This window comes from Thermobia domestica, chromosome 2 (assembly GCF_964235325.1).
Source record: "Thermobia domestica chromosome 2, izTheDome1.hap1.1, whole genome shotgun sequence".
Classification (NCBI taxonomy): domain Eukaryota; kingdom Metazoa; phylum Arthropoda; class Insecta; order Zygentoma; family Lepismatidae; genus Thermobia; species Thermobia domestica.
Window position 1 is genome coordinate 265,297,102 of NC_137455.1, and position 72,089 is coordinate 265,369,190.

General features: G+C 37.3%; 1 protein-coding gene across 9 annotated transcripts; it reads right to left on the bottom strand.

Annotated features, from left to right (window-relative positions):
- Positions 1-11,903: 11,903 nt before the first annotated feature.
- LOC145678470 (uncharacterized) lies at positions 11,904-32,322 on the bottom strand. Of its 9 annotated transcripts, none has more exons than XM_081748641.1 (4): positions 32,176-32,319; positions 21,903-22,094; positions 17,911-18,766; positions 11,904-13,096 (listed from the first exon to the last, which is right to left on the bottom strand). In XM_081748641.1, exons 3-4 carry the CDS (start codon positions 18,501-18,503, stop codon positions 12,187-12,189), a joined length of 1,503 nt encoding a protein of 500 aa, XP_081604767.1. In that variant the 5' UTR covers positions 18,504-18,766; positions 21,903-22,094; positions 32,176-32,319; the 3' UTR covers positions 11,904-12,186. The 9 variants fall into 9 exon arrangements, with proteins under 9 accessions (XP_081604767.1, XP_081604766.1, XP_081604765.1 ...); XM_081748640.1 differs by lacking the exon at positions 32,176-32,319 and adding an exon at positions 26,347-26,915; XM_081748639.1 differs by lacking the exon at positions 32,176-32,319 and adding an exon at positions 25,754-25,979.
- Between the last annotated feature and the right edge of the window lie 39,767 nt (positions 32,323-72,089).

A 72,089-nucleotide genomic window follows, 5' to 3' on the forward strand; every position in this document is an offset into this window, starting at 1 on the left:
AACCGTGGAGGAAAAACACCCCCAAGAGTAAACTACCCCTCGCATATTTTTTCAGGACAAACGAGTTTTGCCATATTGTTCGGTTATTAACGAAATATTTATTTTTGAAATATGAATAAACTCTTTTAAGTCGTTTTTGAGAAAATCGCCCAGACAACACTCCACCAAGAATAAACTACCCCTCGCATTTTTTTTAGGACAAACGAGTTATGCCATATTGATAAGTTATTAATGAAATCTTTATTTATGAAATATGAACGAAAACATTTGAGTCCATTTTGAGAAAATCACTGAGAAAAAACTCACCCCCTTAGTATAAACTACCCCTTGTAGATTTTTCTCAGATAAATGCCTTATACCACAAAATAGGGTTGCTAATTAAATATTGATTTATAAAAAAAGAAAGAAAACAAGATCGTTAGAGCCAGTTATGAGAAAATATCTTTTTTCTATTTTCATCGTACAGGAAACTACCCTTGTTTTGGGAGTAGGAGGGAAATAAAAAAACTATAGGAAATACTATGAAAATCTTAAACTAAAATTTGGTGCAGATAAGTTGAACGGTATGGCCTCTAGGCGAGTGCACAGAAAAGTGTAGCGAACGGACGGACGAACAGATAGACATGTATCGAAAAATAACTTTTTCGGTGTTAGGGGCTATAATACGTATAAATTCGTTGAAATCTCAAATTTGATTTTTTTTCGAACACCATACTTTCTTCTCTCATTTGTCACTTCAAAGTAAAAGGAACTCAGAACTACAGATAAAAGACACCTACTTTTACACATAGACATTATTTATTGATTTAAAACTGTTTTAGTTTGTGTCATTTCACTTCCAATTGAAAGGTTTTACAATGATTAACGGCATACCAATGACGAGACGGAAGTTTTCAGGAAGTAAATGCATTCAGAAGTCTAGATTGCATTACAGCTATCAGCCTGTTTTTATTTCTGCAATTGTTAACAGCTGTAATTTCGTCCAAACGCTACATGAAATAATTTTTGGTTGACGTCATTGTGTTACTATTTTAGTATTGTTCTCTTCAGACTTGGTTGAAGTTTTGTCTTAACGGTTATACATTTTTTTCTTATTTCATCGTTACACATAAGAATAAAATGTTGTGGTGACTGGATAGATTCGAACCTACGAACATTGAGTTTTTATTCTTCAAACAATTTACCAATGGACCAAGATTTGTCCTCACGTTAACGTACGGTTACAGGGTTTATTACAATTTAAATAAAATGGCTGGCTGTTAGAGTTTCCTGCCCAAATATTTCGATAAAAAATTTTCATTGCTTCGTACAATGTTGAGATACACATTTTAGGAGAGTGAATTTTGGTGTATATAATAATTTCATGCCAGATAAAAGCTGGATAAGTTTTAATAACATGTTTCATATGTAGTTCTCAATAATAGACTTGTTGTTCGGGATGACGTTCCAAGGTTTAGCATTGACTAGCAGTTTTTGCTATTAATATCCCTTCTAGCAATATTGGCAGTAGACAAAAGTTAGCCCGTGTTAAAGCTTTTTGCTCCTAATTTAGTTATTTTACTTTATTATTTAACGAATATATTGAAAATTGTCAGAGACACGTATGCAGTAATTTATTTCGGGAGGGGTCCGACTTCAATATTAGGATAAATTATAATAAAATTTTAAAAGATAATCCCCAAAATTAGGCTAAATTTACAGAAAAGTTGGGGTTTCAGAGGGGGTCCGGACCCCCTAGACCCACCCATAAATGCGTTCTTGTTTGTCAGTAACATTTCCTCATTTTGAAACCCTCAAAAACTTCGGATAGACTATATAAAGGAAAACGAGTTATTTTCGATGAAATATCACTTCAAGGAGACGCGTCAGTTTTATTGCACAGTGTGGTATCCCACGTTCACAATGGCAAGAGTTTCTTTCCTCTGATTCTCTGTCATTGTGCTCTATCGAAAGGTTAGGTTTGTAACATATTACTCCTACGAACAAGCATGACTGGCAGATAGGAATACTGAACACAACTCCAGAGAAATGCATGCTGGAACTTACGTTTATAGCTACGCTTTGGTGATTTGCCCTCAAGGTCAATCGAGTGGTAATTCAGTTCCGTCTCTGTTCTTAAGCCATGTTCGTATTACTTCGAACAGTTTTGATAATGAAAAGCATGCCTCTTAATATAACAGACTTCTTTCGCGTAAGAAATCGAAACTCAGTTGGTCAGAGCAACTAGTCTGTAAGAATTAGGTTGTTAGTTAGTTAGGAGCCCAGTACGAGTAAGGGTTTTTATTACTATTGTTTTTATCTTTTTTATGTGAGGAAAAATCAAATTGTGACATCGCGATATCAAATGTATTTGATTAGGTAGCTTTGTCTTACCTAAACTTTAAACATCAGTAACCGTCGAAATTATTTCACTAACCGATCACTTACTGAACATTTCAAACACGTGAAACCAGTGGCATAACATGAAGGTTAAACTCTCCTCCGCAGTCCTTAGTTATGCGTCCGTACTTTCAACGGCGGACTAAGGGCCGGGCGACTGCCCGGGATGCCAGAGAAAGAGGGGCACCAAAACGAGCCTCAAAAAGTAAATTTTACAATGTGCTTTCTACTGACGTTTTTGGTTTATATTCTTGTAAAGTAGTGGCAATTATATGATCTTTTTACATTTCACTATGGAAGAAGAGAGTTTCATAGTACTAAGGGGGCTGTATCGAAAAATTGAGAGATGGCATGTAGAATAAAGAGTGCCGGGAATTAAGTGTTGTTTGTTTGTTTGCTTGAGTTTAGCGTTCCACGGTTATGCCTTAATGGGCAAGGGAGATGTGGATACTAATTATAGTGGAATCCGAACCACTTTTATCGTTCAACAGTAATCCACCGGGAATTGGACCCGGTACCACAGAGGGCAGGCGTGCTAGCCACTAGACCAGAGGGGGTGGAGTTGGTATTGTTTATAGCGAGCCATATTCTTTGTGAAGTTTTCCTAGATAATGGATTTCTTTTTGAAAATGGGTTTAAAACAGGGGCGTCATTTAGGGAGGGCAGGGAGGGGCATTTGCCCCCCCTGAGTTTGAGATGTATATAGATTTTATTAGAATAGTAGTAAATCAGTGAAAAACGCGAAATTTTACTTATATCAAGAGGTCTTGCTCCCCCCCCAAAAGCAAAATCTGAAATGACGCTCCTGGTTTAAACTATTAAAAACACTATGATAAAATGTAAAATATAGGCTACTACTAGGGGAAGGGGCGCCAAAAAGTCACTTTGCCCGTGTGAAAATTTGGCCTGCTCCGCCCCGGCCTACTTACTGTATATTTTTTGGCCTTGCAGCTTGTGCGGTCCCCACGCCTCATTGTTGCGGGGGCGCTATTTACGCCTACCTTTCGAACGTAATTCAATAACTGTTTAAGAAATTCTACCATCAGCGTGGAAACGGGAATATATTTTTCTAATAGTCCCATAGAACTTTCACTCAGAACACCAGATGCAATTTTTCAGAGTGGGCTCTGGCTCATATTCAGGAATAATAATAATAATAATAATAATAATAATAATAATAATAATAAATATGAATGTCTTTGGAGAGCCGAAATTATGTGACACGAATCATTATAGATAGAGCTTTAAGATGAGTGGTCATAGGGGAGGAAAAACAGGATTTTTCTCTCTCTGACTCTCTAACGTTAAGATTATGTACTGAAGGTAAGAAGCATCATCATTCTACAATAGGTTGCTTTTACGTAGAATATCTATTACTTGAGCTCTCCTCCTTCGGGCAACTTTGCTTATGTAGTAAATTCAAAACAATTTCAATTTAAGATAAATATTTATAGAGAAAATTAAACATTTAATAGGGAAATCTGTTATCAAAATATCCAAACTTTTTTTTTTTTGGTATCGTCATGAGTTTTACACATATGTTACATTTTGATTCTTTCCCAAATAAAAAATAAATAAAATAACCTTAGTGATAAAAATGACAACAGTACTTCCACGGGATTCGAACCGTCTACCTTCGGTATACAAACTCGTTGCTTTATCTAACTGAGCTATTTGCTTTCTTACGTAAGCGGAACCTGTTCTACAGTAAAGACGATTTTTCATTACGATTGGGCTAACAATTCGTCTTTTTCCATAGGTAATTTCCACTATTTGCACTATCTATACGTTAATACTTAGCATAGATTCATATATTTGGAGTTCGCTGATAATGCATATAATAAGATATACTAGAAATATTTCGTTAAAATTTTCGTTTGTAGATCTAATCCACGCTTCTCTCAATGACATAGATGTCGCTACTTCGTGTTGAACTGCAGAATTCCCTCGCGTTCTTGAAAATTTCCCACTTTAGCAGAGTTGGTAATTCTCGAGATTTCTGTCGATTTAATGTTTTTTGCTTCTAATTTCTTTATTTTAAGCTAATATCTAACACAAATATTAAAAACGGGTTTGTTATTAACCTGTCCTGCTGGGGAAACCTTCCGAAATTTCGAACATATAAAGAAAACGGAGATATTTTCAAAAAAACTTCAAAATAAAGAGACGCGTCATTTATTTTGCTCATAGTAGTACATTCATGTCCAAAATGATTGTCGCATATCTATAACTGTCTTCTTGTAAGAATATAATTTGATAATGATTTTGCAGGATACTTTTAATACTGATACTATGTGTATAATCGGAAAATGTATATTTGTGGTAAATTTCATAGGAAAAGAATTTTATAAATACGAAAATTAGAATGAGTAAAACAAAACGTTGCTAAATGGACAAGAAAGTTTCATTTTCGTTTTATTGTTCTTATTTACTGCTCTTTTGACATGAAATTTGTCACATAGATGTCTTTGCCGATTATACAGATCCGATTATAACATTATAAGAAATACCGGACGAATTCATTATCAAATTATATTCTTACAACAACATATTTATAGACATGCGACAATAATTTTGGACATGAGTGTACCTATAAAGATCAAAATGTGAATATGGTAATGGTAGAATGCTGTTTTTTTTTAAACCCTGTAGCCATCCACCATTTACTATGTTTAAATGTTATTAAAGTGTGTTTTTTTTTAATAATGTAATAATGCGTGTGAATTAAATAATGTAAACGTGTTATCTAGAAAATCGAAATTTGAAAATGTGTCTAGACAAAGTAAATGAAAATGTATATGTTATTGGTTATTTTGAAAGTGTAACTGATGTAAATACTCTGAGGGTGGAGAAGTAACTTTGTTTTTATCTAAATTATATCTTTTTAATTTTATTTATACTTTAATTCTCAATGAATAGAATAGAATTTAGTGTACTCTTTTTAAGACTGGGCTGCTTTGCTGTTATTTGTTATCTCTGATTTAGCAAGTCAGTGCTTTCATTTTCTGGTTGATTTATGTGAGTATACTCTTTTTAGTCAAAATATTTCTAATCACCATAAATTGGATCCACCTGGGCATGTCCTAGCAGTAGCCAGAATATTTTATGAGTAATTAAAGCTCATTTTCACTCTTACTATGACCATCTTACATGTTTTATTGGATTTTCAGTTATTTAAAAGTAAATGAAATATTACTTCAATAAATTGAAAAATTACAGATAAAAATTTAGAATGCATGACAATTGAAGAAAGAAACATACAATTTAATTAGGGTATTCACAGACACATACCACAGCTACACATATGATACTGTTGCTTGGATTTTGTCCGCCTTGCCAGAATTTAGCTTGGATTTTGTCCTACACTCGTGAACGAAATAGTAAATTTGGTTTCGAATGTTACTGGCGTATCTAAAAGATGTGTCTTCAATGAAAGAAAAGTGTGTCAGTGGTAATGTTCGATCACCTGTTAAAACTCGTAATGTTGTTGCCCGAGTGGACAAATATGATTCTTTTGACTTAGATGCAATTAGAAAAAAAGTGCATAATTATTTTTTCCAAAATGAGATCCCAACTTTGAACAAAGTCTTTCAGGATATTAACAGTGACGTGGAGGTACCAAATTTCAGTGCTGCTACACTTTACTGACTTATGAAGGACATTGGTTTTGTCTTTGCTAAACGAAATCGTGAGACGGCTCATCTGCTCATTTGAATCTATATTAAGATATGGATTAATATTTTGGGGAAATACTGTAAAAAGTAGAGATATTTTTGTTCTTCAAAAAAGAGTTGTACGAATCCTAGCAGGTGTAGGACCCCGAGAGTCCTGTAGGAAATATTTTAAAGAACTAGCTATACTATCTTTACCATGTTTGTATATATATTGCTTAATAGAATTTGTAAGATCCAATATAAATGAGTACACAACAAACGGTGACGTGCATGGATACAACACAAGAAAAAAGACTAATTTTCATCCACCAAACCATAGAACAGCAATGTACGAAAAGGGAGTAAAATATGCTGGTATTATGCTATACAATAAGTTACCAAACAAATTAAAGGTAATCAAGTCTAAGGTTACATTCAAAAGAAAATTAAAAGAATACCTATTGTCACATTGCTTCTATACAATAGATGAATATAATCAATTAAATAGTCACAATGTAAATAGTAGTAGCAAAGTAACAAGATAGGTTCATTTATGTATAAGGTATGCTGTAGTATTGGTATAATGATATTTCAAATTACTGTAATGTATAAAAGTATGAATTATGTTTAACAAATGTGTGTAATATATGCACTGCATCAATTAATCATGACGAATCCCATGTACTATCGGGAAATTATTTCCAAGTTTGTACAGAATGGAGAATAAATAAAATGAATGATGGACAAAGACGATATGGTAGAATGGCGAAGAAAATATCTAACGTCAAAATCATTTCGACAGGAAAGTAGAAAAATATATTTTTTAGATGGGACGTGGGTAAACGCAGGACATACGGTATCAAAGGTTTGGCAAGACAAGACTATCACATCCAAGAAGCAGGCTTTCCTGAAAGACTGTCAACTGGATTAAAACAGCCTTCCGGGAAGGGAAACAGGTTGATTGTCGCGCATATTGGTAGTGACACTGGGTTTGTGGAAGGGGTAGAGCTTGTGTTTGTGTCACGGCCAACATCTGATTACTACGAAGAAATGAATGGCGAAACATTTCATAAGTGGTTTGAATCTGTGCTGCCAAAATTAGAACCGCACAGTGTAATTTGTCTTGATAATGCACCGTACCATTGTGTTCGAAGTGAAAAAATTCCCAACTCCACATGAAGAAAGCCTGAAATATTCAAGTGGTTACAAGATAAAGGTGTGGAAGTTACGTCTGATATGCTGCGTGTAGAGTTACTGCAACAGGTGAAATCTATACAGCATATATATACATAACAAATATGTTGTTGACGAAATGGCAGCAAGACTTGGTCATACAGTGCTGCGCTTATCCCCCTATCATTGCAACCTGAATCAAATCGAAATAATCTGGAGTCAAATAAGGCGTTACGTGGCTATGAACAAATATCATTTAAACTGGACGAGGTCAAAGGTCTTTTTGAAAAAGCTGTGTCTCGTGTTACCGAATCTGACTGGGCAGCAGCAGTTCATCACGTAATTGGAAAGGAAGAAAAGAGACTGTGGGAGGTTGATTGTTTGACAGACGAAATGAGTGAAAGATTGCTTATATCGTTAAACGATGATTCAGCAAGTGACAGAGATGATTCCGACATTAGTGGTGTATGTTCACTCGAGGAGAATTAAAATCGTAAGTTGCCAATTTTCCCTTTTTTCTCTCTCTTTTTATAGAGAATACGTAGAATAAATATATAAACTATTTATTTCTTGTATGACTTTAGTTGCTATTTGTAAGTTCAAATGTTATAGGATATGAGAAAGCATATCGAGAAACAAAGCTTCAGGGAAGAAAGAAAAAAATGTTTAACCTGTATTCGTGCATTTATTTAATAATTTAAGTAATAGATAAAAAAATAGATTTTTACTGTGAGCAAATATACTTGCTGTTACATACAGCCTATCGTCTAATCTTGAAATTGATAATATTGACGTAGTGTGTACATGTAATTTTATCTATAATTATAGTACAATATTAAAAATCTGTGGTCCGTCCTCTTTGGAAGAGAGCAGAACTATTGTCGGCTATTTTGCCTAATGTGAGGGTGGTGTTGTGTGTTTCAGTTTAAAAAAAAATCATCGTTTTAACAGTGAAGGATTACATGCACACATGCACGTGCAGAAGCAGAAATATTGCGGGAAACATACGAAGCATTTTCTCCTGCACCAATCACTGAATACTCGTGCGCGGAGTGATACAACTCGAGTTACGCGGTTTGTTTTTGAAGGGTGCAAAGGTATGTGAAAAAGCGATTAGTAGCAGCACAACACTCAAATGCGATAATTCACCTCAAACTTATTGTTATGTCTGAGTAAGGCGAATCAATTCGTTTCAATAATTGAGTTGCAGGGGAGGCAGCTGCTACACACAAATATTTTAAGTTTATCGGTTTTCCTCCTAAGTCAAACCGATGGCGGCACTGATAAATAAGAGCTAAAGATTTTAAACTTCTTTCCTCATTATATTTGGACTATTCGGAAAACAACTATTACTAAGGGTAAAACTGTATAAAGTGATATTTCACTTATTGTTTTAAAACTCCACGATATCATCATTTTTTTCGAATTTCAAGCTAATGGCGGACAGCAAAAAATTGAAGCATACATTTGACATTTTTTCTATGTGATATTAAAAATATTTAGCCAAAAATGGCCACTAAGGGAAACAAGATTTTGAAAAAAAAAAAAGTTTCGATACACTCTACTGCACATGTTTGTTTGCTTTTTCTAGGGTATTGCAACCATTGTAATATCAAGAAAATCTTTTGGCCGTTTTCCACTCAGATAGGTCTTGTTAATAAGTGAAGTCAGTTCTTTGAATGCATTGTCTCCTAATCCCTTGAGCAAACCTGTTGAATGATCTTGGTATGTCACTTTCAGTTGTCTTTGATGGCTTGTACTAATTCAGTTATCAATATACTGGATCCTTTTTCTCATCATCTACCTCTTCCCCTGCTTCGATCGCAATATCTTTGCGATGGTCCTTCTGATCATACAAATCCTTTATATACCCCTCCCAGATTCTTTGATGGTCAGTAACTACACGACACGATCTTGTTGATCTTCAATTTCAAACGTGCGTATAATTTGTTGGATTTTCCTCCCAATTCTTGTGCTTTCTGATACATCAGTTCATATCTACCGCGCCGTTGAAGTTCCATTATTTTTCACATATCGGTTTCATGTACTCCTCTTTGGTTTTATTCTTCTCTCTTCTTAATTCATTACTTAGCCTTCTGTATTCTTGGATATCCGTGGTTTTCGCCTTTCCGGTTCCTTCATCTTCCTAAGCATCGCTTCAGTTACCAATGCTTTTTTCGGTGCTCTTTACACCCTGCCGATGTTGTGGTGTGTCTAGTAGTATCTTTTTAACTTTTCCCCAACTATTTTCTGCCAAATCGCTCACTGTCCAGAATTTCTCTTAAATCTCTTCTTTTACATCATTGTTCTTACTTTTTGGTCGCTCTAAGTTCCATTTTCGATTTCTCTTTCCATTTTTCTTGATTGATTTCAACCATGTTTGCACTTCCACTACTAAGAGATTGTGATCCGAATCAATGTCCGCTCCCGGTACTGTCTTCATGTCTCGTACTATTCCTGAAACGCTGCTTGACAAAAATATAATCGATTTGGTAACGTTTCTTCTCTCCTGGACTTTTCCACGTGTACAACTTTTTTTTTTGTTCTTTCTTAAACCACGTATTCGTCACCACCATATTATGTTACCTACAAAAGTCTATAAGCATTTGGCACTCTGCGTCCACCTAGTCCAATGGTCCCACCTACTTATTCGCAGTTTCTTCTACTATGCTGTTGAAGTCATCCATTACAATGGCGTTGGCATTACCTTTTCCATCCTGATGCAACATGCTTTTAATATTATCATATAGTACTTTTACTTCATTGCCCTCATGGTCGGTTGTTGGAATACACACTTGCATTATTATAATATCCACTGCTTTTGCACTTAATATTACAAACATCGAGCGGTCACTGAAGCATTCCACTTTGCTTACAGTTTTTACTATCTCAGGACTCATAGTGGTCTGGTCTCATGTAGAGTTGAAAAGTGAACAAAAGCACACGAAAATGTGACCAAAAGCAAACGGAAAAGTTACCAAAATCTCATCATGCCCCTTTTTTCCTTTGTCAATTTCTCCATCCCTCTCTCTTTGTTGTTTTGTTTTTTCTTTCTGAGCTTCCTCCTTTCTTAGGTTTTCTAAGTATGCTTTGTAGTTACGACAAGCAGACTTAGCAGATGTAAGAAGCTTCTGAGTAAGTAGAACCATTTCTGGCCTATTTCCGAATTTCTTCATCCCAGACATTAGATTTAACTTAGCACTGAGAGTTCTCAAAGCCATGAAATATTCAAATTCATCACCTACTCGTAAGAAAAACATACAAGAAGCAAAATACAAGACGAACACGATGAACCACACAAATATATATATATATATATATATATATACAACGTTGAGCGGAGCGTTAACTATTACGAGAGAAAACTAAAAGACTATTATGATAGAAGAAATAGACAAGGCCCCACCTTGAGAGCTTAAGCATCCACCAATCATCCACTGTGCTTTAGAAAGAATAAAAGCTGAAGTGAGAATAAAGCTGACTGTTTCGCATGTGGCAGCAAGTACTGAAGCTTTCAGAAGAGTAATGAGTAACAAGTTTCTGCCTTTTTCCATTTATTTTTTTTATAATATTTTTCTTAGAAAACTGTCAATGCAAAACATAAATCTCACGAAAAAGTCACTTTACCTCCCAAGAAAGTAACTTTTGGTGACAAATTTGAAAAAAAGTAACTTTAATGACCGACTTGAATAAAAGTAACTTTTAGTTTAAAAAGTGACTCGTTATGAGCCCTGTTATCTGTTTTTTCATTACTATCGCGACACCATTCTCAGCCTTAACGCACGTGGAATAGAACTGTGTATTTTCCAGATACTATCTCACATTTTCCTAACCACTGTACTTCACTTAAACTCACAATGTTAATTTTAAATTTATCCATTTCTATATTTAATTTTCAAGTTTAACCGCACGTCGTAAAATTCGTACATTCCACATTCCGATGCTGAAATGACAGTTATTATTATTTTCTCCTTTGATGATTCGTACTATTCCAGCATTTGTCTGGTGGCAACGAATACAACCCAGAAAAAGTCTCACTCAAGATGGCTGACCTGAAAACGTTGCTACATGTTTTCGACCAAGTCTTCCCCACAGAGAATTGAACTCGGGACCACTCGCATCAAAGGAGACAGCGTTAGAGACTACGTTACGCGGGGATACAAAAATTAAAAATAAGGTGTAATGAATATTCTGAAGTACAAATATTTAACCCTTAAACCAGTTCTGAAGCGTGATTTGCTTCTGAACATATTGACTCCCGACACATATAGGAGTAAATTGCGTGAGGGGCATATTTTAGAATGTTCGTACATTTTTCTGAACAATAAAGAAATACAAATCTGAAATTAAATGATCTTTAATTCTGAGTTTGCAGACCGGAGAAAATATTGCATACAAAACTAGAAAAGGTGACCTTCAGGTAGCACATGTAACCACAAACGTGAGCCGCAGTACCCACGGGTGGGTCACATGGCCCGTGGAATATTCCTATTGTGATCCACCGGTGGGTCATGCGACAAGTAAGGTGTTAAATCTTTACTATAAATATGTCACTACGTTATGTCTTTACATAATGTGTAATGTTGATTATTACTTGTGATGATAATCAAATGGACATAAATCGGACATTAAAGAAAAGGCTGAATAATATTTGGCCCCGTACCCGATGTTCAAATTAATAGGGAAAACAAAATGGTATTCCAGCTAATGAATATATATTTATTGATCGTATGTTAGAAGTAACTTTACATCCAGTGCCTTCTTGACAAATTTTGTTGGCAGTAGTTGCGGCACAATTAGGAGGTAATGTAGTCAGAAGCACACTCCGATTATATTTATCACAAATTTCCCCAGGTATAGAGTTTCAGAGGTTTGGTGAAACGTTGAATCGCAATGGAACAAAAGTAGATCGAGAAAATAATTCCTGGACTCACTAACGTTGTATCTGCGAAGTCCAGTTGGTAGGTGTAAACCTCACTGATTACGCTTGTGTATGAATCTTTCGGTGCCGAACCAGCATGAACCGTTCACAATAAGACTTCTCACAATAATCACAGGGGAAAGGAGTACTGTGTGTTCGCACATGCTTAACAAGATTATTTCTTTGTGCAAATGATTTTCCACATTCATCACAAAAATAATTTTTACTATCGTTTGTGTGAATTCTCTCATGGCGCACCAGGTGACTTCTGTCTGAGAAAGATTTCGGGCAGTAACTACAATGAAATGGAGTTTCTCCTGTATGAATTCGGACATGCCTTTGGAGATGACTTTTTCCTGAAAAAACTTTCCCACAAAGTTCGCAAGTGTAATTTCCCGTGTGGATCTTTTCATGTTGTTTAAGAATATCTTCAGTAGAATATGTTTTCCCACACTGTTTACAAGTGAATACACAGTCCATCATCGTATGATCAAGAAGATGCCTCTTCAAACTGTATTTCTTGACAAATGTCTTATTACAGATTTTACATGCGAACAGAACTTCAGATTGCTCTGTCTCCGAGCGCAAGTGTCTTTTCCAGTGTTCACTAAAGTTTTTGCGCCACACAAATCTCTTGCCACATAGTGTACAGCCAAATGGTCTGTTCTCCCCATGAAATTTCTTGTGGTCACTGAGATAAAATTTGTTTGAGAAAGTTTTCTCGCACAGATCACACGGATATTGGCCAGTGTTTCCGTGCACAGTTTTATGCCCGCTCAACTGGAAAATTGTCTGGAAAGATTTACCACACTTTGAACACGTCAATGAATCACCTGTTTCATGGTTCTTCATATGGGTTTTCAGGTAACAATTCTTCGAAAATGTCCGACTGCATAAACAACACGAGAATCGTCTTCGCTTTCCATTTCCAAATGAACTTCTATCACCACTTGGGTTCAACTCCTTGCCGCTGAAATGAAAGAAAAAAAAGTATTTTTTTAAGCCTTAGACAATGGGTGACATTCAAATATCTAATATTGTTTAATGATAACATTTCGAGCATCATTTATTGACAATCAAATGATACAACGAGGTGAGTGTGTGTCCAACCATGAACCACTGATCTTACTCCTACATTTACTCAAGGCTCTTCAATACACACCCTTCTCTTTTCTGGTTCAATCCAAATGAAATCGATCAATAATGGTTGCTGACAAAATTTAGTTTTTGATTAATTTGTTACCTAAGTGTGTACCATATTCTGGGAATTGAAAACGGGTATTCATTTATTTTTTAGCCGCGCAGGTTTTGTCGTAGCGGCCATTTTGTATGGGCGTCTGAGCGTATTTTGAACTTTTCAGAGGATTCCGTTAAACGCTGTAACTTTTTAGGTTTTAAAGATAAACCAAAACCATATGAAAGATAATGGAAAGGACAATATTCTGTGTTCTGTGGACATTAAGACATACTTTAGAACGTCGGGGAAAAAGCTCTGAACATTGATGTAAACCTAAAAATTTCCGTTTTGGAATGTATATTTTGAAACGAAATAAATGAGGCTCACCTTCAAATTTTTGTCTACATAGAGACTAGATAATAAACAACTTCTCAAACAAGTTTCAGATTTGAGAACCATATACTTGATTTTTTGGAAATTTTTAAACATTGCGAATTTTCGAAAATCGTGTATTTTCACCAACAAATATTTCTGGAAGGACGCAAGTGAAAAATCTTAAATTTGCACAAAATACACGATAGTTTTGCGATAACAAATGAATAAAATTGCATCCCTGAGACTTGAGTGGTTTCAGAGTTATAAGCTTTTTTCTTTACTGGCACTTTTTCATATGAAGCGCCATGAGGAGATGAGAACTAATGGAATGTGATGTCACCCGTTACACCAATATGATTCTATATGCATTCTTTAAGAATTGATATCTAGCTGAACGCCCTGAACGATTTGTAACTCCCAAGGAGTTCGCCTTCGATATTGATGGTGCGAACATTTGTGATCACTGTGGCGCGTCATTTTTCATTCGGTGTTCATGGTGCAAGTTAATGGTTTGTTTTGAACATTCCGTGAATATCGATTATGTCCATTTTGTGAAGTGTGTTACATATACCTAATAGAAGGTTGATCTCCGCACCTCCCGGACACGTAGTTTCTGTCGCCCTCCTGATGCACATGGTGAGCCATTAGCAGCTAATATTTTTCCTGTCATCATTATTCACACTACACTTTCAAATGAGCCTTACTAGAGATTGCCTTTCCGACTTCGCACTCAAGGGGTTCCTTGTAAGTTGGACATCCTCGGTTCTGATAATCTGCAAATATCTCAATATTATTTATTATCCCACCAAGCTACTCTCAGATTGCTAATTGCTTCTTGATCTTATTGTGGACTGCTATTCCGTCAATACACAACTAATTTTTCCCTTCACATATATATATTATTAATTTTCCATAAACTAGATTACACTAATCTAATGTGACGGTATCCTAAACAATAGCTACTACATACGATGGGATTCATGAAATCAGTAACACGACCCTAACGCAGCTACTAGTGCACAGAATTCTTAAATAATAATAATAATAATTTAATTCCAAAGTGCATGTGCCGAATCTCCTGGTGATGCTTCTGAAATCAGAGACTTCTCGGGAATACCCCTACTAGGGGGACAACTTCAAAATTTTAAATGAAATCAGGGGTTGATTTTGTCCCCGCTTAAACAATCCCTACATTTTGAATAACCCTGAGAGGAAACACTTTGTCATTTCTCTTACCGTTTGGCAGCTACACGAGTTCATAAATAGGTCAATGAGAGTTTACGGATGCTTCAACTCAAAAGGAATGGTAAGTAATGGTTTGAAACTAAAGCGAAGTACAAAAGTACATATGCGGAAACAAAGTGTCCAATTTTCAGAAACAGTGGCGTCTCGGGAATATCTCTATTAAATATATTTTAACTGAATGTCTGCTAATATAGCAGGGGTGCCCACAAGGGGGGGGGGCTATGATGCAAACTGCGTCATTGAAATATTTGGGGGGGTTAAAATCTATACAAATATGTTTGATGAGGGGGGGGGTAAAATTAATCGAAAAGAAGATGTTTTCATGGAAGAACACCTACGGATAGACAATTGGGGGGGTGCGTCATAGACATAAGGGGAGGGGCACCACTGAATATAGTACTAGGAAAAAACGTAAAACTCGTATGGCGGTGGAGGATCTTCCTCCCCCGCCCTCACCAGCAAAATCTGAAACGACGCTCCTGCAAACATACGTTAAATATTTGTAATCTCATTTCAATTTAACTGATTTCATTGTAGAAAAAAAATGGAAATATTCAGTTTTATCTGTGTACGTTTTTACCTGAAAGAAAATATTGAGGCAAGTTGAAGCTGAAATATATTGGTTGCAGTTTTAATGGCAAGAATTGTAGACTGTTGAATCTTATGAGATATACTAAAATTTAGCACTGAATCTAACCTTTTATGCTATTCCCAGAAGAAAAGGAAGTATCCTCTTGACCTACCTAATTTCCCGGGCTACTTATTCCTCCTTCTTGATTTTCTTTAATTCAAACATTTACCTTTCTTAATAACTACCGGTAAACGATGTAAATATCCCTTTGCTATAATAACTAAAGTCCCGTTATGTTGATATCCGCGCAAGTTGGTATGAAACACCAGTTTCGCTTATCAGCTCCTCTTAGTTTTAGTGTTACTGACGACGGCCGACTTCAATCACAACTAACAACAACGGTCAAAAGTATGATAGGAGAAACAATAGGAAGTAACAACTAAGAAAAAAAACAATGGTAGAATGGACGAAAGAAAGAAAAAAAAAGAACGCAGTTCTTACATGGAATGAAATTTGATAAATACATTATTATTTCTGAACAAAGAGCTTAAGAAAATAGAAAGTCAATGAAATTCTTAGAAACGGTAAGGATTATTGCTGTACGTAGAATGCGAAAACTAACAAATATATTTCAGAGGGGAGGGGGCTTGAGCCTTATAGCCTTCCCCACTATTTGTACTCTAATCGGAAGTTGTACATGCTAGGAAATTTAGTTCTTTTTTTCTTTTTTCTCATACTTAATCGTCCAATATGCTAATATCATAATTAAAGCCCGGAATTAATGGCAAAATAAAAGCCCGAAAATGGCAAAATAAAATAAACAAGTAATCACGAACTTTGGGGAAAAAACAGATACTAAAATATGTAAAAGCTATAATAGGCTATAATTCGTTTACTAATTGAATAAAATGTTTCATTTTGCACTTTGTACTTACCACTTAAAATTCTGGAAACTTGCGCAACTCGTGAAGGGACGACATCTAACAATTTATTCGCCATTCTTCAGTAGTAACAATGAAATAATAACTTGAAAACACTACCGTATCACATTTTATTCACACGTGGTTACATTAGCAAAAACATTCAAAGAACTGTACTGTAAGATTCATTATGACTGTATCACTAATACCGAAACTGCAACATGATTTCGGGAACCTCTCAACTGCCCCTCCCATTATACTTAGCACTGATAGTAATATGCAATATTTGTTTTGTGCACAATTACCACACAATAATTTAATTTACGTTGTTTCCCGAATTTGGCTACCAAAAATTTGCCAGATAGTGAAACTATCCCTTGAAACGTCCGAACTGTTCCTTTTGCCTATCATCTCATGTTCGCGAATCATTTTGCCATCACGAAAACATTAAAATATCAATTTTCATCATTACATTAAAGTGTATTTTATGCCAAGAAGCTTCACTATTGGCTGAATAGAAATACGAAGAAATTGTACCGAATATAATAAAGTTGTAAGTGATTTTAATTTCAGACCATAGGAAGCGATTTCTAAGTCTCAAAAGAAACACAAACCATGTCATGATTTTCTTTTTAAGTTGCTGCTACATTTATTAAAATCTGAGGGTGAATCCAATACTTTTCCTTAAGTAATTTCAACTTTACACATTAAGCCTGATTTGAACATCTTTAAGGGCACATGCATATCTACCAAAATAATAAAACCAAAGATCTCGAATTTTTTCTTGCCTTTTAGAAAAATGTAATGACTCAAATGTATTCAACATATTTTCAACTTCCTTTTTTTCCCTATGATTATTCTGTTTCTTTCAAAGCCGTACTTGCTGAATCAATTGTTAGCAAGTTCTCTTCTTTCTTTTTAAAGAGAGAGCCACGTAACCACATATGCAATGGTCTTTAAATTTTCATTAAAAAAAAAAAAAAAAAGTTTTCAAAATCTCATTCTTAGGAAATCAAAATTCTTAGCAGAATTCTCTGGATTTATCTTAATTTTTAAAATTCCCTAACATTTCCAGGTTTCACAGGTTTGTGGTCACCCTGGCTAAACACATATTGAAGCAGACATAACCCTCGAAATAAATCTGAAAAGTTTTAGCACCTACAGCTGAGACTAGGAACTGGATTTACATTGTCTTGTCTATCAGTCTGGTAAAAACTAATTTACAGTATAAATTTAAGATGTGGGTTGGGGACCTACAGACCCTAGTATTTGCTTGCAGGTTTTATTCTAGACAGACATGATCTATGGGGCTCTGTTTTTCGAATTTCTGAATGTTTCTTGATCATGATGGTGAGAAATAATTACAACGAAACGTACTGTGAAGACGAACTAAATTAAATAAGTATATTCACCTTCTTATGATTTAAATCAGGAATGTGCACAAAAAAGCAAGAATTTACTATCCACAATTGTAGTTTTAAGAAACAGCAACTAACCTGGAAGACGAAGCAATGATCGTTGTTTCTAAGCTACATTCTTCAACATTTTGAAATTCTTCCTCGTTCTGAAACTCTTCCACTTTCACCTTAATTTTCAAGTCCTCATCATTCAATAGCACATTATCTGTTTCCTCGGAAGTTCTCTCTACTCCGTCTGTCTCCTTTGAACTATTCATAACTCTTGCATTCATCAAATGTGATGTGGTATTCGCATTGAAGACAATTGATGTTTTGTTGCTCCACCATGTCACTGAGTTATTATTATCCATCAACGAACTAACTACTGATAAATTATCCTGGAAATTTTCACTAACTTCAACTGTTTCATTTCGTCGGTCTTCCAAAACATTCACTAAAAGTTCGGGATCAATTTTAATAGTAATTATGCACGACCCAACATCTGTAGCTTTATCATCAATATCGTTCCTTGGATCATTGCTCTCAATCACATTTGTTTGACTGTTAGCATGAGGAAATTCTTTTGATTTATTGCTCATGGTTGGAGGAAGTGATGTGTCTCTTTCTCGATCCTCTGGAGAATTCATTCTTTTTACGTCTAAAGTACGTGGGAATAAATTAAGAAATTGCATGTATCACACACGAACATACTGTAATGTTCTTAGAATCACAGAAAATGTTATAATCATCAGGAAGCTGGAGATCCATCTTGGTAAGCCATTGCAGAAGTCCTTAATTTCATGCGTTCGATCGGAATTTCTAAATATATTCTATATAAGAAGATTCATGAAAGGCGTTCCGATATTCTTATTACTGTCATTGTAGTCATCTACTTGGAAGCATAGAACCCCTAAGCTAACTTCCTTAGGAACGCTTCAGTTACACAACCATATACCTATAAATAAAAAAAGGAATAAATTTAAAGTAAATGGCTACAAGAAAACAAAAATTCTGTATCGTTTCATTATTCCTACTTTTCTATATTCTTGAACGTCTTATTTTCTTAGGACATTAAAAAGAGAGATACAAACAGAGTGAAAACAATTCAAACATGATATTTACCAAAAGGATATCAATTCTCTCATTTTTTTCGCGATTATGCTCCTAGGTTAAGAAAGACGGTGATGCTGATGAACGAAATGGTGGAATAAAAGGGAACTTGGGTCGAACTAGAGACTCCTATCCATCAGAGTTGAACTCAGGAAATACACTTTAATTTCAAGTTTTACGTTTTCTTAATTGAATGATTATGCAGTAATTGGAATGAGAATGTGGGAGGAAGAGAACACCGAAAAAATCACGAACACAATATTTTCCACAAAATTGCGTGGTCACGAACCGAACCAGGAACTCTCGTCCCAGAAGTGACTGTGAGCTACCGAGTCCCCACGAACTAGTAGTAGTAGTTGTTGTATGAAGAATTAATTTAAATTTTAATTGGCTAAATTAATAGTTTAGAAGAGCAAGGTGAGAACCTTTTGAAAAAATAATGGGTAAAATAAAAACTGTCACATGAAAGTAACTGTTAAAATTTAAAGTAACTTTTTTTTTAATCACTTAAAACTCCTTAAGGACGTATTTTGAGTTATTTCATGGCTGCAGTAGTTTTCATTTACTCTTCGTTTTGTTTTACTTAACCCAAAAGAAACAATCTATTGTTGTGCGTGTATTTCTTTTTCAACAGAATATCTCTAGAAGTAGTCGTATCCTTGTTAAACTTCACGTACTTGTTGTTCGGAACGCGGTAGTTGGTATTTCGTTCTGTGAGGTAAAAATAATTCTCTCTTTTTCCTGCACAATGTTGTAAACAGGAATTTGTAAACGAATGACATCAAGTCAGAAATTAGAGACATTTTTGATAGTTATTGATTATAATTTGATTTGATTGTAATTTTAGCGTCCCTTTCAGTAGCAAAGCTATATGAGACGTGGACCTATAGTTTAACGTGGGATCCGAACCACATAAGCCCCGCCGGGAATGGAACCCGGGTATCCCACTGCGAAATTTCAGTAAATTTCGGTAAAATTTCAGTGCTAATTGATACGCCACATAAGCTACTTTTTCTTTTACATTGTGAATCCAAATTTAAGATGGCCAGTTTTAATATGGCGGCCATGATGTTCATATTTCCCAACATACAGCAGATCTTACCATGTATCAACTACTAAACATTTGACCTTCATTTCTGTGGCCATTCACGCGCGGAACGAGTAATCCCTTAGCTTTCTGTGTTGTTGAGCCCTATTGTCGGTAATATTTCTTCCTACTCTCATACTTCTCCATGTTGCCCTCAGCCGCTATAAGTTTGCATATGTGCATAGTTTCACACCCTCTTTCATATCTGATACACGTCATTCGGCAACTCGAGTACCCCATTTGGGCCCTTGCCTGGTCAGATTTAGATGATTTTTTAAAATGAGAAACTGCATACAAAATTATTAGACCCATATTTTTTTCCCTTTTGCTGAAAGAATTTCTCCTTCGATATACAGCCTTCCAAAATGGCGGCTCTCCTGAAAAAAATGTCAAATTAAAAGTTTTATTGTAGAGAAACGAGTGTACTTACTAACATAACCGCAATAGTAGAAAGAATATAAAGTAGTGTGTTTCGGTGGAGGCGCAAAATTTGTCTGTTTGCAAAATAGGAATCGCGCAATTTACTCGTAATGTTGTCAACTTTAGTAAAAATTCTGCTAACTTCAAATACTTTTTTTTCTGTCCTCACTAGCTGCCATCAACCATCTGCTTCTAGCATCGAAATCCACTCAATAAAGTCTCTTGAAAACGTAAAGAATCTACGTTTCTAATTATTACAGCTGAAAATTTCATTAAGACACCATGTGTGGCCACATTTTCTCAAAAACCCCACCATTTAAAAAATCTGAATTTTTTACAACTATTGGAGAAAAACCTAAGTATTTAATATCCGTTAACCGTTCATGCGGCTGCAGTCCCTAACGTTTGCAATTAATTATTGAAATGTCGATTTTTGTACTTGGAATGTAAATATTTCCTATGGACATTTAGCTCCTGAATACAACGCAATTTGAAAAGCAGTATGAAACTTTTCACAGTTGAATCTCGACATCAAATCAAGTAGAAGAGCTCCTATAAACATGAGTCGAATTCCGCTTCGTTTTCGAGTTACATGGTTTCCAACTCGGGACCCAAAATCGGCTCGCGACAATGGAAAAATAAAGCATATATATTTCGCGTTAAATCAGAAACTATGCGATAAAGTTACGATAAAATTCAGAAATATAATTTGTATCAATATGATGATTTTAACCTGGGTAAGGGCGATGTAATTCAGTTGGCAGTGTTGCCAACTTGGTAGAATTTTATTTGTTTCCAAATGACACCACGTGGTTTTTATTTGGTATTCATTAATGATTGTTAACATCACATGAAGCACAGTTTTCCCCACTTCACCACAGCTTTCGAAAACTTACATGTGGTTCATTAAAAGGTTTTATCTCGTACGTTATTGATAGTTTGCAACATTGAGTGTGAATTTCACTTGATACTTACCATAATTAGTAAAACCAAAATGCGAATAAAAACCACGTCTGTGTAAGTTGTTATAATAGTAAAAAGAAGAAAAAGAATTTTTTTTTAAAAATTATTATTGCAGAACCTCTTGTAACTCTATACATTAAGTTCGAACTTGTTCAAGAAGCGAAGTGATATCTGCTCGGCAAGTTGTAACGTGTTCAAGAAGTTCTGCTGCAACCACGAAACAGTTCATCACCTGATTCGGTGTCGTGAGCATCGTCCTAATGTTCTCTGGAAGCTGAAAATTGTTTTCACTGGTAATATGATACTGTAGTGCACTAATTACAGTTTGTGTGAATGACAATAGTGAAGTCCTATTACAGTAAGAACCGTATTAAATGTGTTGATTATACTAAAAGGCATAAGAGGATTGTGTACAGAAAGAATTCTCGACAATTTTCTTTTCTTGTGGTAAAATATATGGATTGAGTACAGCGTGTCTGCCCAAACGTACTATTAGAGGAGGAGGAATCACCTTGACGGCCAATTTCACCGTCTTCGCCTTCTCCGGAGCTGGATCGTCTTTAAAACCCCACTGTTTCGATTTTTCCTTTGTTTCTGGAGGGTATTGGTATATCCATGTCTCGTCCACTGTTAAGTATCAACGCGGAAACTCATCGGGATTGAGACGAAGAGTGCCAAACCAGTCTTCAAATCGATCCTGTAACTTGAAATAAACAAAACTTCAAATAAATAATTAGCCGAACCTAACCCTTACATTCAATTTCTTGAAACACGTAGCCTATAATATACTGAAACACAAATTATTAAAAAGTTACCCTGTCGAAATGTGTATTCACTCAACATCAAACACAAGGTAGGAAAAGACTTCCTATACACTAAGTAGTTTAGATACTGAGAAAGAGGTACGCTCCTTATCTCCCAACACAAACTATGTAATAACATTAATACTGTAATAAATAACTAAGTTTAACAACTAAATCATGACACACCAAATTCACTGTACTACTTTTCTAACGATCCGCCTCAGAATATCAACTAATGAACTACACTCAAATCTTATTCCCATAAACTGGGATAGCACCGATAAAACACTTGAATACATATTTATGGTATTGTGAAGCATCGTTATTTATATGCTTAAATATGATGGGGTTCACTCGAACAGATGCGTTTACCAAATAGAAAATTTATAGGCAAAATACGACGTGAAACATTTTTCGTGCACGAATAAGAGTGTGAATACAAGTAATCACTGTCAGTGAACAGCATATTAAAATGAATTTTGATTGATAGTGAAAGTATTGTATGTGTGTTCTTTCACTTTCGTTTATGCTTATATACTACCGTCGCTGACGCGCCTACTCCCCACGGATGCACCGTTCACTAAACTTTCAGACCCCCTACTGCGCTCCTGTTTGACTTGGCTATATAGCATTTGTACTTTTTACGGAGCAGGACGTTTAGGCGCAAATCAGTCCACGATGAGCTGTTTCTGTGTGGTTGTTCGTTCTTAACTAGCCATTGAGAACTTTGTCAAACTATCATACAGATTCCATATCCTTATTGGCAATAATGTTGTTCTTATTTTGCCGCCCAATCGTATCGTTTCTTTACGTAAATATATTATAAAGGACAAAAATTCGTTTTGGGGTTTCACAGACTGCTTACAGTAAATTTATTTGGCCTGTTCTTCCTATTTCAATGCATAGCTAATGCCTACAAGTGCCTGTTTTTATGCAATCTGAAATAACTTTTTATTAATACAATAGAGTATCAACTATCCGGTCTAATGGGCACATCAAATAACAAAAAAGCATTCGATAAATACTTCCTGAATCACCCATATCATTAAAAATACTATTTTTATTCCCAAAACAATTCTTATTCGTTTCTTCTGACCTCTTGATACTTATTATATTGATATAATTTATTATAGAAAATGAAAATATGCACAGTATTGTACACATTTTAAGGTAAATTTAGTAATGTCTGACTCAAAAAATCAAGTGCACAATGCAGTATGAAAATATAGTCACATCTTTAAAATAACTAAACATTAACGAAAACCGTACGTCCTTTCTTATATACACAAATTATATGTCTTTATTACGTATGTCTTATTTTATTAAAAGAAAATATTCTTTTAATACTGAGCCGCATAGTACGGAGACCGGATAGTCAATAGTTTGTTACGGTTTCTTCCGCTTCTTATTGAACCGGTAGACAAGTTATGCATGATATGCAAAAACTTCGCTGTGTTCAGGATGTTATTTTTAGTTTTTGCAAAATTATTTGCGGAAATTTTTCGAAATTTCCAGTGCTTCAATAATTGGGCTCTAGTTATGAAATACGTTATAACATATCGATGGGTATACGGACAAAGGTGATATGTCCATGCCGTAATTTTTGCAGGTGACAACATTCAATGCATCTCACAAATCAGAGGTTCATGCAAAACTTTGTTTTTATTAATGGAATATTTACTGGAGGTTCTTTTGTTTTAATCTAATGTGCACCAATTGCAAAAATACTTCGGGCATTATCCACATCAGCCAAAACCTAACTTTCGAAGAAAAATGGACATATCACCTTTGTGCAGATACCCATCGATATGTAGTTAGGTAAACCTATTTGGATAAAAGGTTTTGCACCCAAACGGTCGCTTCCAAATGCCTGCGCAAAAATGTCATGGGCCCTGCTTTTTAGTGGTCAGTCTAGCATAAGTTGGTTATTGGCTGCTGGTTTATTTTGGCGCACCACATTTTGAAAGACTTCCAGGTAAAATTAAATACCTTCTATGAAAAGACATATCTACAAGGAACACATTTCTGCAGGTGACACAATTTAATACAAAGTAATACAGCTGTACTTTAGATTTACATATGTAGCGTTACTAGTATAAAATCATTACAAGTGCTTTACAATGGATGAAATAGCTGAGTGCATATGAAAGATGACTCTATTAGACGTTATTTTGCACCGGCGGTGTATTTCTGCACAGTGTACAGAAGCTGTACTTTATGTTTACAGGTGGGGCGTTACTAGTATTAAAGCATGGGAAGTGCTATTGAAACCCGTGTCTTTGCCAAAACCCACTTCTTTTTACTATCCTTGCTTACACGTATACTAACCAGCTTCGCCCACCGCTGACTCGGTTAGATAACATTTGTGCTTTGCAGTACGAACCTACCACAATTTCGTTTGCTTTTACACTGCATTTTTAATGCCATACATCCGGGAGCTGTATTTATACACAAATCACAAGATAATTACTTTTTCGTGTAGTTTCACTATACGGATACATACTAAAAGTAGTAGCAGTAGTAGTAGGAACGAGTTAGAAGCCCCGCAAGCGTTCGTTGGATTCTGTTTTCGACATAAAATGAGCAAATTAAAGACTTCCCCAAATTTTTCCGTACATTTTTCAATCCGTGGATCCGTATAGTAAACCTGCACCTTTCTTTTTTTTTTTTTTTTTTTTAAGAAATACCTCTCTGACCCCTTGAATTTTATCTATGCCAAGTGCGATATTTTTATGTCACCCAGCGCAAAACTTAGAAGACAATAATAAGGCCTATGTTTAGCAGAAGGGGTCCAGCTCTTTTCTCTAAAAAATACTACAATTTTGATATTTTCTGTTCACATTCGGTTAGTTTAGGGTAGGTTAGGTTAGTTTGGATTAGGTTAGGTTAGTTTAGGATAGGTTAGGTTAGTTTAGTTTATGTTATATTAGTGTAGGGGTCCCACATAATTTTCCAAAAAAATACGGAATTTCGCTTATTTCAACTAATACTAGGTTAGTTTTGGTTAGCTTAGGTTAGTTTATGTTAGATTTGGTTACGTTATGTTACGTCTAAGTACTTGCATCATTCATTTCTCCTGTAAATTTTGTTTTTTACGTGCTTCTGGACCCCTTGTACTAAACATACTCCGACAATAAAACGGAAGTTACTGAGATAATTAATTTCTCATCAATATTTCAAGTGGTGCGTCAAAAGTAAACCTGCACGGATTATTTAATTCCTGTAGTTTTTATGCCATATATCCACACTGTATTTACTGAGAGCTCCTGAAAATTCTGCAAGTAGCAATGGAGCTAATCATTTAGTACATGCTCTGCTAAAAGAAATATAAAGCTCTAACCTAACCAGAAGAGAAATGAGAAAAGTGTGAGGTAATAGTATACAACGGGTCCTCATTATCTTCTGTACGCGTGGATGGTGAACGACTTCCTACTGTTACACTATGTATAAAAATGACTTTATTACATAACAATTTGGTAGTACCATCTTTTTGAGTAACGCCTTATAATGATTCATGTACGCACATTGGGAATCATTTCTACCTCTATTTCATACTTACGGAAAATGTATCAATTTGAAATGACTGCCATTCTGTTTTTTTTTCCTTTTTTAAAAAATATATGATACTCTTCTTCCTCTTACACTTCTGGGCACAATGGAAGGTGATATTCCCCCTTCTTTGTTCCAGCGGTGATGCCTTGAACATTGGGTGTATAAAGAAAGGTAAGTACAATGTAACTTGCTGATAAGGTCAGTTTAGAGTAGGAAGTCATGTAGCGCAGTTGAAAATAATGGAGGCTACTCTGAGTGGTTAGAGATCGAGGAGAAGATGAAGGAAATGATAAATCACTGTGGAGTTATTATGGATAGAATGGTGCACACTGGAATGTGACCATTACCAAGCAAGGAAGTAAGAAACACTGGTCTGTAGTGCTGTGTGTATGAACAGGTATAGATTAGGTGATTCAAGGTACCTAGATCTTCTTGGCAGTAGCAGAGTGGAGCATCCCGAAGGCCTTGACGAAATTTTTTGCACTGGAATCTGTGCGGTGTTGAGACCAAGTCGTCTGAACAAAACATGGTGAGTATGATTCCATTTAGGATAATAAATAACGCGTGGTAGGATTAGGTTCATTCGCCTGTAATATTTACCTGGTCCACCTCTAGCCTGGTGTTGATAGTTTCGCCATTCGCTCTTCTGTTTTTGCTCCAAGAGTTGGGATATATGATGCAACCGGTAACTTTCCACTTCCACTTCCACTTCTGGGGGAGGAGACGCTCCCCCTTCTATGTTCCAGCAGCGACGCCTTGAACATGGGGTGTAGTAAGAAAGGTAAGTGCAAGGGTAAATGACGTAGAAGGTTAGCTTAGTTTAGGAAGTCATATAGCGTAGGTAAAGATAATGGGGGCTGCTCTCAGTGATTACAGATCAAGGTTATTAAGCAGAAGAAGCTGTAGGAGATGATAAATCACTGTGGAATTGTTGATGGATAGAATGGTGCACACCGGCATGGGACCATAACCAAGTAAAGAGTGCAAGGAAGAAAGAAACACTGGTCGGTAGTGCTGGGTGTATGTACAGGCATAGATTAGATGATTCAAGGTACCTAGATCTTCCTGGCAGTAGCAGAGTGGATTATCACGTAGTCCCTGACGATATTTTTGCACTGGAGTCTGTACGGTGTTGAGTCGAAGTCGGGTGAACAACACATGATGAGCATGAGTCCATTTAGGGTGATAGATAAAGGAACGCGTGGTAGGGTTAGGTTCTATTCGCCAGTAGTATTTACCTGGTCCACTTCGAGCCTGATGTTGATAGTTCCGCCATTCGGTCTGCTGTTGTTCTCCAAGTGTTGGGATAAATGATGTAGCCGGTAACTTCACCGTCACAGGCTCTAGTAACGCTCCTTGTTTACTTAATTGGTCGACCTCTTCATTACCTGGTATCATTTTATGAGCTGGAACATGTATGAAAGTTACCTGTAGTCCTTTGCTTTGTATTTGACATACCTGTTGGAGAATATTGACCAGAATCCAGTTGGAATGTGCTGGTTGGGCTGTGGGAAGAAGACGACGAAGAACACTCTGACTGTCACTACAAATACAGCTAACAGGCGGTTGGAGACATAACACACGTTGCAATGCGGCTCGAATAGCGAACGCTTCGGCCATGTTGATTGATGTGTGGCCAGGCAATGCCTGATGAAAGCGCCAATTGTAATGCGGTATGAATACGCCAATGCCCACCTTCGATTGTCCAGCCTTGATCTGTTTAGAAGCATCCGTATAAATTAGTAAAGCGTCTGCATGGTGTTGAGTAATATAGTCTTCCCATAAATGCGGTGTTAGAGAGCGGGGAGCATTATTCAGCCAGTGGGGCGAGAGAGATGGAAATTCCACTTGAGTAGGAGTGATGTGCGTGGTGTATGAGGATTGGTAGGATGGGAGTTTAGGCGTGCGGTAGATAAAATTCAGCCAATGTTTTACACGAACATACGCAAAATAGGTCCAAGGCAGCTGGCGATGATAAGGTAGGGTTTTGCTTCGGTTAGTAGCATATAGGAGTTGAGTTTTGGGGATGATGGGTGACGTTGTAATTGCCATACGGTTCAAGATGAAAAGTTTAGCTACATGAAAAGCTTGGATATTGTATGGAATGATACCTGCTTCTTCCAGGAGTGCCCTGTTGGGTGAGTTTCGAGGTTGCCGAAGTATTGAACGGAGTCCTTGCACTTGTAATCGAATACACAGTTCACTGAGACGCCGAGGTAGTGGAGAAAGGGCTGGGCAGCCATATAGAAGTCTTGATTCCAAACACTGACGAAATATACATAACTGTGATCTAATATCCAATCCCCATCTCTTGGCACTGAGTCCACTGATAAGGTTAAGTACGGGTTGCACTTTGGTGTGAATTGTGTCGAGATGTGCTTTCCAAAGGAGTCGAGAATCCAATGTCACTCCGAGGTAATGGAGATTAGGAACAGGCGAGAGTTGGGCATCTTGAAGCATTAGTGGCGGAGCGATTGTGCGCCTTTTCCGGGTGAAGATGATGTACTGGGTCTTACGCCAGTTTACACTAAGGCCATGATCTCTGCACCAGTGTTGTAGGCCGTCGGCTTGACGAAGTTGATTGGCACCATGGATCACTGTGGAGGTGCGAACATATAACAAGAAATCATCAGCGAACTGATTTACTCTGACCAACGCTCGAAGCTGTCTATGAAGCGAGATGGTGAATAGATTAAATAGAAGCGGGCAAAGAGGAGAACCCTGTGGCAATCCTTGAGATACTATCCTCGGGTCTGTATAGCGGTGACCAACACGCACTGACACTTGACGGTGTATGAGCCAATTATGGATAAAGCGGAGGTATCCAGCTGGAATCTTAAGTGAAAACAACTCTTGGACGAGCACATCCAAGGGTACACTATCGTAGGCTCGTGCGAGGTCAATATGAACAGCCATTAGATATTCCCTCAGTTGAAAAGTACTCCATATGTCAGTGACGAGACTAGTGAGAGCGTCGTGTGTGCTTCGAGATCGGCGGAACCCATCAAGGGTTGGGGGAAATATATCATAATATTCTGCCCACCACATAAGACGTTGTAGGAGGATCTTCTCAAAAATTTTAGAGATGCACGGCAACAATGTAATCAGTCGGTAGCTGCTAGGGTCCCCAGAGGGCACATTAGGTTTCGGAACTGGCACAACAAGGTGATATTTCCAGGACTGCGGTACGTGTGAAGTTTGAAGTACACTATTATACAGTTGCAGCAGATAGTTGAAACCGCTAGCAGGAAGCAGTTGAAGGTGACCAAACTTGATACCATCAGCACCAGGTGAGGTAGAAGGAGAGCTCTGAAGCACTCGTTGAAGTTCTGTGGCTGTAATCGGAAGGAAAGCAGGATCCTTTTCAGAAGGGGCCAGGCAGTGCTGCAGGGTTTGCCGAGCCGGTAATGGAGTGGCCGGAGTGACCATCGCATGAAACGAAGTAAGCCAGTCTTCATTAAGTACCGTTGGTGGAGGCCTCTGAATGTACCCTTGCATTCTGGATCGGATATAGTTCCATAAACGTCGAGGTGTGGTGGAGAGAGTTAGAGTACGGCAAAACTGTATCCAGTGAGCCTTTTTCTTGGAAGCTTGTGTTCGTCGAAAGTTGGCATGGGCTTCCTGATATCTAAGGTAGCTTTCTCGGGTTCGACTTCGCAGGTACTCCAGTTGACAACTCCGGCGATAGTTACAACTTCGCTGACATTCTATGTCCCACCATGGTGGATTGCTGGGATATGAGCGACGAGGTCGAGGTGTAGAAGTAGGCGGCTGCATAGGTGTGACAGCTTTGCGGGCAGCTAGTACAATGGTATCCTGAAGATGAGCCACTGAACGTTCATCCACTGTAGTACACTCACGGAAAACATCCTGGAAATGCTGATGAAAGATACTAGGTTGGGATGGGAGAGGGACTTTAGGAATAGAATGAGGGAGCATCCGGTCTGAATCGTATGTGGTACGGGTGACCCGTGATGAGTGAAGAGTCAAAATAATGGGGAAGTGGTCACTTCCGTAAGTATAGCCATGAACTCGCCAGGTATGCTGGATATACAACTCTGGACTAAGAATGGTGATGTCAGGAGCACTGGGTCTGGCCTGAAGAGATGGCAGCCTAGTAGGAGTACCGTCATTTGCTAATAGATAAGTACATTGGCGGAGAGCCGTAAGCAGGTCTGTACCAGCCGTGTTGGTAACTGCATTGCCCCACAGAGGGCTCTTCGTATTAGGATCTCCTCCGATGACAGTGGAGAGTGGGAATTGGTGAAACAAACGGTTCCAGTAAACGGTAGGAATAGGGTATTCCGGGGGTGAATAAACATTGATGAAATTGATATCTCCTAGACGTATACCTTGTAGTTGCGTATGGGGAGACGATGGAGGTGGTATCCCAGTGAGGAGAGTATATGGAAATCCACGTCAAATCCCCAGAGCGATACCGCCGTATTGATCCAGTCGGTCTTCCTGTATTAGGCGATAACCTGGGATGCGTAGTCGAAAATGATGAAACGACCAGACCTCTTGGAGTAGGAGTATGGTTGGTTGATAAATAGCACACAGTCGTTGTAAAGCCATTTGCTTACCCTGTGCTTGATGAATGTTCCACTGTAACATAGTAATTACACTTGTTCCTGCCATCCTAGGATGTGTGAAATTGTGGTAAGCGCAGGTTCCAGGTCACTATCATTAAGAAGATTGGTACTCACTAGTTGTTGAAACAACACAGTTCGAATGGCTTTGTATTGATTTTTAAGAACAGTAGTAGAAGTGTCCTTCAGTGTGCAATCTGGTATTTTAGGTTCAGAATGAAATTGGCGCACTACATCTCGTAACGGTTCTCTGCGTGCACGAGTAGAAGAAACTGGTAGTGTAGTTGAAGAGGCAGATAAGGGAGAAGTCCCCGAAGAGAATAGACCTTTGCGCCTCTTGGAGGAGGAAGGTTCTTGCGACGGACCAAGCTGTGCGTCACGATCTGCTGGTGTACTGGAAGTAGTCATGGATCGAGCAGGGCGTCTCGGTGATGTAGGTGATGGGCGCTGTACCCTGGGAATTGTTCCAGTAGAGCGAGTAGCTAAACTAAATGTGGTTTCGGAACGAGGTGAAGCCTGTACCGTTTGAGCGTAGGTGGCTTGCCTTGGATGTAACTTTCGTGCTTCATTGTAAGATAACTTCGATTTAACCATAATTTCTTGTAGTTTTTGTTGATGTTGGCGTTCTGGACAAGCCGGGTCATCAGCCACATGGGAAGCACCACAATGAAGGCAGATCGTAGGGTTAGAGCATTGATCAGAGGTATGGCCCTGACCACACTGACGACATCTAGCGGCCGATTTGCAAGTTTTGGCGATGTGCCCGTATCGATAACATTTACGGCATATTTTCGCTATCGGTACATAAGGTACAACTTTGAAACGGTAAAAATATAACTTACATTCAATAGGAAGTATTTGGCTGTCAAAAGTGAGGACGACTGTAGAGGTGGGAAGACGAGTCGGCTGTACCGGCGGATCAGTGGGTATGTTAGGAGCATCGGACCCTTGCACTACTGTAGTGATCGGATTGCGGACCATACGTTCTATTCGCCGTGCATGTACCACAGGAGTTCCAGCACACTGTATATCAGCGAGTAGATCTTCCATCGAAACGTCGACAGGCACTCCTTTAATAACACCCATGGTAGTAACTGCATAGTTAGGTATATACGCCGTCCAACCTTGTTGTGTCAGAATATCATTGTTAAGCAGAGCATTAGCGTGGGTAGCGCTGTCACAGGTTGCCTTTATTAAATTGCGCCCGATGATGTCAAAACTGGTGATTCCTATCACTTTGGCTTTGAAGAGAGCACGTCCCAAGGCTATGGGATGAGTTTTCCCCACAGGCTTAGAATGATCTTTCGCAGTGATGTGCACTACATAAGGAGCCAGGTGATGAGACTTGTAGGTAACGGAAGGCTGAGCAGGCACAGGAGAGGAGGATGGATCAGTGGTAATGATGACTTCCATAGCTGGACTTGGAGGCTGCTGCAATTCTGACATAGTTAAATCCGGTATCAATGGGTCAGGCTGGGAGCCAGATGGTGAGATCAATGGCTTTCCACCCGATTGGGCGGCCATGTTGAATAATTGCCCCCAAGGAGGCAAATATATAAGCACTAAACACGACACACAATGAAAATAACACAATCACTAATCACAGCACAAGTAACAAACTGAAGGTCGGTGTGATAGGAAAATTCTAAGATTAGACTAGGACAGGTACCGAACGCCACCAGGTCTAACTCGTGAATCCTCAACCGGTAACTTTACTGAACAGACGCAAAGAACGTTTCTTGTTTATACTATTTTCAACCACCTCATTACCTGGTATCCTTTTGTGGACGGGAACAAATATGAAAGTTACCTGTAGTCCTTTGCGTTGTATTTGACATACCTGTTGTAGAATATTGACCAGAATCCAGTTGGAAATAGCCGGTTGGAATGTAGGAAGAAGACGACGAAGAACACTATCACTACAAATAGAGCTAACAGATGTTTGGAGGCATAACACACGTTGGAATGCGGCTCGAATAGCGAGCGCTTCGGCTATGTTGATTGACGTGTGGCGAGGCAATGCCTGATGAAAGAGTAAATTATAATGGGGTATAAAAACACCAATGCCAACCTTCGATTGTCCAGCCTTTACCTGTTTAGGTACATCCGTGTAAATAAGTACAGCGTCTGCATAGTGTTGGTTAATATAGTCTTCCCATAGATGCGATGTTAGAGAGTGGGGAGCGTTGCGAGAGATGGAAATTCCACTTGCGTAGGAGTGATGTATGTGGTGTATGATGATTGGTAGTATGGGAGTTTAGCCTTACGGTAGATAAAATTCACCCATTGTTTTACACGAAGATACGCAAAGTAGGTCCAAGGCAGTTGGCGACGGTAGGGTAGAGTTTTGCTACGGTTAGTAGAATATAGGAGTTGTGTTTTGGAAATAATGGGTGACGTTGTAATTGCCATTCGGGATATAGTATACGTAAGACCGCAGTAGTTCCAGAAGGAGGTGGACGCTCATACTTTTACGAATTATTCATTGAGTATCTACGAACTTAACAAGGGGGTAACAAACCCACTTTGATTGACTTCGCGAGTGATACGAAAATGAAAAAGAACTTACCTGTTTGTTGTTCTTCTGCCTGTGTTGACATTAGGCGTTTCGTGATGTGCAAATGTTTGAGAGATGTATGTAGTAGTAGCAGGTCTAGCGTGATTGCTTTGGTGGTTTTTGTGCAAAGAACGGAAGGTGGGGTTTATTCCGTACGGAAGGTGGGGTTTATTCCGTACAGGTTTGCGTCATTGTGTATAGGTTTTCGTGAATGCAACGCGAATTTTGCTTTTTCATGTTTACTTTGTTTTTGGTAATTTACATCGAAGTATAATGCTTAGAATTACGTGTATAAATTGAGTAAAATTCCTCGGTGATCGTATTACATCTTGGAACTCTAAGTATAGGTGTGTTTTCCATCTGGGTTCTAGTTCCTAGTTTTCTTGGTTTTGGGTCTGCGCACATTGACGGTAGGTGTTTCCGATAGAAGACAGAAGACGATGAGGGAAAAAAGGTATGTAATTTTTTTGTTTTAAAAATCTTTGTTTTAGTTGAATCATCTATTAAAAATAAGTAGAAAATAAAAACAAAATAGTGAATAGTTCTTTTTGGACGTGTAAGTCGTGTTATGTATGTGCTAGGGATGCGGTTTTTGGGAATAAAAGAGAATTTCGGAGGACATGTGGCCTCCTTTCTTTTGAAGAAAAAGTATCCCCTACAAACGCGGTTTCATAACTTTCTCTTGGAAGTAGCTCGAATATATCCTCCTAGTATTTGATTGATTCGATATGATGCTTTCTGTTCCTTATGTCTTTTTACTTTCATTCCTCACATTTGCCCTTGACTTGATATGTGCATGTGAAGTGCCCTTGCACTTTATCTATAAGCGTGTGTGTGTGTGTGGGGGGGATTTAACGCATATCGCATGTTTTGTGCTCCTTCTGCTCCTTATTGTCCTTTTACTTTTATTCCTCACATTTGCCCTTGTACTTTATATGTGCATGTGTAGTGCCCTTGTACTTTATAAATGAGTGGGGGGGATTTAACGCATATCGCATGTCGTGTGCTGCAGGATACTTCTTACTCTTGCATTACGTAGGGAAATGGTATTTCATGTGGAAGTGGTAATAGAACACAGAAGAAACGCAGATCAGGGTGTATTCACACTTTATATTGGAGTGTGAATACAAGATGATCTGGGCTTCCTATGTGTTCTGTTACCACTTGCACATGAAATAACATCATTTCCGTACGTAATGCAAGAGTAAGAAGTATCCTGGAGCACCGGAAACAAGGGCGGTCTCATGTATACTATTACCGCCATTCGATTCCAGATGAAAAGTTTAGCCACATGAAAAGCTCGGATATTGTAAGGAATGATACCTGCTTCTTCCAGAAGTGTCCTGTTCGGTGAGTTTCTAGGTTGCCGAAGTATGGAACGGAGTTCTTGCACTTGTAATCGAACACATAGTTCACTGAGACTCCGAGGTAGGGGAGAGAGAGCTGGGCAGCTATATAAAAGCCTTGTTTAAAAGCACTGACAGAAAATACATAACTGTGACCTAATATCCATTCCCCATCGTTGGGTGCTGAGTCCGCTAATAAGGATGAGAACGGGTCGCACTTTAGTGTTAAGCGTGTCTAAATGTGCTTTCCAAAGGAGTATAGAGTCCAAGGTCATACCGAGCTAATGAAGATGTGAAACTGGCGAGAGTTGGGCATCTTGAAGTATTAGTGGCCAAGACATGGTGCGATTTTCCGGCTGAATACAATCATCGGCGAACTGATTGACTCTTACCAATGTTCTGAGCTGTCCATGAAGCGTGATGGTGAATAGATTAAAAAGAAGCGGGCAAAGTGGAGAACCCTGTGGTAATCCTTGAGATACTATCCTGGGGTTGCTATAGTGGTAACAAACACGCACTGAGACTTGTCGGTGTATAAGCCAATTATGGATGAAGCGGAGGTATCTCGCTGGGATCTTGAGTGTAGATTACTCGTGGACGAGCACATCCAAAGGTACACTATCGTAGGCTCGTGCGAGGTCAATGTGGACGGCCATAAGGTATTCCCTCTGTTGGAAAGTACTCCATATGTCAGTGACGAGACTAGTAAGAGCGTCGTGAGTGCTTCGAGCTGTGCGGAACCCGTCAATGGTTGGGGGATATATATCGTAATACTCTGCCCACCACCCACATGAGACGTTGAAGGAAAATCTTCTCAAAAGTTTTGGATATGCACATCAATAGCGTGATCGGTCTGTAGCTGCTAGGGTCCCCAGAGGACACATTGAGTTTCGGAACTGGAACAACTAGGTGATATTCCCAGGACTGCGGTACATGTGAAGTTTGAAGTACGCTGTTGTACAGTTGCAGCAGATAGTTGAAGCCGCTGGCAGGAAGCATTTGAAGGTGACGAAACGTGATACCATCCACACCGGGAGAGGTGGAAGGAGAACTCTGAAGCAGTCGTTGAAGCACTGTAGCTGTAATCGGAAGTAGAGGTGGATCCACTTCGGAAGGGACCAAGCATGCTGCAGATTTTGACGAGCGGGTAAAGAAGTGGCCGGAGTATCCATCGCATGAAAAGAAGTAAGCCAGTCTTCATTAAATATAACTGGTGAAGGCGATACCTGTGCATTCTGGACCGTATATAGTTCCATAAACGTTGAGATGTGGTGGAGAGAGTTAGAGTTCGGCAAAACTGTATCCAGTGAGACTTTCTTGGAAGCTTGTGTGCGTCGAAATGTGGAATGGGCTTCCTGATATCGAAGATAAGTTTCTCGTAAGCGGCTTCGCAGGTACTCCAATTGACAACTCCTGCGATAGTTACAAATGCGCTGGTATTCTATGTCTCACCATGGTGGAGTGCTGAAGGTGAACGACTGGTGCGAGCTGTAGAAGTAGTTGGTTTCGTAGGTGTGACAGCTTTGCGGGTAGCGAGCACAATGGTGTCCTGAAGGTGTTTCCCTGAAGGTTCGTCCGATTCCGTAATGCACTCACGGAAAAGATCTTGAAGTGCTGGTGAAAGGAATTAGGCCGGGTTGGGAAATGGACTTTAGGAATAGAATGAGGGAGTAACAGTTCTAAGTCGCATGGAGGACGGGCGACTTGTGATGAGTGGAGAGTCAATAGAATGGGAAAGTGGTAATTTCCATAAGCATAGCCATGAACTTGCCAGGTATGAAGGATATACAACTTTGGACTAAGAATGGTGATGTCAGGAGGACTGGGTCTGGCCTGAAATTAGGCAGCCTAGTCGGAGTACCGTCATTTGCTAGTAGATAAGTACAGTGGCGCAGAGCCGTAATCAGGTCAGTACCCACCATGTTCGTTGCTGCATTGCCCCAGAGAGGCTCTTCGTGTTAGGGTTTCCTCCGATGACAGTGGAGTGTGGGAAGTGGTGAAACAAACGTTTCCAGTAGACAGCAGGAATAGGATATTCCGGGGGTGAATAAAGGTTGATGAAATTTATAGCTCCTAAACGTATTCCCTGAAGTTGCGTGTGTGGAGACGGAGGAGGTAGTATCTCAGTGAGGAGAGTGTAGGGATGTCCGTGTTATATCCCCAGAGCTATACCGCCGTAATGATTCAGTCGTTCTTCTTGTAGTAGACAATAACCTGGGATGCGTAGTTGGAAATTATGAAATTACCAGACTTCTTGGAGCAGAAGTATGGTTGGTCGAAAAATAGCACATAGTTGTTGTAAAGGCAATAGCTTACCCTGTGCTTGATGAATATTTCACTGTAAAATTATAATTAGATTAGTTCCTGCCATTCTAAAATGTGAGATTGTGGTAAGCGCAGGTTCCAGGCCACTATCGCTAAGGAAGTTGGTACTCACTAGTTGATGAAACAGCACAGTTCGAATGGCTTTGTACTGATTTTTGAGAACATTAGAAGGGTCCTTGGGTGTGCAATCTGGAATTTTAGGTGCAGATTGAAATTGGCGCACTACATCTCGTAGTGATTCTCTGTGAGCACGAGTGGAAGAAGCTGATGGAGTAGATGAAAAAGCAGATAAGGGAGGTGTCTCCAAAGAGTATAGACCTTTTCGCCTCTTGGAGGAAGATGTTTCTTGCAACGTGTCAGAATGTGTTTCACGATCTGCTGATATACTGGTAGTAGCCGTGGATCGAGCATGGCGTCTCGGCGAAGTAGGTGATGGGCGCTCAGCACTTGGAAGTGTTCCAGAAGAACGAGTAGCTAAAGTAAATGTGATATCTGAACAAGGTGAAGCCTATACCGTTTGAGCGTAGGTGGCTTGCCTTGGGTGTAGCCTGCGTGCTTCATTGTAGGATAACTTAGATTTGACCATAATTTCCTGTAATTTTTGACGTTGGCGTTAAGGATAAACAGGATCGTCAGCTACGTGGGATGCACCACAATGGAGGCAGATCGTAGGTTTAGAACATTGAAATGAGACATGTCCCTGACCACACTGACGAAATCTAGCGGCGCATTTGCAAGTTTTGGCGATGTGCCTGTATCCGTAACATTTGCGGCATATTTTCGATAACGGTAGATAAAGTGCGACTTTGAAACGGCAATAATATAACCTACACTCAATAGGAAGTAATTGGCTGTGAAAAGTGAGGACGACTAGGGTGGTAGGAAGACGAATTGGCTGTACCGGCGGAGCAGTAAGTATGTTAGGAGCATCTGACTCTTGTACAACTTCAGTGGGCGGGTTGCGAACCAAACGTTCTATTCTCCGTGCTTGTACAACAGAAGTTCCAGCACAGTATATATCAGCGAGTAGATCTTCCATCGATACGTCGACAGGCACTCCTTTAATAACTCCCATAGTAGCAACAGATAGTTAGGTATGTACGCCGTCCAACCTTGTTGTTTGAGAATATCCTTTGTTAAGCAAGGCATTAGCACTGTCACAGGTTGCCTTGATTAAATTGCGCCCTATGATATCAAAACAGGTGATTCCCGTCACTTTGGATTTAAAGAGAGCACGTCCAAGCGCTATTGGATGGGTTTCCTCACAGGCTTGGAATGATCTTTGGCAGTGATGTGCACCACACAAAGAGCCAAATGATGGGATTTGTATGTAACAGAAGGCGAAGCAGTTACAGAAGAAGAGGATTGATCGGTGGTAATGATGAATTCCATAGCCGGACTTGGAGGCTGACGCAATTCTGACATAGGTAGATCCGGTATCAAGGTTTCAGGCTGAAAGCCGGAGGATGAAGTTAAAGGCGTTCCACCCGATTGGGAGGCCATAGTGAATAATTGCCCCCAAGGAGTCTAATATATTAGCACTTAACACTACATACAGTGAAAATAACACAAACACTAAAACACAGTACAAGAGACGGATGGCCCTATGCAGAGTCGTTTTGACGCAAAATTAGAGGCATACTAAAGAGTTCGACTAACATATGTTTTCTGCAGTAGATAGGCTTTTAGTATGACGCTAGTCATACTTCAAAACGTCTCTGCATAAGGCGGGGACAGTCGGTGTGATAGGATAAATCGAGAACGATACGAGGGCTGGTACCGAACGCCACCAACTCAAACATGTGAATCATACTTTACATATGTATTCCTCTTCTTTGCTATCTATTAAATAACTAAAATTAGAAACCATAAGAATTTAAATTGCGTACGAGGCAGCTTGTAATGCACCATTACAATCTACGTAATGAAATCTTCATTGGGAGGGGTCCACTAATTTTATCACGTACTCTACCATGCCAATTTTTCAAAAATATGTTCCGTTTCATATATTATAACCAGTCGATTATTAGTATACTCAAAATTAATGTGGAAGCTCGGAATAATTTAGTAGAAATTATATTTTGGGGAATAATACCTTTATTTGCACATTATTTCATGATAATATTTTGTATATGGGTATTTCAAATAGGTAAATATCATTTTAATGCTATATGAAAACCTAGCCCCGCTATTGGGCAGGAATTCTTGGAATAAACTACCAATCTAAATGTTGGCAGAATAATTTAGACCCTCCTCGTCCTTCTTGAGACGCCCATATCCTTTCCGAAATTCGGTTTTATCCAGATTCTACCATTTCCTATTCGTTTTATATTCCCCACCGCCAAAGCTCTTTGTTTTGCTTGGGACTATTTCTGATGCTGCGATATCAAGGCGCGATTCCCATCACTTCTTGATGTGCAACCATCTGTGCTACAACTACCTTTGTTCGCTGCAGATATTTTGGTGGTTTTGACGCTAAAAGGACAGAAATTTAAGTAACCCGTCTCCTTTAGCCTAACCGGCATAACCGTGGGACGTAAAACTCAAAAATTTCATTTCATTTTCAAATTTAGGTAACCTAAATTTTAATCGACATGTAAACTGGCTGGAAGTAGTAGGGAGCCATAAACAGTTAATTTACGTCATTGAAAACAGTTAAAAATAATGAATTATAGTATCCGGTAGACAAGACGCCATGTTTACTGACATGAATAGCTGTGGACAGGATTCATCGTAGCGTGTGATTCGTTGTAGAAACAGTTTGAAGACTAGTGCTTTCTTTTTTCTCTCCCATTATCATCAGAATTTTCCTGTTAACGTTAGGGTTGCGATAGCCTATCCCCATAGAGATTCGTTTGTGTGAGTAGTAAGTGTGATTTTTTTAATTACTAACATGGCGGTACGTTTAGGGTTTATAGTAGTTAGGATAATTTTTATGATGTCAGTGTAAAAGTAGAAGGGGTTCCCATTTACTCCTGACTTGATTATACCTTCCATCAGAAATGGGTTGAAGAAAATTTGTAGGGATCCACCAAAATTCCTTCGGTATCTTCTTACCTCGACATCACTCTCCCGCAATTATACAATTATAAGCAGTAATTTCAAATGAAAATGATAGATGGCTGAGATGAATTTTTAGCGTTGGTAATAAGATGGGAAATTTAGCTGAGCGTTGTAAATATAGATAATAGACGTGAAGAACAGGTAGGGATAAGGTGAAAATTCATTAATCGACATTAAAGGAGCCAGAACCAAGAAATTTATGGAGGATGGAAAGATAAGGGAGACGATGTTGTATGTGGAGAGGACAAGAGAAAACTAGATGATTGAGAGAACACAAGTAGAGAGAGGAGTACTGCGTTTTCGATGGAGAAATAAGCTTTGAGGAGTATAAAGGATGTGAAGTCTGTTACGGAGGAGAAAATGTAGGTAATAGGGACGGAAATTGAGATGGAAGAACCAAGATAGAAAACGGAGAGGACAACTCCATACCGTAAACGTTGCCAAAACCTAGTGGCCCCCTTACCGGTAAATGTCGATAGTCGCTATAGCGACGCGTCGAAGGATTGCCGTTACTGTGCCACTGGCGGCAGGGTTTTGTCGAGTTGAAATATATATCTAGAGTCTAGGTATTGAAGTTACCACCGCATAGTAGCGAGGACTTCATTTTGGTCCGCGCTTCCTCGATTTGTCGCAGAGAATCGCGAGGGGACTAACACGACCTATAGCCAGTCATGTACATGCAGTTATTAATATAGATTATTTTTTCCTGACGAATTGTTCCTAAAGTGAGCTACGGGGGGTTAAGAGTAATCCCTGGCTCTGCATCATGAAGTGAAAATTGAGATGAGTGCATATAATTGAATGAATTTAGATAACAACTGTAGCCGATCATTTGAAAGTGAATATGGGAGAACCATGAAATAAAGTAAATCGACGCGCAACATTTTTTTATAAAATTACATAGAGAACGGACTTTATCTGATCTCAAACGGTTATCGCCGAATATATATGGTTACAGAAGCACTCTGATTAGCCAAATTAAAAATACCTCAAGGATTTATGCTTCTACAAGCGACTTTTTCTTCACCGCCTCCGTGACCAAGTCGGAAGAGCACGTGTCTAGTAATCCAAAGGTTGGTGGTTCGCGCCCACTCGGGACACTTTTTTAAAACTTTCTTTTAGTGTTTTTCAGACTCTCCTTAATGTAAACACATTACGCATATAGGCGATTTAACATATTTTGGGGGAGTAATTTTGTTCTTCATTTCTCGTTTCGTTGCGTCTCTGCTGCTGGTGATATAATTTTCAAAACGGAAGTGGGGCCACCGTGGATCGTTGCTGCGGGGCCCCCAATTTTTGGCGATATATCTCTAGTTGCCCATCGGTGGTGCACCGACGCTTACGGCATGGGAAAAGATAGTTCCAATACCAACTTGCCTTTGTATAGCAGACCAGCGTTAAAAAGAATTGTAGTAAGGAACGGAAAAAGATCAATAGACGATGCCAAAATATCAATGTGAGTGCCTTGAAGGGCTCCATAATCGAGCAGCTGGATCAGTGCCACAATTCCGGAAGATAACCACATAAACCTTCGATCAAATTATGCAAAGGTAAAATTGAGGGAAATACGACTATAAAGAATTAGACAGAATTTTGAGAGCATTTATTATTAATCATATAATTGCCAACTACAGTCGCAGCTCTAGAGAATCCCTACAATTGTCTGTAAAATCTCTAAAATTGTTTTATATAGAAATCGATTATAAAACGATTATTAACATGCAGTAAAACTGCAAAAGTAAGAAAAATTGATGGCATGCACGAATCGAAATTGGCTGATTCCGAACAACTTAGAATTAGACTAAATACCGAAGTAGGGGGTCACAATGATGAAATGTTATAAAACGCGCGAAATAGGAATTCACTAGAAATAAAATTGCGAAAATGTAAGGAAAATTGCATGTAATAAAATTAATGTATAAGGGGTAATCAACTGAAATCCGTTCAGTGGTCATAATTCATGAAATAAACTTTATTTCGAGCGGAAACTTGTACACTATCTAGAGGCGTCTATGGTTAGCGTGCAGTAAAAGTATTGTTCAGAAGAAGTCGCCATGACCGTTGAGTCACTTGTTTCACTGTGTCACTAACTTACAAATGACGTCCATGTAAAACGTACGGCTATCAAAACAATCAAGCAGAGCGTCCTGAACCTCAGTGTCAGATTGAAATCTCTGACCTTTCAATGCTTTCTTTAGGGGCCCAAAATGTGAAAGTCACAACGTTAAAGGTCTGGGCTATAGGGTGGGTGTTGAAACATTTCCCACTTGAATCGTTGAAACAAATCCTTCACTTGGTTTGCAACATGTGGATGCGCTTTGTAACGCAACAGGACTCCAGCGGTTAATAAACCAGGCCTTTTGTTTCTGATGGCTCTCCGAAACTGTGTCAAGGTCTGACAGTAGCGTGTGCTGTAGATGAACGGTCCTCGTTCCTTGAAGTCGAGCAACTCTGGCAATCAAAGAACACAGACACCATAACTTTCCTATTGACTTTTAATATGGTTAATTTCAAAATTATAATCTGCTAAGAAGATCTTGTAGCGACTAAATTTTTCGACTTTGTTGGACTGGGTGTTGAGTGAAGCCAGGCATTTACCGTCTATAAATAACTTAAATTTTCTTATTCAAGAGAAAATATCGAAATTTTCTAAGGACATACATCAATGCATATAACTCTCTCTGCCACATTGAGGTTCGTCGTTCAGTTTTGGTGAAACGAAGACTACATTAGGAAACAACACGTTCCTGATTAGTTTTAGTGTTATAACATTCTAAAATTCCTCCTGTGGAAATTGACGAAGCATCTGAATACAGTCGGATTTCCAATGATGGATCTAAATGAAACAAATATGGGGCCTGAATAATATCACATTTAAGGTTCTAGAGTAGCTCGCAATGCTGAGTTATCCATTAAAATTTTGAATTCTTTTCCAAAAAAATTTGAAATGGTTCCACTTTTTCCGTAAAATCTTTGATATGCGTACTCGAATAAGAGCAGAGTCCTAGAAAACTCTTTAAACTTTTTAGAGGTTGGATTCTTAAAATTTCGTATTTTATTGGCAATTTTAGGGGAAATTTTGATCTCTTTGCTACTAACGGTAAAGAATAAGACATCCCGTTCTGAGTATAATAGGTGGGCCTTGTTAGAGCTTGCTCTAAAATCGTGTTTTCTTAGTCTTTTGAAGAGCAATTCCAAGTTCGATAGTTGCTGTTTCCAATTTTTGGTTCCTATCACGAGGTCATCTGCAAACGCAGTTGTACGAGCTGGTAAACCCTCTAAAAGCATGCGTTCTGCTATAGTAAGGGCAGCTGCTGATGTAGAGTGACTTGCAAATCAGCGTTGAAATTTATACGCCTTCCTAGTATGATTAAGTTCAAAAGTCATATATTTTTTTTTTTTTTACTTTTAGGATGCAATAATAGCTGAAAATAGGAAGACTTCATATCGATTGTCGAAATGCAAGATTTGCCTCTTAGTACGTGTAAAATGTCTTCCGTAGACTGCAATGGAATGCTCAAATAGTTTGTAAACTTATTACATGCCTGTAGATTGAAAACTAGGCGGAAATCTGAAATATTTGGTTTCGGAACTATGAGAAGTGGCGACAAGAAAGAACTGTCACTAGTCTCTTTAATAATATTGGCTTCTAAAAGCTGTTTATTTTGCAAGTCAATTTGTGGCCTTACTGCCAAAGGAATGGGAAGTGATCTCTGATGGAAAGAAGTTTTTTTGTTTATACTTATTTTATGTACCACGAAACTAGCATATGTTTGTTGGTGTATGTGAAAAGTCATGCCTGTATTTAAAAAGTAGATAATGTAAAGCCTTTTTTCGTTCATCCGTTAAATCTGGGTTTTTGGCAAACAATTTAATATCAAAAATAATTTTGTTTTGTTCAGCCTATCCTGAATTTCTTGTTCAGATTTATAAAATGCTTAATCATTTTGTTCGTCTATTTGGTGATTACCCTGTATATCTACTTCTTGCACATCGTCTTCAACATATGCGATCATTGTATTTTTTGCTAATGTCACTGGCCTATTAGTTGGGTTTGATATTAATAGGGTAACATTATTCTTATGTACTTTAGTAGGCAAAGTCTATAACACGTACTTATCCAATAAATTTTCTAATGGAGAGTTAATAAAATACTCAGTATCCATTTTCCGATTCTTGACTTTAGTGGATAAAAAGAAATGTGACGTTGCTGGTATGGTAACCTTTCGAGTAGTAAATACATATGCCGATTTATGCTGTTTTATTGAATGAATTGCACTTGCTGATAGTTTTTCCTGAGTGTCTACTTCAATTGGATACGGCGGTGGCCGTGGTTTTCTGTACACTGATAATGTATTAGTTTGCAAGTCAATTTTCGCATGTAAACGATTTAGGATGTCTTCTCCAAATAATGGCAAAAATTCTTCGTGCTCTAAAATTCGAGAGTAATCAGAGAAAGTTGTTGAGCCAATCCTGAATTTAATTAAAGCTATATAACACAAATTTACGGTACAATTCTCAATTCTCCGTAGATTGGTGCTAAAAGGAATCAGTTTTGTGTTTGGAGGAATCCAAGATTTGGATCATTGTTTCAATGAGCTAACTGTGTCAATGATTATGGGATATTTTTCTTTGTTAATTATTGTTTTAATTAACAATTTATGTTTTTGATTTAACAATTTAATGTTTTCTCTCCTGTCGGTTACTGGAGCGACAGTATAAAGTGAAGTCAATAACTGTTTATTAGTACTAGTACTTGCAACTTATTGTTGTTCCTTTACTTCGTGATTTTCGGCCTTCAGAACATGTTCTTCAGAAGATTTGCCCTGGGGCCCCTCTAGGCGTCTCCCTGCCTATTATTTTTATAACATGTGCTATAAGAATGACATTTTTATAGCACGTACGGCAAACTGTGAATGTTTCTGGCTTATATATTATTATTTTTATAATTATTTTTACAATTGTTTTTCTTCCTATTTTTATGTTGGTTGACCGCTTCTTCTAAATTGTGAATTTTTAATAGCATTTTGGGCTACTAGAAGAATTATTTGGATATTTGATTAGCTAATTTACTAAAGTTTAATGAATTATTGGCGCTCGATGTACCAGATGTACTGGCGTAGAGGATTCGGGAGTGGGTTTCGGATTACCAACCTGTGGGAGAGGATTCGGAGATAATTGATTTTATGAGGCCCCTTGTAGCTGTGGTGCTGAAGGTACGAGAATTACTGAAGAAGCTTGTTGGTATTGATTCCAATTAGGTGTCGAATTACAAAACGCATAAGTTAGTTGTTGATGGTGTGAGTGGAAGGAAGCGCTAGCAACTGACAATGATTTTAAACTGGTGACTGGTGAATTTTGGTCGCAAAGCGAATAGATTGCTTGTTGTAGCTCCACATAATCACTTTTTTTTCATTAGGTCATGTGCCTTTTTCACGTTATGTATGTGTGTTTGTAAATCTTGGACTGTTTTTATATTTCTAACGCGATTTTTTGTAAAACGTTTTTCTTTAGTCCTAATGATAAATAATTTATTTTCTAGTTTTCGGTGGCCTGAGGCAGAATTGGTCGGATAACTCTCAATTTCCTTAAGAAAAATGCATCAATTGGTTCACTTTCGCCCTGTTGAACCTCAAAAATTTGAAACCCACCCTATAGGCAGGTAATTTGGTCTACTCAAGTCGACTAATTTGGCTTTTAATTGTTCATTTTAAGTCAATCCAATTGGTTCTGAGATTTTAACTGTAACAATAAATCCACGGCCATATCCTGTAAATACATAGGTAATAGCTCTTTCTTTTTCTCTGCGTCCCAATGATGAAATAACTCAACATAATCAAATAGCAAAAAATCTAACGGGGTCTTCCGTAACGTGTCCCGAATAATTAGAAAGGTGTGGTATATTGGACGATGGGTGAGAATTCTGTTGCATATTTCCACCGTCCTCCGGAAAAATGATTTTCCTGATCTAGTGTGAGCCATGCACTAAGATAAAGCCAAGTTCGAGTCACTAATTTCACAAATAAGAAAATCACATACCCATAAGAAAAGAATTCACTTCCAGTTAATAAAAATACCGTCCCGTAGGGAAGTATTTAGATCAAAACTGAGCCCGTCAAACCCTCGACCATGTAAAACTTCGTCGCATATAGGTGTAGGTAGAGCGTTAATAAAAAGAGTATCCGGAATCGACTCCCACTACCGGATTTTAATATAAAATTTCCACTATGTAAAGTATTTTTACAAAATACTGTACAAATAAAATCTCCAAGTTCGTAAGGTTAGTTACAGGTAGTCTTTGATCTTAAGGTCCTAAACCTACAGAGCCCCCTAGCAGGCTAAGCAGAGTAAAATTAGAGGCTTAATGCTCCGTGGTAAACAGAGGGATGGTTAGTAGCCAACAGAGCCGCGTAGCAGGCTAAACGGCTGTGGTTAGGATTCCCAGACAGAGGTCCATAGCAGGCTAAGCCAGAAGATAGGATAGGCGTAGTCCCATAGCAGACTAGAGGCCTTAGGTTAGGTTACTCCTAACGTTCCGTGACAAACAGTAGGATGGACACCAGAAGATTGGTACAGAATTGACGTCGTCCAGCCAATTTATAGAGGTCCTTGGACGGCAGTGGCTCTGCTGGTCCGTCGTTATCGTGTATTGTATGGGAGGGTCCAGAAGCCCGTCGTCTACAGGTGATAGCATATCAATCTGGTGTGTGGAATCCTGTTGCTAAACTACGTGGTGGTGTTTGTAAACACTGCCATGTAGAATTGTTTATGCACAACACCATGTGGGACATTACAATATATATGGATATGTCTGATATAGTATGTTTTCTTGGAGGGGGCTAAGACGACATCCCGTGGATAAACCAAATGAGTACCTTTTTTAAAAAAATTTGTTCTTGTTTTATGAACAATTTTTATTAAAATTTTGTATGAGATTTGGTACGCATATTTGCCGCGAGTTTTCAGTAGTCGAGCCAAGTTGCATTATGGTTTATATATAATTTAGTAACGTATGGTTATGTAGTAATTGTGCGTAGGGATTGCAATGGGGTACATTGGTGCTGATTGCAGCGAGGTAAGACGAGAGTTATGAAGTAGCATGCATAAGCAACTAGTATCAGTGGAGAAGTGTTAAATGTCGTAATTAACCATTTAGGGGGCAATTTTGTGGATTCACCCTTAAATTCCAGGGGTCCCAATATACATTGGTTGATATGTGTGTCATTTAACACAGTAAAATCGCGCAAAATTCAGTAAATCCGTTTTATAAACTCAGTTGTTGTGTTTGAAAGCACAGAACTTAATTAGGCTAACCGAATATCATCTGGTATTAACGCAATAAACGTTCCAGAACCAGTGGGCATGAGTCTAAAGTTAGCACAATTTTGGGGGATATGGAACCAATCATAACAAAATCAAATAATTTTACGTATGAAGGGTGTAAATAATGCACGCAATTGCACGCATGAGTGTACATACAACAAGAGGTCTCTTATATGGGAGAAGGGGAAGCGAGCAAACGGTAATCTGCAAGCCGTGTAGGATTACTCGTGGAAATGATAGCTAAACAAGTGTTATTTGCTTACACTAAGTGTTAGAACCTAAATATATAAATAATGCTATATAAGTAATTTGGTTCATCATATACCTAGTCAAGAAAATATTGCATATGTAATAAAACCCAATATTGCTGCCACGGCTACTCAAGTGGGACGCTAAACGTCTGCCAAACAGCTATTATATACGTATGTATAAGTAGTAGAAATCCAATCGATCTGGTACAGTGTCTGGCGTTTTTTCGCAGTTATTCCTGATAGCACGTATAGCAAGACAGATGACGTAATGCTGAACTCCAATTTCAGTGGTGGCGCTAGGGTTAAGAAGGCGGTCAGAACACTCTCTGTTTCTGTTTGGCAAGTCGCTGTTGCCACGTTTTCACCCTACCCCTCTTCCCCATCCTTTCCCTCTTCGTTTAAATAAACGTCAAAAAGTAGAAGGACGAAGAAGTCTTTTTACTCAGGATCACATAATATTATGTTGGTAGTGGATACAAAATTTGCTTGGGCCCCGGTGGCTCAGTGGTAGAGCGTTCATCTGTGGTGCTAGGGGTCCCGGGTTCGATCCCAGCCCCCGCCAAGTGAACTTTGTGGTGGACAAGCACCGTGTGCGTGGTTTTTCTCGGGGTTCTCCCGTTTCCTCCCATTTTCTTCATTCCACCATTTCATTCATTACTCATCATCACCGTCTCTTTAGCCTAACCGGCATAACTATGGGACGTAAAACTCAAAGATTTCATTTCATTTCATTTCATTTACAAAATTTCCTTATTTTGTTAAACTATTTTCAGACTGCCACGTATCTGTTAGTATCTAGCTTCCATGTAGGCATTCGTATGAGTTCTTTACTCGTTTTGGGCCTAAATGCCGGCACGTTTTTATTTAGGTATGCATTCTGCCTTTCCATTATTATAATTGATTAACGTAAATTCTCTTGCACTTCGTTAAACGGAAGATAGAAGACTACGAAAGACTTACTATATAATGATGCAAAAGACTAGGCTTCCTCATTCTATTTATTTTATATCACGACCCTTTTTTATCACACCTTCTTTCCTGCGAGCCTCACAATTAATTTCCTGTTTATATATATTTTCTTAATTGCTGTTCATCGCTTACGGTTTTAAGTTTTATTTGTATTTTTCTTTAAATCTGCAGATTTTAACGAGTTTCATTCCTCTTTTATTCCAATTGGTTTTAAAACGATTCTCGTAGCTAATTTCTCAATGTTTTTTTTTTTTTTTTTTTTTTTGTATTTGGAAACAAGTGTACAAATAAAAATATGTCTATCAAAAGAAGAAGTTCAAAACATTTAGAAAAATATTTTTCTGCTACTAGACCCTAATTTCATTTATTATTTACATTTTCCTTCGCACCCTCATATCGGGCCGCGGTAGCTCAGTGGTAAGCAGGTGGCAATAGCCGAGTGGTCTCTGGCGTTCGGCTTCGGATCATAAAGCGCAATAAACTGGGGGTTCGAGTCCCTCTGAAGAGCATGGTCGGATTTTTAACTGTCCTGGACCTTTCTGTGTTCGTGCCTCTATCGTGTTTGGATTACGCAGAAATTACACGAACTGTCTATGGCGAACACTATCCCTGTTTGGACGAACTTTAAAAAAGAAAAAAGTGATAGAGCGTTCACCTATGGTGCATGAGGCTCTTGGTTCGATCCCAGCTCGGTCCAAGTGAGCTTTGTGGAACAAACATCGTGTTCATGTGTTTCCTTGAGGTTCTCCCGTTTCCTCCTACTTCATTCCACTATTTATTTCATTTCTCATCATCACCGTCTCATTTAGTCTAGCCGGCATGATCGTAGGACTTAAACGTAAGATTTCATTTTTTCAACCCTCATATTCTAGTGAGTCCAAGGTTGAGAAACCTCGCAATAGACAAAGTGGACAATTTATTATGAAGAAAAATGTCCCACGACTATGTCCTTTAGACTAAATGAAATGTACCATCGATGAAAGTGAATTATAAAGTTACATGTACTTTTGTGCTTTCACTGGAAATCGAACCCGGGACTATGTGCAACAAAGCCACACGCGGTAGCTACAAGACCAGAGGGAAGGGCTATTTTAATATTGAATAATAAGAGTCTATAGTGAAATATGCATGTGATATAATACGAAAGGCCTGGACTAAAGGCGTGATTTTCAAAAAATGTCAACATACTTATTAAACCGTTAGAAGGCAGGGATGATGAGATAGGGGAAACGAATACTATGTTCTGTACATCAAGTAAATTTTTCGCCGTGGTTATTTTTCTTTATTTAGTGATAATAATAATAATAATAATAATAATAATAATAATAATAATAATAATAATTGTATTTTAATTACGTGTTCATTTGTATCTTACCAACACATTATTATTATTATTATTATTATTATTATTATTATTATTATTATTATTATTATTATTATTATTATTATTATTATTATAGTTATGGAGTTCTTTCTTTCCCCTCTCTTTGTTGAGAAGGACAAAATGAATCATACACGTTTGAGGCAAACGTGTCATCTGAGCTCCACGGACTTCGAAGAGAAACATACCAAGCACATGGTTTGTTCTTTCGTCGGCAGCCGTCCCGTGTAGGGTATCTTAATGTTAAATATGGCAACTCATCTCTCTTGATAGTCGTGTTGGGGATGGGAGTGTGTTTGCAACTCCTATTGGTTGACACTTTCTTGTAGTCTGAAAAATAGTGTTGCAAATTTGAGAACATTTCTCTACGTTGACGGAGTGATGAGGATAGGTACTACAATATTATAAAGCAAGTTTACTCTGAATTTCAGAACATATTTGGAGCATTGCGTGTCTTTTAAGAAAACAGCATTTACAAATAATCTTTAAGACTCGAAAAAAGAGTCTAGATTATTTTCAACAACTATTTTAATTTCATACAAATTTACTACATACAGTATGAAACATTTCAAATAGTAAGGACAAACTCAACATCTAGCCAACCTTTTATTTACCCAAAGTATAATAATCATAATAGAAATTTCAACAACAATAATAATAACTAATTAAAAGAAGAACGTTTTGTAGAGTTCTTCATTGTGAAGAAAGTTTAAAATGTGTCTTTCCCAAAGTAACTCTTTGCTGAGCTCACCATTAATACCCGGAATGCTTCATATGTTTTAAAATAGTGTATATGAGCATATATTGAACGCTAACCAACATCCTGATATAGCCTGAGACGCCAATTTATAATGAAAACAGAAACAATCTACAACAATATAAGATGAAGTTGAAGGAAGTTGGCCAGTGGCTGCACTGAAAAATATCATTTATTTGCTTGATTTAACTTGCGGAAAGCGTCTGGAGGAACTTCAGACAGGATAAATAGTCTTCGGATTTGTACCTGGGATCATCACATTAAGAAACAAGATCGCTAACACTAGCCTACACTAGCCTATATTTTTGATTGATTGTTTTTTATTTGATGTTTAGCGTCTCTTTCAGCAGCGAGACAATATGGGACGTGGACCTACAGGCTAATGAGAAATCCAAACTGCATGTGCTTACGCCGATAACCGCTTAGACACGAGGTAGCTACTACCCTACATTTCATTTGTTCGAAAAGCATTTCCCTTTTAAAATCTCGGGTTTTCCTTGCATTCCTGCGAGTAGCATGTTTCCAAGCAGGTTTTCTAAAGGGAATTCGAAGGAACGAACAAAATCTAGTATAATTATTACAGTTCTATTTTTAAATAAGAATTCATATGCTCTGATATATATATATATATATATATATATATATATATATATATATATATATATATATATATGAGTGTGTGTGTGTGTGTGTGTATGTATGTATGTATGTATCTTATTATTTTAATGAAAAATCGTAGTTTCGTTGTGTTACGATACGATACGTCGGAGGTCCCTGGTTCGATTCCAACGACAGACTTTTGGATTCACGTCATCTACTTCGCTGGATTATTTTTATTTTTTTTTCTTTCCTCGGAAAGTTCAATTATGTAGTCTCAAGCTTCCTAGAAGCATATTTGTATACCTTTGTGTTTTATTAAAAGATAAGTGCAATAGCAGATTCCTTTAACCTCATATAAAGTCACTACCCTTGTTTGTTTTCCTACCTTTGTGCAACTTATCAACTTTCTACTTGTGTCTGGCTACGTTTCCATTTCTTGGCAGTGTCACTAGTCTGCGTTTGAGGACATTGCTCACATTCAACTTATTTGTAATTATTTCGAGCGCCCAGTTAGCTTTTCTCTAGCTGACTCATTCGATTGCCTCAACTAAAAGTTATTGTCTGGTAACTACGTCAACGATTATTATGTGTGTATTTTGTATTTTCTACTTTTCGCTGAGGTTTAGCTTTGCACTTGAAATTCCTCAGAAAATACAATTCAGGATCAGGAGGTGAAGTCCCCAGCGTGTGAGGTCTTCGACTCTCAAACGTTTTGACTCATGTGACGTCACGAACACGGTGTTAGGAGAAGGTGAGTTAGGGAGTGACCATATTTGGTATTGAGGAAATCAGGAGGTGTGGTTTGAGGCCTCAGTCCGGGAAACAAAACTGGATGGTGAGTGTTTCTCGGGGCACTTCGTTTGGAGTTGGAAGAACAGCTACGAGCCAGCGAGAGGGAGAGAAGAATGGAGTTACTAACTTTGAAAAAGGTACTGTTTATTTCGTCGAAACAATAAGTGACTACGCCAGACTAATTACTCTTATACTTAATTGTCCTTATCCTATCTGCTGCACTTTTAAAAGCAAATTTGAGTATGAGTTATGATTTCTAAATACCATGAGCTACATTTCCCACATGCTTTAGTTGTAGAATTATCTTTCAGATGAGATTTATTTTTATATTCCAGCGCTAGTTGCTGGTGGTGGAGAAGATACCCCAAAATCTAGTCATCTATCGGTCTCATAATGACCAAAGCGATAGATGATATGAAGCTAAACATAACTACTATTTAGTCATGTTTCATGATGGAGATGCTTTAGGTTTGATGTCTGTAGTACCTGTGCAGCTGGGTTAAAAAAAAAAAAAATTGGCGTTTTCACTTTTTTGTTCTGACTACATTTATTTGGAGATTACTTTTATATGTTGCGTTACTTTGCTGAGGACAATGTGTTTTTATCTGATTTTTGTGATGATTTAGATGCTACTGAATTTTTTGAGCCGATTATTACATCATCTCCGGGTCGCATACATTTTACGCGACAATGTTTTGACAAAATTAAAAAGCAATTACAGTTTACGCATTCGCTTTCGAGTATTGACACTGTTTCTTCATTAGATTCTGACAGGTTTGAGTTTACTGTAGACATGGCTGTTGGGGGAAATCAGGATAATATTGGCATTTTGAGTCATATCCTTCGGCCAGAACCATTTTTTGGACGTATGGGCGATGATATTGTTCGCTATATCGATCAATTTGAAGTATTGGCTCAGGTAAATAATTGGACAGACGTAAAGAAAAAATGGATTCTGGGTTCGCTTTTAAAGGGGTCAGCAGCCTATTGGTTTGACACTACGTCAAAACAAGCAGATTTTCCGGAGTTGTCATATGAGCAATTTAAACAGAAGTTAATAGCTGCTTTCAAGGACGCGCTTTTGCCTCAACTTACAGAACAGGAAACGCGGATGCGAGAACAAAATGAAGGAGAGAGTATTCTATCATACGTTTACGCCAAGCGTAATTTAATTTTACGTAACGATAAGGACGCGCCAGTAGCTAAGCAAGTGCAGTTAATAATCGATGGATTATCTCCGGAGTATATGAGATTGGCAATAAAAAAACAATATGTTACTGTTGAAGCTTTAGTGCAAGATTTGTTGGACGAGGAGAAGGCACGCGTGTTGTTAGAAAGAAAAGCAATTGAAAAGCTGATTAAGAAAAATCCGTTGTTAGCTAATTCTCAGTTAATGCAATGTAATCCACCTGAGAATACTCAAGTTCAATCGGCTTCTGTTCCGCAAAGTCAGCTTTCCCAGGCTGTAGTACGGACTTTGCCCTCTCAAGCTACGAATACACAGGAAACTGATCAGGTTAAAGATCAGCTGGCTGCTATACAAAAGCAATTAACGCAATTGTCTTTGCAAGCAGAAAATAAGAGAACAGATGATCAACGTTCGTTTTCGAGACGTAATACTAATAATAACAATAGTAATAACAATTATGGACGTAATTATAATAGACGGGGCAATGGCCAACGGTTTCAGCAAAATCGTTCCCGGGGTGGTCAGAATAACAATGCAGGGAATAGGACACAGCAGAGGGGTCCTATTATTTGTCATAAATGTGGAAAAGAAAACCATATTGCCACCCACTGTAGAAGTAATTTAAACTGATCAATAGAGTTGATGACGCAGGGCCATCAGCTCTTCAACGTCTTAAAGTCCCTATTCAGATTGATCGTGCGCTTCCTCATGTTAATGTTACTATTAATGGGAAAGAGAGTCCTTTGTTATTGGATTCTGGATCACAGGTGTCTTGTATTGGTCAGGCCATGGTCCCGCGTTGTGCTAAAGTTCAAGCAACAAATAGTTTTTTGAAAGGCGTGACAGGGAATACTTTGTCTGTTAACAAGATAGCTTTGGTTCGATTCAAGCTTGGATCTCAAGTTTTTTGCCATCCTTTCCGGGTTATCCCAGCGTATTCCCACCCACCCCTATTGGGGCAGGATTTTTTATTAGCACATAAGGCAAATTTAAATTTACATGATTTATGCTTGGAAGTTACGCGGTTTGGTAGGATTCCTAAATTTACTCTGCCCACCGACAGTACAGTTAATTCTGTGTCTAACGAATTTGCAACGCTCGTATCTCCTGTGTATAAGGTTTTTTCGTCTGTTTGGTTGCCCCCACGTTCGCGAACATGTGTTAAAGTGAAGAAATGTTTTGATTTATTGGGAAATAGAGATTATTTGGTACCTAATAAGTTCGTAGTGGGTGCTGTACATGTTTTATTAAGAGATACTGCGGTTGACAGCGTAAATTCACATATTTGGGTTTCGAATCCTACTGACAAGCAATTTTTGCTATGGAAGAATAAAGTTTTAGGGCATGCTGTTCTGAATAGGGAAGAACATTTTTGTAGTAATGTTACAGAAGATACTGGTCTTCAAAAGACTCAATCTGATAAATTTGATTGTACCAGGGTGGATGTGAACCCTGAACTCTCTGAACATGACAGACAACGATTTTATGATTTAGTTACGGAGTATAGAGATGTGTTTAGTTGGTCCCCGGACGATTTTTCAAAGGCACGGGACTATGTTCACGAATTTCAGTTAAAGGATGAAGACCCAGTATACATCCGCCAGTTTCCCATCCCGTTCCATCTTCGGGATGCTGTTCACGAGCAAGTTGAACAGTTACTTAAACAGAACGTCATTCGTCCTTGTCATAGTAGTTACAATAATCCCATCATATTAGTTAAGAAAAAAAATGGATCTTGGAGGTTCGTGGCAGATATGAGATTTACGAATGCTAAAATAAGGCCTATTAATTTTCCTGTACCACCAATTCAGGACATATTAGTGCGTTCTAGTGGTAAAAACCTGATTTGTTCGACAGATCTTTCGCAAGGTTTCTTTCAAGTGCCTTTGTCTGAAAAAAGCCAATTAGTAACTGCTTTTTCAGTTCCTGGACTTAAGCAGTACTGTTTCACTTCCATTCCTATGGGAGGAGTTACTTCTCCAGCGGCATTAAATGATTTAATGAAACTAACACTAGAAGGATTAGATGAAAATAAAGTATTTTATTATCTCGATGATATTTTGTGGTCAGACGATACGATAGATGGCATTATTAATACAAGACGTGAACTATTTGAACGATTAAGACGCAGAGGTTTGAAAATATCTCCTGAAAAAACCAAATTAGGCCATTTTTCATTGGAAATATTGGGTCACCGCGTCTCTAAGCGTGGTATTTCTATTTCTGAACGTATTACTGAATCGATTCAAAATTATAGACGTCCAAGAACACAAAAACAATTGAAAAGTTTCTTAGGGTTGTGTTCATTTGTTAGAAACCATGTTGCCAACTTTTCGTCTATAGCGGAGCCGTTACAGCGTCTATTGAAAAAAAATGTTCCATATAAATGGACGAGTGAACAACAACAAGCTTTTGAGAAGCTCAAAGAAGGGATCTTGTCTGCGCCTACTCTTATGAAATTTCATCCAGAAAGAGACGTGTACGTCGTCACGGACGCCTCACAACGCGGTCTGGCTGGGGCAGTCCTGCAACCTGAAAGTGATGAAAAAGATGCTCCTTTGGTTCCAATAGCTTACTGTTCTCGTGCTGTAGGGCCACACGAGAAATCTTATCACCCATTTCATTTGGAACTTGCAGCATTGATCTTTACGCTATGACGCTTTAGATATTTTTTATTAGGACGTCACTTTTATTTGCGTACCGATTGTAGATCGCTGGTTTATTTACGTCAAACTAAGAATGTGGCTAAATTTTCTCGAATTCTTGCGGAGTTGGAGACCTATAATTACACTATTTCTCATATTTCGGGAGCTTCCAATATTCTTGTAGACAGTATTAGTCGCCATGTAGATTGCACAAGAGACGAAGCAGATGAACAGAAGAATCTAGAAGATCCCCGGGTCTTTACTATAGAAGAAGATGATAAGTTAAAGGAAGAACAGCGGAAGGATTCCTGTTACAAAGATATCATTCTCTTTTTAGAAGGGAAAATACCGCAAAATTACGATATTGAACGACAGGCACTGCGATATGAGATGAAGGATGGTTTGTTGTACCGAAAACATAGACGTCCAACTGGTACACAGTTGTTGGTAGCTATTCCTGCTTCCTTACGAGAGAAAGTGTTTCAGTCAGCTCATAGTTCTTCTTTGGGTAGTTCACATTCGGGATTTACAAAAACATATAATTTGTTGTTAAATTCAGTATATTTTCCTTACATGAAAAAGTTCATCATCGAGCGATGCAAAAGCTGCCAGGTGTGCCAACGTTTCAAAAAGGTACCGGGTTCGCCTCCAGGTGTTTTACAAACTATGCCTAGCGTGCCTCCTTTCTTTCGTATTGGTATTGATGTAGCTGGGAGGTATTCTGATGCCAATATTCTGCGGCACAAATATTTAGCAATCGCAATAGACTACAATACTCGTTATGTAGTAACGGCTACGTTGGGTGAACAGACAGCCGCTGCTTTGGCAGATTTTTTGTACAATCATGTAATTTTACGCTTTGGTCTGTTCAAAGAAGTTATTTTAGATAGATCTACGGCGTTTACTAGTTCTTTGTTTCAAGAACTATGTAATATTTTAGATATTAGAATGAACTTTGTTAATCCTTACTTTCACCAGACCAATGGTCTTGTTGAGACTTCTGTCCGCCATATTGAAGCACTATTGAAAAGGAAAGTGGATCCTAACAATCATGGTAGTTGGGTGGATCACGTGCCAGCCGTCACTTTTGCCCATAATATTACTGTGAACCATTCCACGTCATTTAGCCCATTTAAACTGTTACACGGAGTGGATCCTTATTTAGAACACCAGGCTATCATTAATGGACCGTGTGTACACAGTGTGAATCAAGAGCGTCTAGCCACTCTTGTTGATATTAGAGAACAGGCTCAGGATAAACTTTTTAATCGATTTCGTACTTCAGAGAGATCTTACAATAAACATCATAGATCCGTACAGTTCACGGAAGGACAGCGTGTATGGATCTTTGACCCTTCAAGACGGAGAGGTAATGCCAAAGCATTTTCAGGATTATTTTTTGGACCTGCTGTTATAGTACGAAAAGATTATGAAAATGCTTATTTTGTGAAGTACAAAACTTCAAAGGGAAGAGAAAAAATTGAGTCGATTGCCATTACTAGACTTAAACCGTATTACCCGGATGTAACCCCAGAACCGATGACAGGCGAGGAAGAAGAAGAAGCAATACGTGACATGCAAGTGATTAATGTTGCCAAAGATTGTTCTCAACATAATATAGAGTTTAACCAGCTAACATTCACCACTGCACTCAGTGATCCCGTGGAAATTCAGCGAGTTGTGGATGTGTTGGAGCTTCCAACTTTAATGGATTTGTCTCAGAAATTCGCATACAAGAAGCCATTATATAGTTATAATGAGGACATTAACAGAAAAGTGAGTGTATATTATGGTAATATTGCGGATCTGAAGTGTGACATCGTGGTTAATGCAGCGAATGAGACCCTTACTCCCTTGTCTGGAGTCGACGGAGCAATTCACAGAGGGGCAGGGAAGGAACTAGCTGAAGTTTGTAAAAAGCTAGGTTCGTTAAAACCTGGTGAAGCTAAGATCTCTTCGGCTTTTAATTTACCAGCGGAATATGTGTTATTCACTTGCGCGCCTAGAGATAATAATAAAAGAATTTTACGACAATGTTACACGAATTGTCTACAACGCGCTTTGGAGAATAATTGTCGGACGATAGCGTTCCCTAATTTGGGGACTGGGAAATTCAATTTTGACAAGTTTCAGGCAATGAAGATTGCTTTATCCACGATTCGAAATGTTTTGGAAGCTAATCTGCAAGATTTCGATCGTATTGTGCTATGTATCTTTGATAAAGAGAACCGGAAATTATATGAAAATAATATGTTTGCTTATTTCCCAGTGCGGATTTAAAAAAAAAAGACAGTGGTTAGTAGCGCATATATGAAGGTTAGTAGAGTTCTTACAGCTATTCTTACCTACATGTATTACTAATGACTTAAAAGTAAAAAAAAAAAATTCACTAATGTTTCACATATTAGTGTATCACGCACGCACAGCACTGTATCAGGCACACACACTCACTGATCACTAGTCTTCGGTTATATAGATCCTGGACGAAGGGTTTTCCTTTCACTTACCTGCAAAGGAAAAAAAGAAATTCAATTTGGATATTTATTATACTTTGATTTGACGTTAGTTTATTTTCTATTCAGATCATAAGCTTTAAAAAAAAATTACCAATTATGACATTTTTATACTAGCTGGTCTAGTACTTATTTTATTTATTTATTTATTTATTTATTTGCAATTTTCATTATGACTATTTTACTCGAGTATAATTGCGGAGATCATGATCTATATATATATATATATATATATATATATATATATATATATATATTACATATTTACCTAATTGTGTATTTTACCCTGGTCTGTGACGTTTGAATTTCACTGAATTAAGACTTTAAACTGCAGTTTTCCTATTTTTGACATTAGTTTTCTCTATTTTGATATTAATTTCCTGATTATGACGTATTTTTTTAAATCCTAATTTAGTCTATATGCGCATTCTATGATATAAGTTTTGGTTAGTTGTGTTACTAATTACAATATATACCTGTTTGACTATCGATTTTAGTGTTATTTTTATTACAATTATGTCTTTATGACTGCTACGTTATGGGTTTTAAGTAATTTCTACATTTTATGAGAAGTATAGCAGTTTAATTTAATGGTACTAAGCTGAGTTATTTTGTTTGAATGCATCTATTTGCTTTATTATTTAATGAATCAAGTTACACTATGGTAGTTAAGATACATATATATATGCATTGCATACGTTAACGCACTTGAATTTTATTTGAGTTTTGTTCTGAGTTTTATTTATTTATTTTGGGTGTTATATGTGTGTTCGTCTGTATTTTTTACAGATGATCCTGGTTTTATCCATTGCCTTTGGTACTTCTGCCAATTTTGATGTGTCGATTTCAAGTGGATTTTTTTTAATGAGTTACATGGCCACATATTATACCAATATGCTATTCCCATCATGTTTAACGTAAGTTTCACTTTTCCGCAATCCCTGCCTGCGTCTTCTTTATTTAAATCATTACACTGTGCCGATAATTCTTCGTATTCTATTCAGACATGCTCTTTAGCTCATAGTCTTGACGCATTACATTCACATATAGCGAGTAATTTTTTGAAAATTAATGAACCTTATAGATACCGAGAACATTCGCGTTCTAAGAGAGGTATTGCTATTTTAGGGAATCTTTTTTCATTTTGCTGTAACGTGGCTACCCAAGGACAGTTATCGTCTTTTCAGAAGAAACAAGATAAATTAGAATCTACAGTTATCGAACTGAGACAGCAGTTATTGAGGAATTCTGTGTATATTCAGAATGCGTCTGTTGAATTAACTAATTTCCAGGCGAAATTGGGTAAAAATTTTCAAAAGATGGAAGTTTTTTCTAAAACATTGTTGGATCAATCGAAGTTTTTGGCCAGGACCTTAGAAAATTTATCAAATAAGGACCAATTGGAAGTTTTTGCGATTTTGGGTGAATTATATCAGTTATCGATGCACATTTTGAAAGTATTAGAATTTCAGCGTTATCAAACGTCCATTCAAAGCTGTCGTGCAGGGAAGTTAGATCCCGTATTGGTGCCTTATGAAGTTTTGCAAGCTCAGCTTCACATTTTACAGGAATCTATAACTAAACAACGTATGATTTTGGCTATTCCTGCTGAAGATATTGATATATATTATACTTTGAAATTACTTTCGTGCACTATTACTGATAATTACATTTTTGTGCATTTTAAAGTGCCACTTAGAGAACAAGATATGCAATTTAAATTATTTTCAGTTAAGGCCATTCCATTTGGTTATCATAACCAAACATGTTCAATTAGTATTTCACCCAGTTATGTTATCTTTCAGGGTCATATTTTAGCCCTACCAATTACTGGATCAGACCTTTTGTCATGTAATTTGCAAGTTTCACCCTTATGTAAAATCCCATCGCATGTTTCTGTGTCCTCTCATTTAGCGCAATCTATATATATAAAAGAGAACGCACAAAATCCTTTGTCCGCTCATCACGCTAATACGGCTGAACCGATTTCTTTCATTTTTGGGGGGTTGTTTGGATTTGGACCCTAGATGGTTTTCATCATATCACTTTAATTTTCAATTAACAGTGTCTTGAGATAATTGACCAATCAGGTGTCCATACGTACAAAAAATCCTTTGTCCGCTCATCACGCTAATACGGCTGAACCGATTTCTTTCATTTTTGGGGGGTTGTTAGGATGTGGACCCTAGATGTTTTTTATCATATCACTTTAATTTTCAATTACCAGTGTCTTGAGATAATTGACCATTCAGGTGTCCATACGTACAAATCCTTTGTTATTAGTTCATCATAGGTATAAAAATAAACGTATTTATATGCAACCCGCATGACCCTGTGACTCGGCGGGTTAACATAACTGACAGGCGCTATAAATCACTTGAAAGCGAAAAAGTAAAAATTATCTAAGTAACAAAGTTTATTGCGTTCCGGGATGACCGCAGCGAAGCGGGGCGGGTTGGGGTGACCGCAGCGAAGCGGGGCGGGTTAACATAAATGACAGGCGATATAATGTTAACATTAGTGCAATCTTCTATGGTTTTTATCATATCACTTGAAAGCGAAAAAGTAAAAATTATCTAAGTAACAAAGTTTATTGCGTTCCGGGGTGACCGCAGCGAAGCGGGGTGAACGCTGCTAGTGTTTATATAAAGGATATTTTGGTATAACTGTCCATGATATAATTTCATCGTGCTCTTATATTTGTCATGACAATTCTCAAAGCCAATTACTGGAATTACAACCACATACTTATGTGTTGACTCATCCGCCTGCTACGGTTCAATTAGTGACTGGTACTAACACTAAACTCATAGACATTACAGATAAAGCTAAGTATGGTTCGATTATGATTAAACTGCCTTGTGGTACGACATTAAGAGTTAATAGCCATTTATTTGCGAAAGCCGTCTTTCCTTGTTTTCAAACGGAATTAGTTACGCCTACTGTAGTGCATTTATTTCCGGCTTTCTTGTCTGCCAATAGTTTTGTTCACCTTAATCAGAAATTTAAAACTCATGAAGTTTTCAATTCCTCAAATTTATTAAATCTCAATTGGCACTATTCTGTACCTCATCTAAATCTTTCTAGCTATTCTGTCGCTACTGTGGTTCCCTATACTCCAATTTATTATAGAGACAATTTTATTCCTATTTTTCTCGTGATTTGGAATATTATTTTGACATTAGCCATAGGTTACTTATTATATAAACAAGGGTTTTTCTTGTGTACTCTCTGTGTGAAAGGCGCTAGAGCAGAATCTATGTCTTTGGATCAGGATGTATTGTGGATCATTGTTCATATTGTGGAAATTTTATTACTGTTGTTAGCAGTTTTTCTGTTATTTAAAATTTATAAGCGACGCCCCATGTTACGTCGAAATCCTAAAGTTTTTAGAAGTGCTAGCCTGCCTCCACCCCCTCCACCAACTACTAGTGATAATAATAGAACTAACGTTCATCCTTCGCCTTCAGTCTCTTATTTACATGACTATATAACATATTATTGATATTTATTGGAATTTTGGATTAGGTATTATTATTATTAGAGATATTTATAGGCGTTGATATAATAACTTTGTATTAACATTGTACAGTTGTATTGCTTACTTATATATATATATTGTTTTTAAGAATTCGTAGTGGCATATGATGCATTAGTATTTTGATTATATTATGTGAAGGATATTGAGATTATAGTTACCTTGTGGAAATCCTTGGATGCATTGAAGCCTACGTCCCATTACTGAATTCAAGTAGTATTTCTGGAAAAAGAAGAAAAATGTAGAAGTGGAGTAGTTTCATCTTTATTGTATATGCATATTTTGTATAGACTTTGATTTTAATGAGATTAGAAGAAACAAAGATATTTATTAAGAATAATACTACATAATTTGTATGCTATGACAGATCGTATTTTATTTACATTATAGACTGTGATTTTATTAGTGTTTAAACTTCTACCTCTGACTACGAAAATACTTGTCACTTCCAATGCTTCGTCTGGACTTATTTTGCCTCTCTGATATGGATTACAATTGAGAAATCTACGCCTCAGCCTTGCTATTGGACATGGAAGTTTCTCGCCTAGTAGATTTGACTTATTGTGATCTTCGATCCTGCCGACTGGTTGTTGTTACGTCGCCCCGAGCAGTATTTTTTACGTCGCCCCGTCACCTTGGATATTTCACCTGGACATCTTCACTTATAGGCCGCGTTAGGTTAGGAATAGTTTGGTGGTGGTCTGTCGTGTCCTATTTTTCTTGTCGGCAAGTGCGAATATGGACCGCGATAAGTCCATTTCTACGGACACCGTGAAGATTAAATCCTTCATGGTTCAGTTTTCTAAAGATTAATAGGACCACTCTTTGCCCCCCGGTTTTGTTCCGCCAACATTCTGTGCTATTCTATGGGTAGTTACCTAGTTATACGTAAATTATTAAGCTTTGTCTTCCATTAGAGTGAGATCTACATTAGAGACTTTACATTGTGGATTATTTATTTCATTCTATATTTAAAAAAAAAACTTTAGTGCAAGGCTGATTGGATTTCAATTAATTATTTTTTTTAATTATTACTGCCCTTCGTTTGCTGTATACTACTTATTTTTGTTTAAGTAAGGAAGGTTAAACATAACAGAAATATTATCATTATTTTTCTTTTAAGTTTGCTTGTGCTTTACACATTTCAATACCGGGTTTGTTTCCGTTTACTTTGGCTTAGTTATTCGTTTATCCATATCAGTTTTTTCCCCTACTTCAAGACTATACATATATTTATATTATAACTTTGTTTTTTTTTGTTGTTGTTGTATATTTGTAGGACTTACCTTGTTAATTTTACTATGAATTTGTCCCATTTTTTTTCTTCTAATCTTCTTTTTTTTATATTAGTACTGGCATGTCTCCTTTCATTTATTTGAGAACTTGTCGCCTGCCTGGATGCATGGATTCGTCGTCCGATACAGCCTATGCCATCTAGTGTTTTTTTATCTTAACTTCGAGGTCGTAACTAAGTATGATTTAGGTTTTTTTTTTTGGTTGTTAATTTTGAATATTGAGAAAAAATTTGAATGTATACTTACATGTGTTTTTTAAGTTTCTTTTAGATGCCGATGATTGTTCTAGATCTTCCATGTATTCAGCTCTTAGACTCAATCATCTTGTTTGCGGGGAGGGCATGTTACGATACGATACGTCGGAGGTCCCTGGTTCGATTCCAACGACAGACTTTTGGATTCACGTCATCTACTTCGCTGGATTATTTTTATTTTTTTTTCTTTCCTCGGAAAGTTCAATTATGTAGTCTCAAGCTTCCTAGAAGCATATTTGTATACCTTTGTGTTTTATTAAAAGATAAGTGCAATAGCAGATTCCTTTAACCTCATATAAAGTCACTACCCTTGTTTGTTTTCCTACCTTTAAGCAACTTATCAACTTTCTACTTGTGTCTGGCTACGTTTCCATTTCTTGGCAGTGTCACTAGTCTGCGTTTGAGGACATTGCTCACATTCAACTTATTTGTAATTATTTCGAGCGCCCAGTTAGCTTTTCTCTAGCTGACTCATTCGATTGCCTCAACTAAAAGTTATTGTCTGGTAACTACGTCAACGATTATTATGTGTGTATTTTGTATTTTCTACTTTTCGCTGAGGTTTAGCTTTGCACTTGAAATTCCTCAGAAAATACAATTCAGGATCAGGAGGTGAAGTCCCCAGCGTGTGAGGTCTTCGACTCTCAAACGTTTTGACTCATGTGACGTCACGAACACGGTGTTAGGAGAAGGTGAGTTAGGGAGTGACCATATTTGGTATTGAGGAAATCAGGAGGTGTGGTTTGAGGCCTCAGTCCGGGAAACAAAACTGGATGGTGAGTGTTTCTCGGGGCACTTCGTTTGGAGTTGGAAGAACAGCTACGAGCCAGCGAGAGGGAGAGAAGAATGGAGTTACTAACTTTGAAAAAGGTACTGTTTATTTCGTCGAAACAATAAGTGACTACGCCAGACTAATTACTCTTATACTTAATTGTCCTTATCCTATCTGCTGCACTTTTAAAAGCAAATTTGAGTATGAGTTATGATTTCTAAATACCATGAGCTACATTTCCCACATGCTTTAGTTGTAGAATTATCTTTCAGATGAGATTTATTTTTATATTCCAGCGCTAGTTGCTGGTGGTGGAGAAGATACCCCAAAATCTAGTCATCTATCGGTCTCATAATGACCAAAGCGATAGATGATATGAAGCTAAACATAACTACTATTTAGTCATGTTTCAGTTGTGAGTGCAGATTGTGGGTAATCCTTTATCATGTAGGACATTCTTTCATTTTATCTTACAAAAACAATAAAACACAGAGTGGAAGATAGGTAGCTACACAGAAACACGAAATTCAAATCAACTTAAATCTTAAATTACTATAAACACAGCGCCTTTAGTTTGACATAACAAAATCCTATTGTTCGCAAAATCATTCAATTGTTATGTAGTTTCATGTACTTACCGGTACTTAAATAACTATTCCAAAGAAGCAATATAGTCCATCGTGGCTAAATGATTGTCTTTTCACATTGTTTTAATAGGTAATGAGTTGACTCCTTAAGGGAGTTTATGTTTTCAATTCCAAATGAAGCTGCCTGATAATACTCGCTTGCCTTCCCTTGCTATAACGCTCGCTCACTTCCTTCTGTAGCTAAAAAACAGATCTTGTTGAAGCATACTAACTGAAAATAAAAACTTACCTATAGATTAGGAGGGTTTAAAAAGTTTAGGAATCAGTTTTATTCATAACTCACTGTAGAACACCCTCGCGTCTATGTGGATAGTGTACGCGCCTGTGGCGCGGGAGACCCTGGTTCGAATCCCGGCAGGAGCTCATGTGGTTCGGATCCCAAATTAAGCTGCTGAAACGGACCCCAAACTCAAATTTTAAAAAAATCATATCATAACCAATTGTATTTATATTCATTATATATAGATTTCCACATTGTTCAGCCGACAAAAAAAGGATATATTTCTCGAGTACGACTCGATAATGAAAGGTAAAGAAATAACATGAACACAAGAAAATTAAACATTTTTTCTTTCTGCATTAATAGCACAATGTAATTCTTATAACAACAGTAACTACGTCACAAATTTGCAACACTGTTTTTAGTTCGCATATTTTCCATCTATCTTGTCATCTGTGGTGCACTATAGCCGATTTCTCAGTGTCGCCCTATATGCCGTGAGTCACGGACCATTCAACCTGGAAAATTGAACACCCCGAAAACTCGTTCTCTTACGAGGGTTTAATCGTTCTCTTTTATGACCACTTTTTTCAACCCCTATTTGAACGTAGCAGAAATTACATAATACTATAAACACGTAGCAGGGAGCTTATTTTTCCAACCCTATTTTAACACAGCAACAGTTACATAAGACTATGAGCACAGAGACTACGAACGCATATTTTAGCAGCACTCCTATGTAACCTAGCAAAGACTACTAACATAACAATGAATAATGGGGGTGTATTCGTTCTCTTTTATGACCACTTTTTCAACCCCTAATTTAACATAGAAGAAATTACATAAGACAATGAAAATAATCCAAGCAGAAATTATACAGAGACGACGAACACCTATTTTCGCAACCCCTATGTATAAAAGAGTATGGCCTATTTTTAACCACAATTTAACATAGCACAGATTACATAAAATTTGAACCTACATTACAACCCCTATTTAATACAGAAGAGAATATGAACCAATAGCAGTAGTGTATTCGTTCAGTTCTATCAACTCCTATGTAACACAGAAGAAATTACACAAGCATTCATTAAGTAGTACTAAATGTCCCGAAAGTAATGACCATCGTGGTCAGAAGTAAGATAATTAAACGTAAATAACTTGTAAATGGAGCAACGTATTGAGGTGCTGTTTCCACATTTAGCAATAGTCATCAAGTACTACATGTCCCAAAAGTACTGACCATCGATGTCAAAGGTCAAATATTTAAACGTACATAATTTGTAAACGCAGCCACATATTGAGGTGGTGTCTCCACATTTAGTAGTAGGTCATCAAGTACATGTCCCAATACTACTGACCATCGACGTCAAAGATCAAATATTTAAGCTCAAATAACATGTAAACGGAGCGATGGATAAATTTGTGTGACCATTGTGGAATTCAGACATTTTCACCCGGGGGGAGGAATGTCAACTCTTCGGGGGTGAGGGTTGTTTTTCTGTATTTTTGAAAGAAAGCAACATATTTAACAATTCCATTCACATGCACATCTTACCTAATATTGAGACTATTGCTGATAAATATTCAATGTGAGATTATAATTTTTTAAAAAAAAATCGCTTAATTTTATCTAAAACATTAAATAAGGACTGGCAAAAATATTTTAAACTAAACTTTAACTGCTATTTACAGTAGCTATTTTTGTTATTTCCTATATTCAGTAGTTACTGTTTGTTACTAATATAGAAGTTTTTAAAAATAATTAAATTAATCCAAATATTTTTTGTCCTAAAACAAACATACATAGGAATATCTTAAAAATTATCATTGTTTCTCACACTTCAGATTGTAAATCAAGCATATTAGCCTTGGTTTCTTCACTGCATATACATCAATAGTTTAGTTTACGATATCTTCAGTAGGATTAGTGCCGTGTCGTGGAAAATCAGCGCTTGGCGCGAGAGTATACGACGGTACCCCCGTATATATGAGTGAGGTCGAGAGACCAGCCGCGAAAGGTGAGAAAATTTTAAAAAGTAAACCCTGCTTTTTCCTTGATTTTGAGCACTTTTTATTACTTTTTTCCTTTCATTTTATATATGTGCACATGCCTACATATGCACATGTGTTTCATTCCTCTTTTTTCTTTCCTTCTTTTCTTTTCTTTTTCCCTCCCGAATTTTGCGCCCCTTACTTCGGCGCACGGGGCCGTCGCCTCGCTTGCCCCTCCCTCATGGCACGGCACTGAGCAGGATCTTCATCACCTTCAATAGCAATCTTTCACTTATATACTACTATTATATTGATAAATTCTATATAAATCTCTAACCCAGGAGCTCCTCCGTGGCTAAGTGGTTAGCATAAGCGCCTTTGGCGTGGGAGACCCGGGTTCGATTCCCGGCGGGAGCTCATGTGGTTCGGATTCCACGTTAATCAGTAGGTCCACGTCTCATATAGCCTCGCTGCTGAACGGGACGTAAAACTCAAAATCAACTCAACTCAACTCTCTAACTCAGGAGGGATAACTGTTCCTCCCTTATCCCTCTAAATGACGCCCTCTGAATCTCACCCTTTAACTGACTTTTATTAATTAAAGAAAGGTGTATTTACTTTAACAATCGTAAAACACATTTACGTCTGTTAATTCCGATGCGAGAAATGGGATTTAGGCGCTCTATTTCAAATAATGCAAGTACTGTAGAGTTTCAAGAACTGAAGTCTGCTGACATCAGAGATCATATGGAATGATAGAAAGATCTTCCCCATCTTTCGTTTCCTATCTCAATCTGTGCTAGTGCTACCTACTAATATATAATATAGAGCGACAGTATAACACCTACTAAAATACGAACCTTACTTCAACAGTTGATAATTTCATGTTCTGCCAAACTCGGTCATAGCGTTAAGAAATATAGGTTTTATTGACTATTTGCTATTCTATCTTAGGTGTTACATGTTTAATATTTATATAGAATGGGTCTGCGTCATTTATATGTATGTTGAGAGATCGGATTTCATCTCCACGTGCACGGAAAGAAAAGCAAATAATTGGATGAAGTAATTTCTACATTTTATGACTGAAATTTTTTGTTTCTTCGGGGGGAGATTTCTCCCTGGCTACCAACTTAATTCATCCCTGTGTGTGACCTATTCAATTTTTTACCAAGCAGAAAAAAGGTAAAGAACAAATACATATGAGTGGCTTATTTACTTTGGTACCATCCAGAAAAATAGCGAAGACACGCCATTTTAACTAGCTGAGTATTTGATATCTGAGCACTACTCAAATAAACGAAAAATAAATTTGGATGGTGTATTTATTTTTGTACTAACCAGAATAAAAGCAAAAGTACGCCATTTTAACTAGTTGAGAATTTTATATCATCTTGGCTTATTCAAATAAACGAAGGAATAAATTTGAGTGGCTTATTTACTTTTGTAACAACGAGAAAAAACAGAAGAATTGTCGTTTATAACTGTCTCAGATTTTTATACCTTTTGTACTATTTAAACAAACGAAGGGAGAAATTTGTACCAACGAGAAAAATAGAACGTCCATTTTAATTAGCTCAGATTTTCTATGCCATTTTGTACTATTTAATCAAACGAAGGAATAAATTTGAGGGTTCTATTTGTACCAACGAGAAAAAAGGAAGAAGAGTCATTTTAACAAGCTCAGCAATTTATTCCATTTTCAACTATTTAAATAAGCAATGGAATAAATTTTGAGTGGTATATTTTTATGCCAACCAGAAGAGATGAAGGTCCATTTTAACTAGCTGAGAATTTCGAACCTGTTTGTACTATTAAAATAAACAAAGGGATAAATTTGTACCAACGATAAAAAGTGAAGAGCCACTTTAACTAGCTCAGACTTTTATACCATCTTGCACTATTTCAATAAACGAAGGAATAAATTTAAGTGGTCTATTCAATTTTGTACCAACGAGAAATGCCATTTTAACAAGCTCGGAATTTCTTTACCCTTTTGTGCTACTCAAATAAACGAAAGAATAAATTTGAGTGGTCTATTTAGTTTTGTACTAACCTAAAAAGGCGGAGAAGGACGATTATACTAACCCAGTATTTAGTATAATTTTGTACTACTCAAATAAACAAAGGGATAAATTTGGGTGACCTATTCAGTTTTGTACCAAGCAGAAAAAACAAAAAAATACCAATTTAACTAACTGAGAATTTTATAACTTTTGTACTATTTAAACAAGGGAAGTAATAAATTTGAGTGAATTATTTTTCGTGTCAACCAGAAAAAGGACCATTTTAACTAACTCAGCATTTTATATCTTTCTGGGGGATTCAAATAAACGAAGGAATTGATTTGAGCGACTTAATTAGATGTGATGCTAGATTTTGTACTATTTTGTATATTTTTGTGCCACACAGAGAAAGAGCCATTTTAAAGTTTTGCAGTCCAGTTTTTATGATAGTATTATTGTACAAGGAGAGCCACATTACTATGTTTGTGCACTTTTCATATAACATTCAAAATAAACGAAGAAGGGCCATTAAGTTATGGTACTACATTTTAAAATTTGAATCTTTTATACCAATAGAAAAAATATTCCGTTTAAATAAGTGACACATTATTGTGATGCTTCGTGTGTAGTAAAACTCTATACAATTTGCATTGCTAAATAAACTTTAATTGCCTCTCTCGTCACTAAGTAAGACTCGATGGTTAATGGATGTGCGTTTAGCGAATTAAATCCAAAGTTTCCCGGCCACTAACTAAATATTTGAACTTAAGATTCAACCAACATAAGCTGCGAACATACGAAAAAATATTCAAGTAGAAGAGAGTAACGTCATACATTGAGTTTTAACCTAATTCTGTAGAACAGACTCCATAGCAGTTAGCGTTACTAAGGAATGAAGACGTACTTAAGAAAACTAATAAAGGACGACGAATTGTGACAATAGGAAAAAGAAGAAACCACATGCTCGGATATCCGTGCTGATTGATGGAAAGGGAGAAAGAAAACCAGGATAGAACAACTAAATGAACTTACGAATAGATCATATCAAAAAATAAGTTCACGAAGGAAGTGAAAAGTTTTCAACGTTCCATGTTTCCCACCATTTATTAAAAAAGTGCTGAATTATTAGCTGTGGCCAGTTTTATTCAACTCTCAAATCTATTATTATCTGTGTTGCTGCAGATATTTACGCTTCTTAATATTAATAGACTTTAAATAAAATTGAAAAAAGAAACGTTACGAATGCGTTACCTAACATTTGTATTGTAAGTATAGTGAGGGTCCTAAGGCACCTTCTGCTGAGCGCAAATTCGTTTTTATACAAGATAGGGTATCCTACTGGTATGGAAGGCAAACGGCTTTTAACATTATTTTTTTTACTTCTTTGTTTTAGTGTAATTTCATTAGGCAAAAGCTTCTTACATTCTGCGTTTCTTTTACGTGACGAGAGAGGCAATTAAAATTTGTTTAGCAATGCAACGTTCATAGAGTTTTACTACACACGAAGCATCACAATAATGTGTTGCTTATTTAAACAGAATATTTTTCTTTTGGTGTAAAACATTCCAATTTAAAAACGTAGTACCATAACTTAATGGCTCTTCTGCCTTAATTTGAATGTTATACAAAAAAGTGCATAAATATGGTAATATGGCTCTCCTTGTACAATAATACTATCACAAAAACTGGACTGCAAAACTTTAAAATGGCTCTTTCTCTGTGTGACACAAAAATATACAAAATAGTACAAAATCTAGCATTACAACTAATTAAGCTACTCTAACCAACTCCTTCGTTTATTTGAATCCCCCAGAAAGATATAAAATGCTGAGTTAGTTAAAATGGTCCTTTTTCAGGTTGACACGAAAAATAGTTCACTCAAATTTATCACTTCTGTTGTTTAAATAGTACAAGTTATAAAATTCTCAGTTAGTTAAAATGGCATTTGTTTGCTTTTTCTGCTTGGTACGAAACTGAATAGGTCACACAAATTTATCCCTTCGTTTATTTGAGTAGCACAGACGGTACAAAATCCTTAGTTAAAATGGACCTTCTTCGTTTTTTTCTGGTTCTTACAAAATTATATAGCCCACTCAAATTTATTCTTTCGTTTATTTGAGTAGTAGTAAATGATATAAAATTCTGAGTTATTTAAAATTGTCCTTTTTCGCTTTTCTACTTGGTACAAAACTGCATACTCTAACCAAAGTTATTTCTCAGTTTATTTGAATAGCAGAAAAAGTACAGAAATTCTGAGCTAGTTAAAATGGTCCTTCTGCGGCTTCCTTTGTGATTGTTACAAAATTATATAGCTCACTCAAATTTATTCCTTCGTTTATTTGGGTACTACAAAATGATATAAAATTCTGAGAGTTGAAATGTTTTTTCTTCGAATTTTTAGGTTAGTATTAAATAAATAGACCACTCAAATTTATTCCTACGTTTATTTGAATAGGGAAAAAAGTACAGAAATTCTGGGTTAGTTAAAATGGCATTTCTCGTTGGTGCAAAATTAAATAGACCACTCAAATTTATTCCTTCATTTATTGAAATAGTACGAAATGGTATAAAAGTCTGAGCTAGTTAAAGTGGTTGTTTTTGACTTTTTCTCTTTGGAACAAATTTATTCCCTTGTTTATTTATATAGCACAAACAGTTACAAAATTCTCAGCTATTTAAAATGGACGTTCTTTTTTCTCCTTGGTACAAATTTCTCCCTTCGGTTGTTTAAATAGTACAAAAGGTACAAAAATCTGAGACAGTTATAAACGACAATTCTTCTGTTTTTTCTCGTTGTTACAAAAGTAAATAAGCCACTCAAATTTATTCCTTCGTTTATTTGAATATACCAAGATGATATAAAATTCTCAACTAGTTAAAATGGCATATCTTTGCTTTTATTCTGGTTAGTATAAAAATAAATATACGATACAATTTTTTTTCGTATTATTGAATAGCACAAAAATGTAGAAACCACTCAACTAGATAAAATGGCGTTTGTTTGTTCTTTTCTCGTTAGTACAAATGTAAATAATCCACTAAAATTTATTCTTTCGTTTATTTGAGTAGTGCTCAGTTATCAAATACTCAGCTCGTTAAAGCGGCGTTTCTTCGCAATTTTTTTTGGTTGGTACCAAATTAAATAAGCCACTCAAGTGTACTTGTTCTTCACATTTTCCTTCTTGGTACAAAGTTGAACATGTCACAAATTTATCCGTTGCACTGTTTACAAGTTAGTAAAGCTTAAATATTTGATTTTTGACCTCGATGATTATTCCTATTCAGACATGTAGTACTTGATGATATATTACTAAAT

Excerpts from the sequence above, each read along its gene's own strand:
- LOC145678470 (XM_081748642.1), bottom strand. The coding sequence starts at position 18,503 with ATGCAATTTCTTAATTTATTCCCACGTACTTTAGACGTAAAAAGAATG. Across the intron at positions 13,097-17,910 it reads ATCATTGCTTCGTCTTCCAG|CGGCAAGGAGTTGAACCCAA; the intron begins GTTAGTTGCTGT and ends CTTTCATTTCAG.